This window comes from Raphanus sativus, chromosome 2 (assembly GCF_000801105.2).
Source record: "Raphanus sativus cultivar WK10039 chromosome 2, ASM80110v3, whole genome shotgun sequence".
Lineage (NCBI taxonomy): Eukaryota > Viridiplantae > Streptophyta > Magnoliopsida > Brassicales > Brassicaceae > Raphanus > Raphanus sativus.
Genome location: NC_079512.1, coordinates 2,747,730 through 2,819,346, shown reverse-complemented (window position 1 = coordinate 2,819,346; position 71,617 = coordinate 2,747,730). Strand labels below are relative to the sequence as shown.

At 34.5% G+C, this 71,617-nt stretch overlaps 6 protein-coding genes, 1 long non-coding RNA gene and 1 pseudogene across 8 annotated transcripts; 4 read left to right on the top strand and 4 right to left on the bottom strand.

Moving 5' to 3' along the window:
- Positions 1-24,241: 24,241 nt before the first annotated feature.
- Positions 24,242-26,481, top strand: LOC108840883 (uncharacterized). 2 transcript variants are annotated; one of them, XR_001948013.2, is made up of 6 exons: positions 24,242-24,419; positions 24,499-24,569; positions 24,657-24,728; positions 24,810-24,947; positions 25,025-25,228; positions 26,235-26,481. It is a non-coding gene; the product is annotated as an uncharacterized LOC108840883 (long non-coding RNA). The 2 variants fall into 2 exon arrangements; XR_001948014.2 differs by having other exon boundaries at positions 25,025-25,267.
- Positions 26,482-33,740: 7,259 nt separating this feature from the next.
- LOC108839974 (cytosolic sulfotransferase 16-like) lies at positions 33,741-34,964 on the bottom strand. The gene has a single exon (XM_018612778.2). The coding sequence runs from the start codon at positions 34,904-34,906 to the stop codon at positions 33,887-33,889; it is 1,020 nt and encodes a 339-aa protein (XP_018468280.1). The 5' UTR covers positions 34,907-34,964; the 3' UTR covers positions 33,741-33,886.
- A 2,106-nt stretch (positions 34,965-37,070) lies between these two features.
- On the bottom strand, positions 37,071-38,342 carry LOC108820205 (cytosolic sulfotransferase 16). The gene has a single exon (XM_018593182.2). It carries the CDS (start codon positions 38,238-38,240, stop codon positions 37,227-37,229), a length of 1,014 nt encoding a protein of 337 aa, XP_018448684.1. The 5' UTR covers positions 38,241-38,342; the 3' UTR covers positions 37,071-37,226.
- An 819-nt stretch (positions 38,343-39,161) lies between these two features.
- LOC108841201 (uncharacterized) lies at positions 39,162-41,572 on the top strand. Its single transcript, XM_018613980.2, has 9 exons — positions 39,162-39,459; positions 39,698-39,847; positions 39,946-40,113; positions 40,197-40,349; positions 40,431-40,583; positions 40,658-40,816; positions 40,889-40,973; positions 41,058-41,248; positions 41,327-41,572. The coding sequence occupies exons 1-9, from the start codon at positions 39,285-39,287 to the stop codon at positions 41,368-41,370; spliced, it is 1,278 nt and encodes a 425-aa protein (XP_018469482.1). The 5' UTR covers positions 39,162-39,284; the 3' UTR covers positions 41,371-41,572.
- Positions 41,573-42,771: 1,199 nt separating this feature from the next.
- LOC108841072 (uncharacterized) lies at positions 42,772-45,340 on the top strand. Its single transcript, XM_018613855.2, has 9 exons — positions 42,772-43,059; positions 43,181-43,330; positions 43,420-43,587; positions 43,669-43,830; positions 43,909-44,061; positions 44,139-44,303; positions 44,382-44,752; positions 44,830-44,971; positions 45,059-45,340. The coding sequence occupies exons 1-9, from the start codon at positions 42,885-42,887 to the stop codon at positions 45,100-45,102; spliced, it is 1,530 nt and encodes a 509-aa protein (XP_018469357.2). The 5' UTR covers positions 42,772-42,884; the 3' UTR covers positions 45,103-45,340.
- A 2,260-nt stretch (positions 45,341-47,600) lies between these two features.
- On the top strand, positions 47,601-52,337 carry LOC108842571 (protein LONGIFOLIA 1). Its single transcript, XM_018615541.2, has 6 exons — positions 47,601-47,941; positions 48,309-48,657; positions 49,001-49,071; positions 49,145-50,980; positions 51,063-51,198; positions 51,287-52,337. The coding sequence occupies exons 2-6, from the start codon at positions 48,522-48,524 to the stop codon at positions 52,120-52,122; spliced, it is 3,015 nt and encodes a 1,004-aa protein (XP_018471043.1). The 5' UTR covers positions 47,601-47,941; positions 48,309-48,521; the 3' UTR covers positions 52,123-52,337.
- A 444-nt stretch (positions 52,338-52,781) lies between these two features.
- LOC108842572 (receptor-like protein 15) lies at positions 52,782-60,433 on the bottom strand. The gene is made up of 5 exons (XM_057000469.1): positions 59,860-60,433; positions 59,605-59,760; positions 59,443-59,517; positions 55,094-55,172; positions 52,782-55,017 (listed from the first exon to the last, which is right to left on the bottom strand). The coding sequence occupies exons 1-5, from the start codon at positions 60,431-60,433 to the stop codon at positions 52,782-52,784; spliced, it is 3,120 nt and encodes a 1,039-aa protein (XP_056856449.1).
- A 4,869-nt stretch (positions 60,434-65,302) lies between these two features.
- LOC108841914 (receptor-like protein 15) overlaps positions 65,303-71,617 on the bottom strand; it is an 8,291-nt pseudogene continuing 1,976 nt past the window's right edge.

Genomic DNA, 71,617 nt, shown 5'->3' with positions numbered 1-71,617 from the left:
CTGTTTCGCAGATGATTTACTCATTTTCTGTGACGGTTCGCCTGAATCAGTCAAGAATATACTGCAGGTGCTAAAGAATTTATCCCTCAAGTCTGGCCTATCGGTTAACATCTCCAAAACTTTCTTCTTCACTTGTGGTCTCACACCGCTGGAAATTGCGCAAATATCAGCAGAAACTGGTCTCACGCAGGATGTGCTCCCTGTGAGGTACTTGGGAATTCCTCTTTGCACAAAGAAGCTCACCTTGGCAAACTGCGAGCCCCTGATACAGCAAGTGAAGAAGAAAGTAAATAGCTGGACCGCAAAATCGCTTTCTTTTGCAGGAAGACTGCTGCTTATAAAAACAGTGATTGCTGGAATATCCAATTTTTGGTGTTCAACTTTCACAATTCCTAAGCAGTGTATCAAGATCATTAGTTCATTATGCGGCGCGTACCTGTGGAGAGGAACCACGGAGGGACACCACACAGCTAGAGTCTCCTGGGAAACTGTCACTTTGGCTAAGAACAAAGGTGGAAACCTCATCTACTGGAATAAAGCTTGTCAAATCAAACTGATATGGCTCCTCTTCTTTAGAGCGGGATCCATCTGGGTAGCATGGTTCACAGAGCGTATCCTCTCGGGCAACAGAAGTAATTTCTGGATCCTGCGAGAAAAACAAACCCACTCTTACACAGTCAAGAAACTACTTAGGAGCAGAGACATGGTTTTCAGTTGGATAAAAGTGAAGCTTGGGAATGGAAAAAATACCTTGTTCTGGTTTGAGAATTGGTCTCCCTTTGGAAGTATAAAAACTTTCCTGAACCTCCCCCCTGCTTCTACACTTGGAACAAGGCGGATGGCAACTGTCTCTGACATCAACAGACACGGCATTTGGTCACTTCCTAGTCCTAGATCGGAGGAACAGCTGGAGCTCCACGCGTACTTAACAACTGTCTCACTGTCTGATGTGAATGACTCCTACATTTGGTCCCCTGATGATAAGCAAACAACAACTTACTCTACTGGTATTGATTTATAACCTCATCAAACCTCACATGCCTCAAGTTCTGTGGTTTGCATCGGTATGGACTAAAAAAGGGATCCCAAAGCATAATTTTCTTACTTGGCTAATGGTGTTGAATCGCTCCCCTACAAAGGATAGGCTCTTAAGCTGGGGACTGCAAACCAATCCCATGTGCCTGCTCTGCAACTGCGCCCCTGAAACGAGAGACCACCTCCTATTCGACTGCCCTTTCTCCTCTGAAGTATGGATCACACTCGCGACGAAATCAGGCTGCTCAACGAATACCCATTGGTCGCAAAACCTCACCGATATGCACTCGATGGCTCTCCCCAAGCATCAGAAACAATTGTCTCTCCTCTCTTGGCAATCGGCAATTTACCTCCTTTGGACTGAAAGAAACAACAGACTACACCGCCAAATCTACCGCTCGCCCTCCACCATCATAACCACTGCAATCTCTTTGATCAAGAACAGGATCTCATCTCTGAGAACCACAAGCCCCAGACTTTCTTCCTCCATGATGCAACACTGGTTAAGAGACTAGATCCTTCGATGATCTCTAGAAAGATCAAACTTCTTCGCTTTCCACTTCCTTATTGGATTCTCTATAATGTCCAATTGTAATAGGGGCCCAGCCCAATGAAAAACTGCCTTTCAGGCCTTATCATATATATATAAAAGCCTTTTTCAAAAAAAAAAACATGCATATATATATATATAATTGTGGGATCTATCATTTATGAAAAACCCAATCCAAAATTTTTTAAAAAAAGATTTAAGAAATTTTGGGTTGAGTTTCCCATAAAATGTTGGATTCCACAATTATATACGCATATATAATATATACATACACATACATGGAAAATAGGCATTTAAATATTCAACTATTTGAAATCAGTAAGTTTAATATCGAACTATTACTTCCATGATTTTATTCTCCAACTAATAGTTGATTTGGCAAATTACTGACTAAAAAGTCAATTATTAAGTCATAAACGATTTTTATTAGTTTTATATCGATAATCTTCGTTATTAAATCTAAAAAATTTGAAATCTTCAAATTTAAATTCTAACTTTGAGTGAAGACGATTTTCAGTGACAGAAAAGACAATTTCCTGTGATATTTGTTTCATGATTGGACCAGATTTATTCTCATATCGCTAGAAATCGCCTTTTTGTCGTCGCTAGAAATCATTTTCACTCAAAATTAGGGTTTGAATTTGAAAATTTCAATTTTTTCATGTTCAATAACGAAGAAAATTGATATAAAATTAACAAGAACCGTTTATGACATAACGGTTGACTTTATATCATTAATTTGCTAAGTCAACTATTAATTGGAGAATAAAATCGTGTAAATAATAGTTTAATATTAAACTTGCTGATTTCAAATAATTGAGAATTTAAATACTTATTTTCCCTACACATACATACACATATACGCATGTTTAGAACTCCATTGAATAGATTGGAAGTGCTCTCAGATATTTGTGAAATTGATAGAAAACATAAAAGTGACCTTGACAATGGCCGCATGATAGTCGACATAAAAAGCCGCATGATTCCTTACCCAAGAGGACATACCATAGATGTCATCACATGTTAATCATATTGACTTGCTCGTGTAGACGCATTGCATAGACACCAACATACTGGCAAACCACATTAAATGTGGATGGTCATGTCTCACGCCTAAGTCCTTTTCATATGGAAGTACGGACATGACTTCTAAATCCACACACAACGGATTCAGCAACCTTATTTGTCCATAGGAGACGTAATATTGGACTGTGTCAGCACTAATCCATGTATGAATATGATAACCTGGTCAACACGCCCAAATCATGTTATTCTCCATTTCGTATAAACATCGTCTTGAACATTGAACATTCTTGAGCTTTTGGTCCTCTTTTATTGACATTTGTTCAAACATACTATTCAACGACCGCATGGCGATTCATCAAACTTTATGTGAGTTCTTATTCAAAAAAATAAATAACAATAATCACTTTCTATGATTTACCATACAATTAATTAAACTTTTTATTCATTACTCAATCTCCATAGACACCAATATAGGCAACCAGGGGCGAAGCTAGGATTTATTAGGACTGGGTGCAAAATAGCAAATATAAATAGTGTGGGGGTATTGAACTCAGGTTCATTGAAAACCATGGGTGCATCATTACTAAATTAGCCACTTATCTCTTCCTTGTCCATGGTAAAAAATTAACTAATTTAAATAGACTGGGTGCACATTGTTGATTCAAACTTGAGATAGCTTTGAGTACAAGCTATCATGTTCCTAATGAGCTTAGGAATAGGAGAATATATTCCTAATGAGTTTAGGATAAGTGTGAGGAGTATAAATAGGATGCTTATGTGTAGCATATCCTTAGAGAGTTTGAGAGCTTTAGTTTTTTGAGTTATTTTTCTAAAGCATTGTGCTAAGAGTTTGTGTGAAAAATTAATAAAGAGTTTATTAAGAGTTTGATTCAATAATTGGTATCAGAGCCATATATTGAATCGAAGAGACCATGGGAGAAATCGTTGCAGCTAGCAACGTTGCGAAGAATGGAGGTTCATCGTCTATACGTTGCCCACTACTCAATGAGACAAACTATACCGTGTGGACAATAAGAATGCAGGCAGCGCTGGAGGTCCACAAGGTTTGGGAGGCTATTGAGCCTGGAGAAGGAGATAAGAATGTTATGGCAAGAGCACTTCTTTTCCAATCAATACCTGAGGCGATGACACTCCAAGTTGGTAAGCTCAAAACCGCTAAAGAGATTTGGGAGGCAATCAAGATGAGATACATGGGAGCAGAACGTGTAAGGAAGGCACGTCTGATGACGTTAAAAGCAGATTTGAACCGGATCAAGATGAAAGAAAGCGAAACTATTGATAGCTTTGTTAGTCGTATAACAGAGTTGACTGCAAAGTGTGCATCTTTGGGAGAGACTATTGAAGAGTCAAAGATAGTGGAGAAGCTTCTGTATAGCTTGCCTAGGAAGAAGTATATACATATGACGGCTGCTTTGGAACAGAATCTTGATCTCGACACGACAAGCTTCGAGGACATAGTGGGAAGGTTGAAAGCATACGAGGAGAGGATTGCAGAAGAAGATGAAGAGAAATCGGAGGATCAAAGTCAGAACAAGCTCATGTACGCTAATTCTGATTCACAAGGTCAAACACAACCCTACCAAGGCGGATATGACTCGTCTAGAGGAAGAGGCAGAAGCGGACGGTATGGATACCGAGGAAGAGGACGTGGTCGCACGGGTTATTAACAGAACGGTGGAGGTTACTACCGACAAGAGCGAGATGCATCAAGAGTAGTATGTTTCCGTTGTGACAAAACGGGACACTTTGCCCAAAATTGTCCAGATAGGTTACTTAAACTTCAAGAAACACAAGAAAGTGAAGCATATACTACACACGAGGCAGAAGAATTGATGGTAAACGAAATAGTGTACTTAAACGAGGGGAAGGTGATACCAAGACAACTCGACAGTACTAAGACAAAAGACAATATGTGGTATATTGATAATGGGGCTAGTAATCACATGACGGGTAATCTTAAGTTTTTCTCAGACATTGATAGGAGGATAACCGGCAAAGTAAGGTTTGGTGATGATTCTAGGATTGACATTACCGGGAAAGGTTCAATAGTCTTTGTAACCAAGGAAGGAAGAAAGAAAACACTCACCAATGTGTACTACATTCCTGATTTGCGTAGTAATATTATCAGTCTTGGTCAGGCAACTGAGTCCGGATGTGAGGTGAGAATGAAGGAAGATTGCTTACTCTTGTATGATCGTGATAACAGGCTATTGATGAGAGCAAAGAGATCCCCAAACCGGCTATATAAGGTAGCTATGGAGGTAGAGAATACGAAGTGTCTACAAATAGTCCGACATAACGAGTCTTCTAAGTGGCATTCGCGCCTTGGTCACTTAGGCCTCACAAATCTGAAGCTGATGGTTGATAAGAAGATGGTGACAGGTATGCCGAGCTTTGGAGTTGAAAAGGAAACGTGTGCTGCGTGTCTGAGAGGGAAACAAATTCGAAAATCGTTTCCTCAAGAGAGTTCATATCGAGCATCACAAGTTCTAGAACTTGTCCACGGAGACTTATGTGGTCCAATTACACCATCTACGGCTGGAGGAAACAAATACGTATTTGTGATCATAGATGACTATTCTAGATACATGTGGACCATCCTAATGAGGGAGAAGAGCGAAGCGTTTGAAAAGTTCAAACGGTTTCGAACACTAGTAGAACAGGAGACGAGAGGAAGAGTTAGGACCTTTAGAACCGATAGAGGAGGAGAATTCACTTCTACAGAATTCAAGAACTATTGTGATAGTGCAGGAATTGCTCGACATTTGACCGCACCTTACTCTCCACAGCAAAATGGTATTGTAGAGAGAAGAAACAGGACGTTGTTGGAGATGACTCGGAGCATCTTAAAACACATGGAGGTTCCAAACTTTTTGTGGGGAGAAGCAGTGAGGCACACAACCTATCTTATAAACAGGATAGCCACGCGAACTTTGAACCATATGACACCATACGAGAGCTACAAGGGAAGAAAACCAAACGTGGAGCACATAAGAGTGTTTGGGTGTGTCGGTTATGCAAAGGTTACTACTCCCCACTTGAGGAAACTTGATGATAGATCAAGAGCCTTGGTTCATCTCGGAACAGAGCCCGGGACAAAGGCCTATCGACTATTAGAACCTTCAAGTAGAAAAATTATAGTGAGCAGAGACGTGATCTTCAAGATCAACGATGGAAGTGGGTGGAGTTTGAAAAGAATATTCGCAATAGGTCGCGTGAGATAGACTTTGGTGAAGTTGTGATACATCCAGGTCCTAAAGTCCTTGAAGATACAGAAGTTGAGAGTGAAGGAGAAGAGCCACGAGAACCAAAACGTGAGGTCGAAGATGAAGAAACAGAGCAAGAAACAGAGCATATAGCACTGAGACGTTCCTCTCGAGTTACCAACAAACCAAGCTACCTTGACGACTATGAACTCTTATGTGAAGAAGTCGAGATGTATGAGAAGCTTTGTGAGATAGAAAGTGAGCACCTTATGATGCTCATGAACGAGGAGCCGTGGAACTATGCTGAAGCAAAGGAGTTTAAAGTTTGGAGAGATGCATGTGAGGAAGAAATCAAATCGATAGTGAAGAACAAAACCTGGACTCTGATGGATCTTCCAAGTAACTGCAAAGCCATAGGTCTAAAATGGATTTTCAAGGTTAAGAGAAACTCTGATGGGAGTATAAACAAGTACAAAGCCCGTCTTGTTGCTAAAGGATACATTCAGAAACATGGAATAGATTTCGATGAAGTGTTTGCCCCGGTTGCTAGAATAGAAACCGTGAGACTTATTATAGGAATGGCGGCTTCATACACTTGGGAGTTACATCATCTTGATGTCAAAACCGCGTTCCTCTACGGAGATTTAAAAGAAGATGTCTACGTCACACAACCAGAGGGCTTCGTTATAAAGGGAAAATAATCGAAAGTTTACAAACTAAGCAAAGCATTGTACGGTCTCCGTCAAGCTCCACGGGCATGGAACGAGAAGCTAAATACAATACTCAATGAGCTAAAGTTTGAGCGTTGCCTCAAGGAACCGTCTCTGTGTCATAGGAGAGAAAGAGGTCATATATTGGTAGTGGCTGTATACGTTGACGATTTGCTTGTCACAGGTTCAAGTGTGGAGATGATCATGGAATTCAAGAAAAACATAGGAACCAAGTTCGATATGACTGATCTTGGAAGGCTTAGCTACTATCTTGGAATTGAAGTAAGACAACAAGGTGGAAGTATAATATTAAGTCAAGAGAAATATGCGAAGAAAATCATTGAAGATGCGGGCATGAAGGGATGTAACTCAACTCATATTCCGATGGATGCAGGAATAAGGCTAGAAAAGGCAGAAGAAGAACGTGGTGTTGATGAAAGGGAGTATAGGAGAAACATTGGATGTCTACGCTACTTGATACACACACGACCGGATCTTGCGTGTAGTGTGGGGATCTTGAGCCGTTACATGCATAACCCGAAGGAGTCTCACAAGGCAGCGTTGAAACAGGTGTTGCGATATGTGCAGGGAAGCTTACGGTCTAAAGTTCGGTTCAAGGCCACGCGAAGGACTTATTGGATACAACGATAGCAGCTATAATGTTGACCCGGATGATGGTAAGAGCACAACAGGGCACATCTTTTATCTTGGTGGTAATCCTATCACGTGGTGTTCGCAGAAGCAAGAGACAGACTGCGAAACAAGCAATCTGGCTTCGTGACCTGCTCGGTGAGATACTCAACGGAGTTGATGAGAAAGTGGTGATCAGAATCGACAACAAGTCTGCAATAGCATTGTCCAAGAACCCGGTGTTTCATGGGCGTAGTAAACACATTCACACAAGGTTTCATTTTATCAGAGAGTGCGTCGAGAAAGGGTTGGTGTGCGTGGAACATGTTGCAGGTACGAGACAGAAGGCGGATATACTAACAAAGGCTCTAGGAAGGATTAAATTCAAGGAGATGAGAGAGTTGATTGGAGTTCAAGATGTGTCAAAAGAGAGTTTCAAGTTTGAGGGGGAGAATGTTGATTCAAACTTGAGATAGCTTTGAGTACAAGCTATCATATTCCTAATGAGCTTAGGAATAGGAGAATATATTCCTAATGAGTTTAGGATAAGTGTGAGGAGTATAAATAGGATGCTAATGTGTAGCATATCTTTAGAGAGTTTGAGAGCTTTAGTTTTTTGAGTTATTTTTCTAAAGCATTGTGCTAAGAGTTTGTGTGAGAGATTAATAAAGAGTTTATTAAGAGTTTGATTCAATACACATGCACCCTTATTCATCAACCTAGCTTCGCCTCTGTAGGCAACTATATTCATAATTGTTTTTGTCTCATGTGTTACCAAGTTCAATATCATTAACGAAGCTATGTTAAAATCTCCAACAACCATATTGACAGACTCATGGAATTCACGCAATCTTCTATCCCTTAAAACCAATTTCGCATTAATTTCATGATTTTCCAAAAATTTTTATAAAGTTTTTAAATAGTATATATGGACTGTACAACATTACAAGAAATATTAACTTTGAAATATTAATCTTATAAGAAATATGTTATTTAAATTGGTTGAAAATACACCATTTTAGATGATATTACGATAGTTTTTAATTATCACTCGCGAAAAGATGTGGAATTTGACCCTAAATTGTTCTGCCAATTTTAACTTTGCATTCTCTCTGTTACACGAGCGTTTAACAAAGTAAACAAGTTTAAAGTAGCTAAGTTTTGTAATGTAACTGTGACATTCTGATACATTGACGTAAAGCTAACAAACTAAACCGAATTTCATTTATGTAAATATAGTACAAAAATACTAGTATCCCACTAAAAACAAAACAAAACTGTTTTTTCACATATTGATATGATCACATGATTTACACCTAACCTCTTCAATTCACCTAAGGGGTCGTAAAGATTCCAAACTTGAGAAAATAAAAGTGGTCATATTCACTTATTTAAAACAAAAGGTACAAAAGCTAAGCTATGCCAATCCCAACGGCAACGTGAGTGCTGATTAATTAACTGACTACTACTGATAAACAATACTATTCCATTTTGTGAACTTTTAACAAAGTAACAAGTTGCTTATTTTTATCCTCTAAAATTTTGTTGAAACGTATTTTTCAAAAAAAAAAAAAATTTGTTGAAACGTAATGAAACCCTCAGATTTACGGTAAAAACTACAAGATGTGAAAATGTGCATGGAATATATCAAAAGAAAAGACGAAAAGAAGAGTGAATTTAACAAATTTCCCTTACGGTATTTTTGAAGTGTGATGCAAATTAAAGTGCGTAAAAACTTCAAATTGACTCGCTTCCGGATAAGATATGGTAATGGTTAAACGCAAAAGTTGGTTCTATAATTCTATTGCGTTTCTATTTCAAATTTTAATGGAATGATTGTTTTACGCTTTTTTTTTGGAACACAAATTTGCATTTATCTAAATGGTTCAAACTCCTCTAGGAGAGCAATTACAACATAAGCATTTAACAAGGATCCGCTTCCTAATATCAGCTAGAATGCCATAAAACAACAACTCAAAAAGCTGAAACAAGCTAATAATATCAGCTAGAATGCCATATAAATCTGCATTTGGAGACCCAGATTGGCTTAGTTGAAGCCCATACTAAAGCCAAAACCCAAACACAACAGCAGCATGGTCAACCAAGTATGTAATTTTACGGTACTTCACAATGCCAGTCGGTCAGGTATGTAATTTAACTATATTTTGATTTCCTTTTTGTTTTCATCGCATGAATATCGTAATATTATATGTACTTATCTAAATGGTTCAAACTCCTCTAGGAGAGCAATTACAACAGAAGCATTTGACAAGGATCCGCTTCCTAATATCAGCTAGAATGCCATAAAAACAACAACTCAAAAAGCTGAAGCAAGCTAATAATATCAACTAGAATGCCATATAACTCTGCATTTGGAGACCCAGATTTCAGAGCATTAACGAGTAGGACTGAGTCAGATTGACAGTGTAGATGTAGTGCGTGTTAATTAATGGCTTTGGTGGAGGAACAAAGATGTTTAGAGATTTTGTGGATAAGAAATTTAACATGAACAAAAGTATATGTGACACATCTGCATCATTACAATAGACACTCTCCTTCTTTGTTCTTTTAAGCCCAAAACCAAATTAAAGGCTTAGTTGAAGCCCATACTAAAGCCAAAACCCAAACACAACAGCAGCATGGTCAACCAAGTATGTAATTTTACGGTACTTCACAATGCCAGTCGGTCAGGTATGTAATTTAACTATATTTTGATTTCCTTTTTGTTTTCGTCGCATGAATATCGTAATATTATATGTACTTGTCCATGTCCAGTGTTTTAAAGACAAAGTTTTTTTTTTCTTTTTTTAAAGACCAAGTTGTACACAATATAGAAGAACACGGAAGAGCTTGCAGAGAGAGAAAACTCCTCCATCTCCCAAAAAACTCAGTTTCTCAGATTTGGTTTAGACCGGCGTGCGTGGGCTTACACAGCCACGACGTCGGTCTTAATCCTTCTTTTAGCTTTCTTTTGATGTTAGGTTTCCTGTGTTTGGTTGAGATTTCGCCTGAGTGGTTGTTTGGTTGCGGTGGAAGAGGTTTCCCGGTGAGATCTCCGGTCAGAACTTACAGATCTATTTGTTTATGAAGAAGAAAACGCTGGATCCGGTAGAGGTTCGGAGCAGTTCTCCTGCAATCGTTTTCTTCTCTGCTTTTTACTTAGCTTCCGTAAAGATTTTGTTTCCTGATGACCAAAGCCATCAACTCACTCCGTGTTTTGAGATCTCTACTCGGGTTAGATGTGTTTATTGCTTCAGAAAGGCTGAATCGGAGGCGTCTTTGTTTGGATTTCAGTGTTTATCTTATTCTATCTTTGCTATAGCTTCGGTGTAAGCGGTGTGGAAGGGTGGTGTGTTGGTGTGGAGAGCAGAACATGTCTAACATCTTTGAAAAGTTTCAGGTTGCTTGTCCCGCTCTAGGAAAGAGTCATCCTCGCGGCTTTTGAACAAGTGTTTTATCCGGTTTGTCTCTGACTCTCGTGTTCCTCGGTGGCTTCTCCTGGTTGAAGCAATATAATGAGGTTGAGGGTTTTGAGATTTCTGATGAAGGTTTGGTTGAGGAGGGAGCTTAGCCCTAGTTGTTGTTTCTTCTCTAGTTGGTTTATGATGTTATTCTTATTGGTTCTGGCTTTGTACTGTGAACTGAAGGTTCAGGTAAGTGTAGTTTGGTTTCGTTGTTATGGCCACTGCAACTGTAATGCTTCCTCTTTCGTTAAGAGTTCCGGCTATTCAAAGTGTAGAAGGATTAGTATTGTTATCCCTTGTCAAGGATTGTTTTTGGCTTTGGTTATAATGAGTCTAGAGTTCTCTTGTTATTGTTGTAGTTTTTGTTCAAGTGTCACCTTTTGTTTGGGTTTAAGTCACCCGTTGTTTGGGTTCTCGTCACCCTGTTATGGGTTCTAGGATTTCAATCTTGTATGTCTTCAAGTTTTATTAATCAAAATCAGATGGGAAAAAAAAAGACCAAGTTCTACGTTAGTAGTTTCTTGAAAACTGCAACGAAGTCACTTTCCTCGAATTTTCAAATTTTGTATAATCGGACTAGACCTGCCAACTATTTTCATAAGCCTTTCGTATTTCTTATATTGTCACTCGTGCAATGATTTTAAGAAAAGTACGGTTAGAGCATGATCTGCGTATGCGCACAAATTTTTAAATTTTATCTTTTATATAATGAAAATTTTATTAACATTTTTAATAAATATATATATATATATATATATATATGTTAGTTGGATATTTTTAAATTTCTATGAACCTATTTGGATTTAGAATGATCTGACTCATATCTGGTCCAAAATTTTATAATATTCAGATACAATATAATTAATGATTAAATTAGGAAAATTGAAAAATTGCAAAACAGTTAACAATATGTAAATTCGGTTTTACACTTTGTAATAAATATTGTCGAATTATTTGAGAAAATTATAAATAAAATTATTAGAATTAATTGAAAAAAGAATGAAATTCTATAAAAAAAATTTGTAAAATAGATAAGTATTATTTTTTATTTACCATTGGTTTAACTGGTAACCTAATTCTGGATTTTAATAATTTTTGGAAGTTTTTATCGGATTTTTAAATAATGATGTTTTCTTAAAATTAAAATAATATTGCATATCTGATCATTTGATTTACCGATTCAATCATGAATCCCAGATCAGGTTTCAGAACACTAGTGAGAAAGAAGATCTCAACTCTTTGTTGTCAATGACCTGTCGTTAGGCAATTGTGACGTCACATGCATGTTGCATCTATTGGACAAAAATGCATAAGCAAAGTTTATATATTTTTCTGAGTCTGTACTCTACATAAGATGATAAGAATGTGGGAAAATATTCTAAAGCAGAAACTGATTTAACAACATTTTATTATTTCCTTTTTGTTTTCATGGCATGGATATTGATATAATTATATTTCAGGTTTCAGAACACTAGCGAGAAAGAAGATCTCAACCCTTTGAGTTTCAAAAAAAAAGATCTCAACCCTTTGTTGTCAATGACCTGTCGTTAGGCAATTGTGACGTCACATGCATGATGCATCTATTGGACAAAAATGCATAACATTTTTTTTGTAAATTCTTACATAATTTACGAATTTTAATCATTTTAAAAACTGAATGATATTTTAATCACTTTAAACAGTGAATGATATTTTATTTATTTATCTAAATGAAACTATTTTTTCAAAATTTATTGGTTTTACCAATTTATTAATTCTATTTTAATATAATATAGGCATACTTATAAAATTTATAAAATTAGCATATAGTTTATTATTTTGTTTATAATAAAATTTTAATTAGAATTAATTTATAACAATATTTTACTAATAATTACAAAATTAATCTGTGCATAAAATTAAAAATATTTAATTTTTTTTCAAAAACATTTATTAGATTTTTTCTCAATAGATTTTGTTATTACTGAAATTAAAATATGAATAAACTAAATAATCCAAAAATGTAACTGAATGTAGAGACCTAGTACTTCTCTTTTAATAAGGAAAATATTTATTATTGATAATTGCCTACGTCCAACGTCATGGTGAAGGAGGTTGGCGAACCCTTCCTGACAAAGCTGGTATTCCTTGTCTTTATATTGTTGAAACTTCAAATTTATTGGTCATCAAATGTTGAAGTAATTGAATTGAATAACTTATCATAAAACTCAGCTTGTGCATGCTTTCCATTTTTTCAATTAATCAGTAAGCTTTTCTTTGCATTACTGTTTTATTAAGTTCAGTGCTTTCAATCATACCAAAATTATAGGACTCAAAAGATGTGGCAAAAGCTGCAGACTGAGATGGGCCAATTACCTTAGACCTGACATTAAGCGTGGTGAATTTAGCCAAGAGGAGGAAGATTCCATCATTCGTCTACATGCTATTCATGGCAACAAGTAAGTTCTCAACTATAGAATATTACATTGGGAAAATTGCCAATAGAGAACAAAAAAACAAGGTGTTGTCCCCTTGGTATAAATCCATCTCATAGTTGTCCTAATGGTATAAATCTTTTTATAATCCCAAAATTAACCTTTCCTTAAGTAATTTAAAATCAAATTAAAACGAAATTAAAAGGTTTATATACATTTATAATGAAAAAACTATATAAAAAGATTTCTAAAAAGCAAAAGAAATGAGTAGAAACATTCTTTTTAACAAAGCCAACAAAATTCTTTTTAACATAGCCAACATTTTATAAAAATTGCTTACAAAGTTTTATTTTTATAAAATATTTAAAACGTTAATAAAACTTTAATTAAATAAATTTTTTAAATTTATAAAAATAAAAATAAAACTTTACAAAATATTTTTGATAAAAACTTTAAACTAACTTTATAAAAAACATTTTACAAAGTTTTAATTTATATAAATTTTAAAATGTTTGTAACCTTTTGAATTTTATCAAACTTTTTAATAAAAATAAAACTTTTAAAAATGTTTTTAATAAAAATTTTAATAAAAATTTTAATAAAAATAAAATTTGTTAACTTTATTAAAAAAGAAAAAAACTTTACAAAAAAATTGTACCTAATTTCAAAACACCAGATGTTGTATAGATATTTATCATAGAGAACAAGAGTTTGTGAAAAAAATAAAAAAAAACTATGGAAAAACCATAGATTATTGAAGAAGACAAGGGAGAATCATTTTTTAAAAAACTTTGACAAGTAAAATCGAAAATAACACGTTTTAGGAAGTTAGAATATTTTTAGGAGATTTTTAGAATATTTCCTTAGCTGAAACTTTCATTGATTTTCGCAAAAATTAGGTAATCTTATCCGTAGAAGGCGCCTTCTAAAAGTTTAGAACATTGAAAAAAATCCAGAACACGCTTTCTACTTTTAGTAGACGGAAGAGTAAACTTTAGAAAACACATTCCGCGAAATTTAGAATACTTAATAAATGTAGAAGATGATTCCGGACGAAAAGTAGATAGCTTTAGGATTAGTAGAATGCGCATTCCACTTTTTTAGAAAATTAGTAAATAGTAGAATGTACGTTCTAAAAATAGTAGATGAACGTATTTATTTTAGAAATCGCTTTCTACTATACCATTTTCCGTAGAAGACACTTTCTACCTTTAGTAGAACGTATTTTCAAATTTTTATTTATGAACTTTTTGAAAAAAATAAAAATACCAGCATGTGTATATAGGTGTTTTATTAATTGTTTATATTTTTAATATTTTTTTTGTTTCACAAAAGTATTTATTTCATTAATTTTCAGAAATACAAAGGATAAAAAGGAGAAAATTTGGACAAAAAATGATTTATACCAAGGGGACAACATCCTTATTTATTTGTTCTCTTTTGGCAATTTTCCCTATTACATTCGCATCAAACTTGAATTTCGTCAAAGTAAAAATATTTGTCAGTTAAAAACTAAAAAAGCAAATACCGAAACACATTATATTACTGTTATAAAAAATTGAGCATAATAATTTAGTTTGTGCAAAGGTTAACTAAAGTTAAATAAAAAGAATTATCCCAATAACAATCCTCAACAAACATGGGTTTCCATCACCGTCATGCAATATAGTGGCGATTTGGCATCACTAGGTAATAATAATGTTTTGTTGCTCAGATGGTCTGAGATAGCTCGTAGTCTTCCAGGACGAACGGACAACGATATCAAGAACCACTGGAACACTCACATTAAGAAACGTCTAGTCAAGAAAGGTATCGATCCGTTGACCCACAAATCAGTTAATTGTATATCATCTGACCATCAAGGGGATGATGATCAGAAGTCAAACAATAATAATGCGTTAGGATCATTATCAGCTCGGTTCTTGAACAGAGTGTGAGAATTAGAGAATTATCTGAGAATTTATTTCTGGAAAAATAAAAAACAAAAGAGAGAGAAAATGAGAGAGATTTAGATTTCAAACTGTAAGAGAGAGAAGGAGAGAATAATTTTTCTTTAAGTTAATTTGTTCATACAAATACAATATAAATAGACTCAGATCTAGATCTGAATTTGAATTTCAAATTTCAAACAACCCAATCACTCCTTCTTCTTTCTCCAAAACACTGTTTGGGCGAGTTACTGTTTGTCATATTTCTCAGGTCTGCCTAACTTCTCAAGTTTTGACAGTTACTTCTCAAGTCCAGCAATCCTTATAAAGCCTCTTTATAAAACCTTATAACACTTTATAAGTCTCTAACTTAATTCTCAAGTCTGGCACTCAAGTCTGGCACTCAAGTCTCAAGTCTGGCAGCTTAATTATCAAGTCTGGCAGCTTAATTCTGCTTCATGTCAACACTCCCCCTCAAGCTTGACCATGTGGAACAAGTCAAGTTTGGAAACCATGAAGCATTCCCTCATTAAAACCTTGATATGCAAAACCCAGTGGAAAAAAACATATCAAGGAAAGAGTAAAACACCTCATGGTTAGAGGATTAATGCGATGAGAGATCCACAAGTCCAAGCTTTGAATGGATGAACTCGCATACCTTAGAACTTGCAGCTTTGGTGAAGATATCAGCCAACTGGTCTTCACTTCTGGTATAACATGGGAGGATGATCTTCTGCTCAACAGCTTGTCTCACCTTATGTCAATCAACCTCTATGTGTTTGGTCCTCTCATGAAAGACTGAGTTGTTGGCAATGTGTATAGCAGCCTGATTATCATAATGCATAGTGATTGGAGTTATAGATTCAATTCCCAAGTCTTTGAGCAATCCCTTAATCCAAATCAACTCGCTTGTGAGCTTCCTCATAGCTCTATATTCTGCTTCAGCACTAGAGCAAGACACCAGCTTCTGCTTCTTGCTCTTCCAAGTCACCAAATTCCCTCCAATAAAAGTGTAATATCCAGTAGTTGATCTCCTATCAACTCTGTCTCCTGCCCAATCAGCATCACAATATCCAACTATCTCAGTGCTTTTGTTGCATCCCATCCAGATTCCTTGTTCTGGCGCCACTCTTAGATATCTTAGGATCCTCTCAACCATGTTCCAATGATGAACCTTTGGTGCTTGCATCTGTTGGCTCACTTGGTTCACAGCAAAGCAGATGTCTGGTCTTGTGATGGTTAGATATATGAGCTTTCCAACCATCCTCATGTACCGCTTCACATCTCCAAATGGTTTGTCCTCAAACTCCCCCTTACGCAGTACCTTGTAACCATCTTCTAGTGGAGTCTTTGCTATCTTTCTTCCTATATCACCTGCCTCACTCAACATATCAAGTGTGTACTTTCTTTGGTTTAAGAATAGCCCTTCTTTAGATCGGCATATCTCAATCCCTAGAAAGTACTTTAGTTCACCTAAGTCTTTAATATCAAATGAGGATTTGAGGAAAACCTTAGTTGAGATGATACCTTATTTATCACTCCCTGTGACAATAATGTCATCCACATATATCAATATGACTATGATGCCTTGTTGTGTGGTGAGTGTAAAGAGGGTGTGATCAGCTTCAGACTTGTTGAATCCTCTTCCATTGAGTGTTGTGCTGAGTTTATGGTACCAGGCTCTTGGGGATTGCTTTAATCCATATATTGCTTTCTTTAGCCTAAGCACATTTCCTGGTTGCACAAGATCTTCCATACCAGGAGGTGGTCTCATGTAAACTTCATCTTCTAATTCACCTTGAAGGAAAGCATTCTTGACATTCATCTGCCATAGATCCCACTCTAAGTTGACTGCCAATGAGAGAACCACTCTGATCGTGTGTAGTTTGGCCACAGGTGCAAATGTATCCAAGTAATCTTCCCCATACACCTGAGTGTAGCCTCTTGCAACAAGCCTGGTCTTCTTTCTCTCTGGTTTCCAATTAGCTTGATACTTTATAGTGAAGAGTAGTCTGCTTGTAACTGCCTTTTTGCCTTTGGGGAGTTTAGTCTCATACCATGTGTCATTCTTAACCATAGCACCAATCTCATCCCCAACAGATTCTCTCCATTCGTCCAATGCCATGGCTTCTTTATAAGACCTTGGAATATACTCCTCATCTAAGCTGGTCATGAAAGCTTGATGCTCCACTGGATATTGAGCAAGTGAGCAGACTGCTTGAATTGGGTGAGCTACAGCTTGGCTATTGAAATACACTCTAGTGTCAACCCACTGAGATGGTTTCTTCACTCTTGTACTCCTTCTCACTGGTTGAATCAGCTCAGGTTCAGCCTCACTGACTCCACTTGGCTCTCCCATCTGTACCTCAGCTTCTGATCTATCATCTTGATCATAAGATACTGGGCTTTCTTCAGGTTGAGCTTGCGCAGGCTGCTCATGAGCTTGCGCATGTTGTTCAGTTCTATCACCCCCTTCATGATCAAGATGAGTGATCTCAACATCTTCCACTATTTTATCTACAACGTGTGTTGGAACCTCTCTGATCGGGGCTGGTGAGTTTGGTAAATTGATTCCAATTGACTTCATGATCAGAGGATGTTTGAGCGAGGTCCTTGAGCTTATCCCAACTCTTCTCCTCATAGTATCCTCTTGATTCCACAAACTTTACATCTCTAGAGACTAGCACCCTTCTCATGTCTGGATCATAGCACTTGTAGCCTTTTTGGTTAGGAGAATAACCCACGAACATGGCTTTAGTGCTTCTGGCTTCAAGTTTGTTTCTCTGCTCTCCTGGTACCAGTACAAAGCATATGCATCCAAACACACACATGTGATCCAGAGATGGCTTGCTCTTGTTTAGAACTTCATAAGGAGAGAGGTCATTGAGGACTTTAGTTGGAGTCCTATTGATCAGATAACAAGCAGACATCACAGCATCACTCCAGAACCGCTTTGGGACATTAGTGTGAAACATCATTGATTTAGCCACTTCCATAAGGTGCCTGTTTTTCCTCTCAGCAACTCCATTTTGCTGAGGAGTATACGGACAGCTAGTCTGATGAATAATCCCATGTTGTGATAGGAATTGCTTGAATGATGTGCTTGTGTACTCTCCACCATTATCTGACCTGAGAATCTTCAACTTAGCACTGAAATGAGTGGCGACATGAGACTGAAAATTCTTGAAGCTTCCAAGACTATGTCCTTAGACTGTATCAGTGTCACCCAAGTGTACTTGGACTTCTCATCAATGAAGGTGACAAAGTATTTGTGATTCTCTCTAGACATACAAGGAGCAGCCCACACATCAGAGTGAACCAGGTCGAAACACTTCTCATAGATAGTGCTGGACCTTGGAAAGACTGTCCTGCAATGCTTCCCCAATATGCAAGCTTCACACTCCTCATTCTTAAACACCACTCCTGGAAGCATCAGATTTAAAGCTCTAGTATGAGGATGTCCCAATCTAGCATGCCATATGGTGCTCTCAACTCCAGTAGAAGTACTGACCAAGCAAAGGGATGAAGGATTCAGATAGTTTAGTCTTCCGAAGATGATACAGTTCCTGATGGCTGTGACCTTTTCCTATAACATGCCCTGTCTTTAAGTCTTGAAACTCAACCTCATCTGGTCTGAAGACAATCTGACAGCTCAGATCAACAGTAGCCCTCCTCACGGATAGCAAATTAGATGTAAACTGAGGCATATATAAGGCAGTTGATTCCCTATCGAACAACCTAAGGTTCCCTATCCCTTCTATCTTCACCTTATCACCATTTGCTATAAGCACATTCTCTGTGGCAGGCTGAATATCACTAATCAAGTTCCTATCACTAATCATGTGATGGCTTGCTCCTGAATCTATGATAATGGGTTTAGAGCCAGGAGAGTATTTACTAGCCTCCTTGGATGAAATAAGGGATTTTGCAGCTTTGATAAAGGAATCAAGGTCTCTTCTGGTTACTGGGCCATCAGGGTTGGTTGCGCCAGCCACACTTTTCCACCTTTCTACTTCAGTTGAGTCACTACTGAGAGTTGAGTACATGGTTCTTCCTTGAATCAGTGGATGCTCAAACTCCTTGAACTCATATCTAGCTGGCTGACTTCTCAGGAAACACGCATCTTCTAAATCTGGAATCTTTCCTTCTCTAAGGAAATAATTTATCAGGTTGTTGTAGGTTGAATCCAGGTGCAGGAGAAAGCAGAAAAACTTGTCTTGCTCATAAACAGCTTGAAGACTTTCCCATAGACTTCCATAGACAGTCTGAAGATTCTCCCATAGATTCCTGGCGGTTTTAATGTGAGAATGAGCCTTTAAGATTGGCTCAGACAGAGAGTTGTGTATGATTCCAAGTGCTTGCTGGTCTTCTTGAACCCACTTGTTGTCATGCTTCAGGCGTGTAGCCTTAATATCCTCTTGAGTCATCCTCTTTGAAGTTCCAGCCTTCATAATGTGGCTGTCCCAAAGTCCATGGCTTCCCAAGGTAATTCTGGCTACTCTTGACCATATCAGATAATTTGACCCCTCAAGGGTTACAGGAATAAGAATCTCGGATTTTTCCATCATGAACAGCTGAAGAACATCAAGAACAGCTATTATCCAGTGGTAGAGATTTCAAAAATTATCAGAGTAGGAAAAAAAAAGAAATTTAAAGAGTAGATTTGCGGAAGTAGAATAGGTTTCAGGAGCTTAAAGCTCTGATATCATGTGAGAATTAGAGAATTATCCGAAAATTTATTTCTGGAAGAATGAAGAACAAGAGAGAGAGAGAGAAAATGAGAGAGATTTAGATTTCAAACTGTAAGAGAGAGAATGAGAGAATAATTTTTCCTTAAGTTAATTTGTTCATACAAATACAATATAAATAGACTCAGATCTAGATCTAGATCTGAATTTGAATTTCAAATTTCAAACAACTCAATCACTGCTTCTTCTTTCTCCAAAACACTGTTTGGGCGAGTTACTGTTTGGGCGAGTTACTGTTTGCCATATTTCTCAAGTCTGCCTAACTTTTCAAGTCTTGATAGTTACTTCTCAAGTCCAGCAATCTTTATAAATCCTCTTTATAAAACCTTATAAGTTATAACACCTTATAAATCTCTAACTTAATTCTCAAGTCTGGCACTCAAGTCTGGCAGTTTAATTATCAAGTCTGGCAGCTTAATTCTGCTTCATGTCAACACAGAGTAGCAAACAGATTTGGTAAGAGAATCAGCCACAGTGTTCTGTCCCATATTATTGGAAGTGGTGGCCCATTTACTAGTCACACTACTCATACTACAAGTGCTTCTGATGGGGAGAAGTCAACAAGTTCTTTCCCGACACCAAACTCTTCGGATTTTCTGATTGATCAAAACATGATCATGGATGCAAAATCTTTGTCGTCGCCTTTGCTCTCTAAAGATATCTCTGACCCCTTAATGTACGACAATATCTTCGATGACATAGAAGACATGACCGCATTTTCATCAAGCTTTTTCAATGATTTTGTATCTCGTGGTGATGAAGATTTATTGATGTTGGATGAATCTTGTTTGGAGAATAATTCATTCACGAGGGAACTTACAATGATTCTTCAAGAGGATAAAATTGAGACGACCGCGTTTAATAATAGCCAGGTGACACCGATCAGTGAAGTTGATGATTCTTCTGAAGGGATTGACAACTATTTTGGATAAAGTACACATAAATGTGAAGAGTATTCTACATTGAAAATGATGACGACGATGATGAAAATTTTGCAAATCAATCAGGATTGATTTCGCTGTGTTTTTAAAGTTTGTGCGGGTTTCTGACTTATTGTGATGTTTGATTTGTACGAAACTACAAATTGAAAAAACTTATGAATAACGTATGGTATTTTTTTCTTTTGTTTACCTAAAGTATGGTATTTATTATAACTCATCCTATTAAAATAGAGTCACTATTTTTATCTACTTTTAACTCTAGAACCATTTTAAAAGGTACATTTTTGATAATTTACATTAATCAATCAAATATAAAAAAATTCAAAAACATTTTAGTAATATTAACAATAATTCAATTTTAACTATTATAACTGTTTAGAAAAATCTTACTAATTACTTTAAATATTTTTAACAAAATAATATAATATTTTATTTGGTAATTAAGTATATAATATTATTATAATAAATGCTAAATTCAAAGTTTCTTATAAATTAAAATATACTATTTTAAAATAAATATATAATTATAGTCTATATTATATCAATATAGAATAGAATTTCTATGTGAATTAAATATTATATAATTATGATAAATTGGTAAATCATGTAATATCTTATACAAAAATACAATTATTAACATATCTTAGATGATTATGTCTAAAACAATATATAATATTTTTTATTTATTTTTAAACTCTCAATATATTATTTTAAATCTATTATATGAAAAATAAATCATAAATAACCAACCTTTAGTTTATTTATCATTTACAAACTATAATATTAGAAAACATTGAAATTTTATTAAATCATTTAAATATATTAATAACATACCATTTTTATTATAAATTGAAATTTTATTCTATTTATAGCAGATCATGTTAAAAACTAAAAAAAAATCTTATCAAAAATAGAGTCACTATATTTATCTATTGCTGACAATTCAGAGTAAGAAAATTTAATATTTAATATTTTACATGAGTTAATCAAATATATAAAATTTCTACAAAATCTGATAATAAACCAATTTGAAATAAAAATTTGAATTTTATTTTTATTATAACTGTTGAAAAAAACTAACAAAATATTAGCAAATGTTTCAATTTTTAACAAATAATGTATTATTTAATTCTATAATTAGTAAGATAATATTATAATAATCAATACTAACTCAAACATTCTTTATAAAATTAAAATCAGTTAGGCTATTTTTAAACATTTTATAATTATAGTCTTTATTATATTAAAAAGAAGTGTTATATGAATTAAATATGATAAAACTATATTAAATTGGTGAATCTACTTATTCTATTTTTTTAAATAAATTATCTTTCACCTTTTAAATTTTAAACGGATTTCAATCTGACTATGTAATATCTTATACAAAAAATAAATTTATGAGCATATGTTAAATGAGTATATCTACAACCATATATTATCTTTTTTGAATCATAACAATATATTATCTAAGAAATATTATTTGGAAAATAAATGGTATATATTAACCTTTAGTTCATGTATTATTTACATAATATGCTATTAGAAAATATATAAATTTTAATAAATCATTTAAATATATTAGTAACATATCCTTTTTATTATAAATTTAAAGTTTATTCTAATTATAACAGAATATGTTGAAAACTACAAAAAATCTTATCAAATATTCAAATATTTTTATTAAAATAATGAATTAATTTAGTAACAAAAATAAAAGTCTATATAATCTTCCAAACTCAAAAGTAGTTGTATAATTTTTTAAATTTCTCTTGACTAATTATAATTTTTTAAAAATATAAATATTAAAAACTCAAAATGAAAATATTCCCATTTAAAAAAAAAGATAAAATCAAAGTTGCTAGAGTATTTTTTTTAATGCAATGAGAAAATATGTTGTAAAATCAAAAGTAATATAAAATTTTGAAATCATAATTTAATAACAAAAAATCAGAAAACTTAATATCACTAAATATCTAATATCGATAAAATTTACTATAAGAATATGATATATGCTACTATATAAAATTGCTAAAATAATAGGACTATATTATTTAAACAGAAAATATATTTACTTACCAATTTCGCAAAGTACTAAAATGTTTAAGTATATTTTATAAACACTTCATTGAAATATTACATTATCCTAAAATTATCATTTCTATAGTATAATAAATAAATTTTAAAAATGTAATGTATACAAACTGTAGATATATTTATATATATATACATTGATTGAAATTGTCTATTAAGTTATTTATGATTATAAATTTACTGTACCGAATTCAAAAATATATTAGTAATAACAAATGATAAAAAAGTAAAATGTATAAATAAATAATTATACACTAAAAATGTTCAATAAAATTTTTAAATAACAATATTATAGAGATATACAATATATAACACTCAAATCTATATTGCATATTTAAAAAATTTATAATATCAAAATTATATTTATATAATAAAAGATATCCACACGTTCTCTAATTTTTAATTAACTCAGAAGAGACATTGAGTATAAATTAAATAATGATTAAAAATAATAAAATAACTTACAAACACTAGATTTTTTTTGTGATAGAAAATGGTTAAACCCGAATCTATTAAAGACACATACTTAACTTTCGGTTCTGGGTGAAAAGTGCATCCCACATATATATTCTCTCACGAGTATTCAAATGGGCCAAAAACAATAGTTCATATCCGTGTAAAATGACTAAGAAAATATGATTTAATTTCGTATGGCAGGTAGATCGATGTGGTAACATCCCAAGCTCTTCCTCTTACCATTTGACCACAAGCTCCCCGTCTATGAACACTAGATTGTTGACTTCATTTAACTTCCTCGTAGATATCTATCGTTACTATTATTCTTTTGCACAAACACTAGATTGTTGACTTCATTTAAGAGATAACTAGATTGGACCCGCGCTTTCAAAGCGCGGGATTGTCTCATTTTGATATATATTGCTAACATATTATATTTATAACATGTATATTTTTAATAAGTGTTTTTATGTTATATTTGTAGTAGTGGTTTTATATAATTAGGATAAGTTTTGATATATAAACTTAAATATATATAATATGATGCTAATTTAATAGTATAGATATACATACACACACACATATATATATAGTTGAGAGGTTTTGAAAGAATTTTCATATTGATTGGGTTCACAACAAATACACTAATATACCACTATTATTGCAAAATTTGTAATAAGTAATAACTATATATGTAACTTTTAAAATTACATATTTATATTTTTTTGTATAGTTTTGTAGTTCTCTTTTCTTTGTTTTGGATAATCATTAGGTGTATGTAAGAGTAGTAGTAGATGATTTGTGTTAAATATGTATTTTAAAAAAAATGAAATTAATATCATAATCTCAGAGTTTTTAATGGGATGTTTAAATTATTTTTCAATCTAATTAGTCCAAATTGGCATAAGAATTAAGTCGTTTTTGCATATATGATTGGGCTTCAGACACATATATGATGGTCCAAAACTATATTTAATATTTTTCTTATGTTTAAATAAAAAAGACAAACCCCCAAAAAGGACTCTTCAGTATTATTACAATACTCAGATAGTAGAAGTTAAAAGAAAAAAAAAATTGCCGAGACATACCTTTTCTCCCTAATTTCAGTCGACGCTCCTTTTCTTTTTGATTCAAAGATAGAACAACAAAAGCAGAAAGATTAATCTCATGTCTTCTTCATCTACAGGAGTTATAAAAAGGTAAGTATCCCAATCCTTTCTTCGATGGTTAAAACTTTTTTTTGTTGGTTTTTAACATTTGACCACCTGCAATTGACAGAGTAAATGATCTGTGATAAGTTAACGACAGAGCACTGATATCTCAGATCTTCGCAGATGGTGTTAAGAAAAGTAAGTCAAAGATCTGACAAAAGCATGCAAAGTTTTGAAAGTTCGATTGAACAAATCAGATCTAACGCTTTCTCTTTATTTTTTTAGGAAACAAAATGAAACAGAAGCTTCAAAACTTTGTAGATTCACCGACGATTTGACCATCCCCTATATCTGCAGGTATTTTTTTTTTTTAAATATTTGCCAAACTCTAACATAAATGATGATCTTAAAAAAAAATCTTTTTTTTTTCCATTTCAGAGCTGAAGGCAAAATCTTGAGAAGAAAGATGAGTCCGACTCTTCAAAGCAGTTAGAAAGCTCTATGAAATCCTTAAAACGAAGATATCAGGTTAACCAGTAGGAAGCGTTCGTGTGTGAAATAAAGCTCCAATATTTGGTACGTTTTGACCAATCACTTGAATAACTATATTTCACTTGGATGGATGGATCTTTAAATAGTTTTGTCTCCAACAGGAAGATAAAGCATTGAAGGATCCCTGAAGGCTTTTTGAAAGTGTTGTTGTGGTTTGGCTTCATCCTAATTGTGGTATTCAAGAACTTGAAAGCCAGTAGGCCCAGTACATTGCACGGAAATCCGAAGGCTCTACCGGGAGATTGCTTAGTGCACTTCAAATCTTTCAATATCATTCCCGTGTTGAACCCTTTCTCAAACTTCAGGTGAGATACCAATCAAAGATCACTGCCTTTACTCTCAATGTAAGTTTTTTTTGTAAGTTGCATGAATTTTATGGCCCTTCCAATGATACAACAATAACCGAGAGTTCAGAAAAGATAGATAAAAACATAAATAAAACATATGAAAAAATGAATAGATGCTTACATTTTCATCAGCCAGAACGAATTCCATTGTTTCACCCCCTGGTTGAATGTTTTGTCTCCAAGACTGTAGAACTTTGACATGAACCATCTTAGTAGTGTGCTTAGGTTTCAACTCGATGATTGGGATTTTTGATTCATTAGGTGATGAGAATGGTTTGATTGCGATTTTAGGAGCCATTTGTTTGTTTGACAGTATGAGTTTGTGCCTTGCAAGACGTCGTTATTTATAATAGGAGGAGGGTTCGGCGGAGTGTTTAGGTTTTTAGAAAACTTGGAGAATAATCTATATCTTGGGGGATATCTAATAGTTAATAGTATTTATTAATTCATTAATAGTAGTAATTGTAGTTACCTATTTTATAGGCGTGGGTAGTTTAAAGATAACAAAATATGGAAGTTGTTTTTCAATGTCAATATATCTTGGCGAGATCTTATCATCATTTTCCTTATATATTTAGTTTTACATTGATTTGAAACGTGATTATAGGCAAATCATAACTTGCACCTTTAAAATCGATTTTATTATTAATACTTGCTAAAATGTAGGAGTAACTTATATATATGAACAAAGCGATATATATGAAAATATTGGTATATTGGAGTTGCCAAAATAGTTGCCAAAATATAGGAGTACCTTTAATTTAATTCTGATTTTTGAATAAACGATATCTATATGAAAACATTGGTATATTGGTATATGAAAATATGAATAGGAATGATAATTTGGTTTAGTGGTTTTATATTTCGTTTTTATGATAATGTAGAAAATAAATCTATGTTTATATATTTATATATCTATATATATATATCATCATATTCATCTTTCTTGGTGTTTTCATTTCAGGTATATGATTTGAAAATTTTTTTGCAAGGCAAAGATTTGGAGAAGAGCTTCAAGGTGAATGAGATGGTATATTTGGTAATGGGCTGGGATTAGAATTAGTATGTGCTGGGATATTGAATTGATTAAGCAGATGATATCTACATAGTGGGTTTGCATATATTGTTTTCGAAGTTTTTTTTTTTAATAGTTTGATGGGCTTTGTAAGGGGACGAAATTTTTTTTAAAAAAGAAGGAGAAGACAGTGGTATTTGGTCGTAAATAACTCAAAAAGATAGTGGCAAAAAGCTATTAGGTATTTTACTTTAATAGTATAGATTGGAGCACATACCGCTAATCAGAGAAGTAATTAGACTTGTACCTCTGCTTAACATGCATTGGAATTCGGGACTTTCTTAACCCTATGAGGCGAACTGTTAGAGTAAGTAGGTCTGTGATATAGCCCTCTAATCTTGTCGGTAATTCACTTGCAAAACAATCAGACGCATGTGCTTTTATAATTTTTAATTATTTATTTAAGAATTTGTCAGTCTATTTTTTTTCTCCTCTCTTATCCTCTACTCTAGCTTTCTCTTTCTTCTTGAAGGTTTATTCTTCTCCAAACTCTCATTCTTCCTTTCCATTCATTCTCTTTATTTCACAATCAATTTTCTTTATAAATCATTAAAATTTCTTTTTTTATCAATCATTAAAACTGTTCCTTTTTCTTTTTAAATGTTCTAAAATTAAATTGTTCAGATTCAAAAATTTAATATCAAAAGCAAAATAAATGATTTTTAAGTTCATGACTATTCTTCAACTTCTGGTAAATTTTCCTTTTTTACTTGTTATTTTTGCTTGAACGTGTTTTTTTGTCATGAGTGCATTTTAATTTATAGTGATTTTTGATATAAGTTTGATGTTATTTTTTCATTTTGATTGTCTAAACTTGAAACTGGTCTAAGATTTGTTATCTGAAATATATTTTTTATAAATCATTTGTTATCCGGCAAATGATTTGATATCTGATGCATGTTTTGTTAGCAGATACAAAAGGTTTGTCATTAACTGATACATGATTTGTGTAAATGATATATGTTTTGTTACCTGATATATAGTTTGATACCAAATATTGATAGATAATTGGTATGATGTTACAAAATACTTATAACTAATTGATACATGATTGATGTAGCTGATAAAAATTTTGGTAAACAGTTTGCCAACTTATACAATATTTTTTCTTGGTTTGTTTTGCTCGCAAATAGATTGATACTTTATGTGAGTAAACGATTTGTTAAATGATTTGTTATCTGATACATGATTTGTTATACAGTATATGTTTTGTTAGGTGGCACGTGATTTGATATCGATGAATGAGAAAATGAGAAAATTCAAAATTTTGAAAAATGGTGGCAGTGACAGGGGAAAGAGAATGGAAGGAATATGGAAGATAGTTTATCTGAAGTATTTTGTTGTATAAATCGTTTGTTATCTGGCAAATGATTTGATACATGCTACATGTTTTGTTAACCGATACAAAAGATTTGTCATTGATTGATACACGATTTGTGTACATGATACATGTTTTGTTAGCTGATACATAGTTTGATATCAAAGATTGATAAATAATTGGTATGATGTTACAAAAGACTTATCGTTAATTGAAACATGATTCGTGTAGCTGATAAATATTTTAGAAACATGATTGGTTACGTACTTGATAACATGATCATTATCTACTAATTGTGTAGTTGGTTGTTACATTATTTGTTAGCGACCGAATCATTCATGTTAGTGAAAACTATTATAAAATTCTGAATTTAGTTGTGAATATATTTTTATATATTATAATGTTTTTGACAATGGTATTGATTGATGAAAAAAAAATGGAATAATGAAAAACCTAAAGATATTGATTGTTTCGAAAAAGAAACAAATATATTAGTTCACAAAATATAAAAAAATGAGTGGTCTTCAATTGCTCTAAGAGTAGACTTATTCTGCAAAACAGTGATATATGAACTGACAATGAATCAGACATGTCCCTTGAAACTTGTCAGAAAAGACCGCATGCTGTCGTTTGTGGTGCAAGACACATGAGAACTTTTGGATCTATTTGTGAACCATCAATAGCCTCAACTCTAATTTGAATTTCTAGTGGGTATATTCTTCTAATTTGTCCAATGAACTTCCTCGTAGATATCTATCGTTACTATTATTCTTTTGATTTGGTATGCATGATGTTTCATTCCACTAGTGGACAAGCTAATCTAACTACTACGAGCCGACTGCAAGCAGGTGAAGTTCATAATAATTGATATACATATTGACTTATTTGTATATGACCAGTGTCGGCTCTAGGGGATGGCAAACATGGTATAAGCCATAGATCCATCTTAAAAATAACTAAATTTAGTGATAAAATGGATCTATATTTATGTTTATTTGGATCCATAAATTTATGCTTAAATAACTATAATACATTAAAAAAAAAACTGTACATAGGTCCAAAATAGTCTTAAGCCGGCAATGACCCTTCCATTCCACTTGTGTATTTTTTTCAACCAGTCCACTTAATTAATTAAAACATATATCCGAATATAAACCGACTACATGTTGGAGAAAATAAATAATATTTTTAATGTCTGACTAAATAAGCTATTACAATGATAAAAAATATTATATTAACGATTTTATAGTCGGTTATTTTACCATCATATAATATGTCTAATTGTGCCACTTCAAAGCCTCCTATATCATGCATATCTAATGATAGACCACGTGTTGTAAACAATAAACAATTTACGCCACACAGTAGACCACGTGTTGTAAACAATAAATCATTTACACTACACTATAAATTAGATAATATGTTGGTGTAAGTTGGACTTGGAAGAAAGTCTTTTTTAATTAACAAAATTTAATTACAGATAACACAAATCTGTAATTGTAGCACGTCCTCACTCGCCGTTTTAAAATTGTAACACACGACATATATGGCCTAAATTAGTGACACTCTATGTTACAAGAAACTGAAGCGGATACGCGAAAACAAAATGGTATAAAAGTGTAGAAACAAGATTTTTTTTAAATTACGAAGCAGAACGTATCAGAAATGTATATTTATATATGTATATATAAATATTAAAAATAAAAAATTACAAATATGTCTAAAAGTTATATGATCCAAATTAAAAAAAAAAATTATTCATTTATAATAATTTTACATGATCTTATGTTAAAACCGTGAGAATATACATAAATTAAGTTGAGATATTATTATAATTATTTTTAATATTTCTTAAATAATTAACATAATATATTTGAATAAATATGATATATCTCTAATAAACCTTCAATACATAAAGATAAATTTATAGTATTAGTTTTAATATTTGTATATTTATATTCTCTATTTCACTATTATATAAAAACAAAAAAAAATATTTCTTATATTTTTATTTACTTATAATATGTATTTTTTAGAAATGGAAACTTGATTCCAAAACGGAACCGTTAGCTTCCAATATGTTTTTAAAGATGTGTTTTTGGAAACGCATTGGAAGCGAGATTTCAAGAGGTTTCACAAGTTTCCGATTCTAATTTCGGTTTCGAAGCGGAAAGCGAACGTATGACGAAGCTTCCATGTAACTTAGGTGAAACTGTTATAAATATTATAATGTCAATTACATAAGGTATACATTTACTTTTTTTTGCTAAGATTTAGATGTTCTTGAACTTAGTTTCCATGGTAAACCCTCGCATTATATTTTTTATATAAAAATTTATTAATCATGGAATAAAACATACTGATTCATTTTTTATTTTTTTTTTACTTATAACATATTATGAGCATGAAACTCTAGCAGTTTTAAATTAAGAGCCATAGATTTTTATTTTTCGTTATATTCTTAATATTTATTAAATCTTTTCCAACACATGTACTATTGATTCATTGTTTGGTTAAGAGGGGATTTTTTTATTGACACTTGATTGAAGTAATACATATCGAAGTTAGAATCTTGTTTATTAGTTGATTGGTTTTTAATTTTTCTAGTTGATAATATTAATTTGTCCTTTTCCAAGGAAAGAAAACCATTCAATTATTTTAATGGGATCATTAGATTTTGATCCGTACTTTTAAAACATTGACTATTTTACATTTTAAAAATATAATAAAAATGTATTATATGTTTCATTAGCATGTTAAAATAGATAACTCATCCAATAAAGCATTTCTCAACCCAGACCAAACAGATAGAAAGACCAGATTCCAAATCTTTAATAATATATGGACATAAGTCTCTAAATTTGTAATATTTAAATATTTACTAAACCGCTAAAGATCTCCAAAATCCGAGGACGTAGAAAGTTCATTACCTAGGTAATTTAGCTATGAGCGGTTAAAGCGTTACAATAATGTTATTTAAATTTGGTTTAAATTACACTATTTTACATTGTATTACGATAGTTATTTAAATCACTTGCGAAAAGATGCAGAATTTGACCCTAAAATTTTCTGCCATTTTAAACTTTGCATTGTCTCTATTGCCCGAGCGTTTGAAAAACTCAAAATAGCTAAAAGTAAATAAGTAAATGAATTTGTAATGTAATTGACATAAAGCTAGCGAACTAAACCAAAGGTATCATTTTTAAGAAATGGTATAAAATGCTAGTATACCACTTGAAACAAAACAAAATTTTTATTTTTTCATATATTGAAAGGATCACATGATTTATGTCTAATCTCTGCAATTGACCTAAGGGGCGGTAAAGATTCCAAATTAAAGAAATAAAAATGGGCAATAATCGCTTAATAAAAACAAAAAGCACAAAAGCTAAGATAGTCCAATCCCAAAGGCAACGTGAGTGCTGATTAATTAACTGACTACAACTAATAAACAATACTATTACATTCTGTGAACGTCTTACAAAGTAAACAAGTTGCTTATTTGTATCCTCTAAAACAAATTTTAAAACGTCGTTAAACCCCCGTATTGTTTTATTCATTTAACCTTTTAAATTTGTAATTGAATCTTTTGTTCGTCTGAACATCGTAATATTAGGAGAGTGTGGATATCCTAAAATCCACACTAGATATTTGGTAGTGTTTAAATATAAAACTAGGGGAAAAATGATGTGTACGAAACGATGTAATCATGTTCTGGTTGACTAAAATAAACTTTTATTGATAAGATATGATTGAATACAATACTAGAATGAGATTGAGATAAAACTGAAAGGAAACTAATATCGACTACAGAATGAAAAGAATAAGAGAGCTTGAGGTTGAGGCCGATTTGTATTGCGTAAGTCTCTAGGGTTTCATGTGTGCCTCTTCTACTTTATTCCTCCCTCTTCTTATAGCTCGGCTTTCTTCCGATATTGTCTCAACTACCCCGAGATCGTTGGAATCTCCCCGAGATCGTTGGAATCTCGGCTTTGACCACATCCTCATTTCATCCATTGAAGTTGAAATGTCATGTTGATGGTCTTAGTTCGTTTGTCTTTTATCTAAATCGCAAACCCAAATTATTTCATTCGTTCACTGAGCTCTTGATGACCGATGTCGATGGGCCTAAGTCGATGGGCTTCCTTGGTCTGCTTATTTGGTCCAACAAAGAGTGACTTCCGTAAGAAGTTTCGTCTCTGAAACTATGTGTGGTTGCATGCATGATCGCTGACACTTTCACACAAGGGATTGATCCATTTGCAAATCAGTCTCTGAAGACCATATCAATCCATATTCGACTTCAACCCATCATCCATTTCACCTTCCTTTGGTGATTTTCTGATCAAAGTCTATCCATTACTTACCTTTGATTAAAATCCTCGAAAAAGTTTCTATCATTTGGTATCAGAGCCACTCGAGGATTCAGTCTCCATTTCTATCATTCACTATTATCGTCTTTCCATCTTCTACAAAAAGAGTTTTACTACAAACCAAGAAATCATCCCATCTGAAGCTAACCAAGACAGCTCAATCATCTTTCATAATATTTTTTCTAGGCAGGTGATCTCGAAGGCGGACCTTATGCCTACAACGTGAGACGATTCTCATGGCCACCATTTCTACATTATGATGGATTTGAGGACAATTTTTTTTAAATGAAAAGGGGATGATGTAACTTTGATCAGTAACAATCAAATCAATTGAGAGTTTGAATTATAGGTTTGGGTTTAAACGAGACGGACTTGAATATCTACTAAAATGTGCTTATGATTATGCTTTAGTCCAAAGAAATGAAAGCCCAAAAAAACACAAAACATGGTCGCATTACATACCAATCTAACGGCGATTCATAGATCGTCAACCATGCAAAAATACACGACCAGCAAAAAATGTTAAGAACCCAATTTTTCAAATTCGGTCAAAAATCTTGGTCTTTGTTCAAGTTAATATTTCTAATTAAGTCTTCATGGTTATAAGAGCTTTATTGTTTCTAGGATTGACTAAAATATTTATTTCTATCCGTAATCTATTAGAGTACCCCAATGGAAAGTTTTTATCAAAAGTTTCTTAATGTGTACATATATATATTATTTAATTATAGGTTTCTAAAAACTACGAAAAACACAACTGAAAGTTTATAAAGTTCAAGAATGAATATCAACAGTATGATGACCAAGGCTGTGTGTTTCACTACCATGCGAACAACCGAAAGTTTTTAAAGTTAGAAATCAAGAATGAATATACCTTACTGGGACAGATAACTGAACTAGAGTGGAGCCACTAAGCAGCTCAAAAATTTAAACTTGGTTTTCTAACTTCTCTTAATCAAGTCATTATATAAATAGATATTACAACTAGCTTATAAAAATTTTAGTTAAAGAGCAAGATATGACTGGTTTTTTCGTTACCATCCGCAAATACAGCGTTTGTGCTTGATAGCAGTTGTTGACATTTTATAACAATCACAATTAACATTGTAAATCATTTCAAACCGCTTAAAATCTTTTAAATTCAAAAACTGATTTCGGTTAGTGTTGTGGTTGCGGGAGGGTAATTTCTTTTCTAAGAAGAAAACAATATAAAAACATTCAATAAAAAGTTTAAATTGAAATAATAGAAATACTAACATATACATACAATGATTTTTATACTTATATAATTATGTATAATATTAATATCAATAGTTTATTATTTAACCGTTTCTGCATTTGGTAGTTAACAAGTCATAAATATCATGCAAACATACAAATTTCTAAGCAGTGCACCATTCATACAAATATCTTTAAAATGTTTAAAAACTGCAACTACCCGCATTCGCAAACGTCAACAATCGCATCCGCAACCGCTGTGGTTATGCCAGTCATGGTCTTAGCCGCTTAAGTTCTCATACAGATTCATTAAAGAATAGCAGCAGACTGAGACTTCTGCTGGTGAAGACAGGAGAGGAGTTTTGACTCAAGAATGTACTAATAAGTTATATACCGAAATAAGAAATCTTGATTGGTTTTATACATAAGTTGTTGTTTCAAGCTATAATTTGACTTTGTAGTAATCCATATTTACTGGAATTCAAGAATCAAAGATCTTTCTCTTGTTATAAATATGATGGTATAAATTCCAAACAATAATATGACAATACAGAACCAAACATAAAAACAGAGCATCCTCTGTTTTGTATCCGAACAACAAAATGACCAGAAGAGATCAAAGACAACACATTTCACTGATCATGTTGAAGCAATCCAGTATCTTTAAACTTCTCTTCCACTAACCCATCAATACGAGCAGCCATCTCCGGAGTCAGATAATTAGCCCAATCCCCAACCTTCCCTTTCCTAAAATAAGCACTATTCGCATAAACAGCAGGCCGGTCCTCCCTCTCCTTATCTCCTTTATTAGCCTCAAGATTCTTCAACGTCTCGAAACTACAAAGCTTCACAACACTCTCAGCGACACCTCTCTCCTCTTCCTCATCAGTAAACCGGTAACCCATGAACTCAGCCAGTCTCTTCACAAACGGCAAAGGGTTAGCTCTCATAGTCTCGTACCTAAGGAACAAGATCCTCTCCGGGTTCTCTTGGTAAGCCTTCCAGTAACCCAACACGTGGTCAAGATAAGGACCGTACACAGACAAGCCTTTACAAAACATATCGAAAGACTCTTCAAGACTCGCGAGCTGTCCCTTTTGAGACTTCTCCTTGTGGAAGAAAGTCCACATGGAGATGAAAGTGTCCTTAGGGTCTCTCCAGATGTAAACCATCTTGCAACGGGAGTCCACGATGGACTCGGGTAATGACCCGTGAGGGCTATGGGTGGCGAAAAGCGGGTTTTCGCGGTCTTGGAGGACGTCGACGGTCGGGTAAAACGCGAAGTCTATCTCCACGTAAGGCACGAACTCGTGAGGGTTCCGTTTGAGGAGAGGGTGCGTGGCGTCGTCGAAGCGAGAACGGTTGACGATGGCGTACGTCAGGGCTTTGAGCCAGGTGGTGCCGGTTTTCGGGTAGCTGCAGACGAGGAAGTCGGTGGGTCGGGCTTGGAAATGGTCTTTGGCGTGGAGAAGGCCTTCGAGGAGACATTCTTGCCACCAGTGTCCGTTGTGTTGGGCTCGGATCTCTTTGGGTCTCCAGCCTTTGGTCTTTGGGAGGGAAGCAATGTAGTCTTTGTACTTCTTCTGGGTCTTCTCGAACTCCGAGAGTTCGACTTCGAGTTCGGATCCGTTCTGGGTAGTGGTTGGTTCCATTGTTGTTGAAACAGAGGAGGGGCTATGTAATAAGATGAGAGAAGATGGAATGAGATTGTTCAGAGATGAGAACAGGTTTTATAATAGAACTGATCTTTGGGTGCGGTGAGACGGACATAAAAATCATATATCATATTAGAATCATATCTTTTTTTTGTTTAGTTTATATATTGTCGGTTTTTGGGTTTATTCTATTTTGATTTGGTTTCAGTTTAGTTTTTAGATATTTTGATTTCTAAAATTAAATACCATATTAAATCATATTTATTTTTGTTTGGTTTGGTTTATATATTATCGATTTTTAGTTTAATCAATTTTATACCAAAAAAACTTTAAGCCTTTGTATGTTATTTCCTTTTCATTCCTTCTCGTTTCTTAATTTGTAAAAAATTATAGAATATATTTGTTCTTTATTAATTTTGATAAAAAAATTGTTATTCTTCGTCATTCCTTAAATTTTATTCCTACTTATTTCTTTCCTATCTATTCCTACCTGTGTTTTAAAAAGCGGTCTAGGCGGCTACCTAGACGGCGCTTAAGCGCTAGGCGTTACAGGACTGTGGCGATTACTCTTTAAACCGCTTAAATAATTATAATATTGTAATAATAAATAATATATAATTTATTATTCATAAATTATGGTAACTAATATATTGTAATATATATTCTTATGAAAATAAGTTTATCATATATAAATAATAGTTTTTACTATTTTTAAATATAAAATATTACATATATTTAATATATTGCTATAATTTATAAATGCCTAGATCGCTTAACTAGTAATCTTGGCGTCCGCTTAGTCCTTCTAAGCGCTAGGCGTTAGGTCGCCGCCCGTTTGACGCCTATCGCTTTCTTGAACACTGATTCCTACCATTCCTTAAACTATATTTATCTTTTATTACATTTTGTCTATTTAATTTTGTATGATTAAATTGACAAAATACTACTATATTTTTTACTAATACTACTCTAATTTTTAAATAGATTTTTTTCTATTATATTCAAATATTAAAAATAATTGTTAAATAAATTATAATTGTTATAAATTCATAAGAAAAAAAGAAAAAAAATATTACCGTCTTAAATATCAAGATCGTATAAATAAAATAAACTACATGTATACAATTATATTATGTAATTTACATAAAAATAAACTATTCTGTTTTAATGAATCAGTTTATTCAGTTTATATGGTTTGATCGGTTTATATACTGAACCATATATATAAACCACAGTTTCTAAAAATAACATATATTCGCTTTATACTGTGTTACCAAATCAAACTAGTTTTTCTATTTCGATTTGGTTTGGTTTTAGTTGATCATGTTTTTACAGAATTGAACATCTTTCATTCAAATTACTAAATCCTGAATCTGAGTACTATAAAATATTCGGATATCCGGTCCATTCCATATTTAATGATGAGTCACATCATTTGCATTTAAACGATAAACAAACCGATTAATTTTTGTTGAGTTGTTTTTTACTTTAAAAAATGCTGGTTTTGATGTTTATAAAAATGCGGTGTTGCGTTGGGAAAAAAAATCATCTTTTGTTGGTTTTCAAATTCATCTTTAGTTGTTGTTTTCGGAAGTTTATATAAAGTCTCGTTTTATAGCTTAAAACTGTATTATATATTTGTTTGTAAATAAACGTTTTGGAAACTTGGGATGCTTCCTCCGTGGTTATTAACTTTATGCGGTGATATGAACATCAACAACATGATGACCAAGAGTCTGCAAGAGAGTGGATGTGTGATTCACAACAAGGGACCAATCGTGGCTAAAATTTGCAATTAGTAAGTTCAACCTTACTGGGACAGATAACTGAACTGGAAAGGAGCCACTAAGCAGCTGAAAGACTACTTGTTTTTTTTTATCAAGTCATTATGGAAATATATATCACAGATAGGGATACTAGTCACGTAAGTTCTTATACAGAACCATTAAAGAATAGCAGCAGATTGAGATTTCTACTAGTGATGACTCAAGAGTGTTGTAATAAGTTATATATTGAAATAATAATTCTTGCTTTGGTTTGATACAAAAGTTGTTGTTTCTATAAAAGGATTCGACTTTGGTGTCATTCATCTTTGTTGGATGTGTCTTGAGCTTCTTTTCTATTCATGCATAGAGATGAAGTAGCTCTCAATGTTTATTACTTCAAGAACCAAAGATCTTTCTCTTGTTATAAATATGATGATACAAATTACAAAACAATAATGACAATACATAACCAAACAGAAAAAAAAAACAGAGCATCCTCTGTTTTGTAACCGAATAACAAAAGGACCAGAAGAGATCAAAGACAGCACATTTCACTGATCATGTTGAAGCAATCCAGTATCTTTAAACTTCTCTTCCACTAACCCATCAATACGAGCAGCCATCTCCGGAGTCAGATAATTAGCCCAATCCCCAACCTTCCCTTTCCTAAAATAAGCACTATTCGCATAAACCGCAGGACGGTCCTCCCTCTCCTTATCTCCTTTATTAGCTTCAAGATTCTTCAACGTCTCGAAACTACAAAGCTTCACAACACTCTCAGCGACCCCTTTCTCCTCTTCCTCATCAGTAAACCCGTAACCCATGAACTCAGCCAGTCTCTTCACAAACTGCAAAGGGTTAGCTCTCATAGTCTCGTACCTAAGAAACAAGATCCTCTCGGGGTTCTCTTGGTAAGCCTTCCAGTAACCCAACACGTGATCAAGATAAGGACCGTACACAGACAAACCTTTACAGAACATATCAAAAGACTCTTCAAGACTCGCGAGCTGACCTTCTTGAGACTTCTCCTTGTGTAAGAAAGTCCACATGGAGATGAACGTGTCCTTAGGGTCTCTCCAGATGTAAACCATCTTGCAACCTGACTTCACTATCGAGTCCGGTAATGACCCGTTTGGGATATGGGTGGAGAATAGTGGGTTCTTTCGGTCTTGAAGGACGTCAACGGTCGGGTAAAACGCGAAGTCTATCTCCACGTAAGGAACGAACTCGTGAGGGTTACGTTTGAGGAGAGGGTTGGTGGCGTCGTCGAAGCGAGAACGGTTGACTATGGCGTACGTTAGGGCTTTGAGCCAGGTGGTGCCGGTTTTCGGGTAGCTGCAGACGAGGAAGTCGGTGGGTCGGGCTTGGAAATGGTCTTTGGCGTGGAGAAGGCCTTCGAGGAGACATTCTTGCCACCAGTGTCCGCCGTGTTGGACTAGGATCTCTTTGGGTCTCCAGCCTTTGCTCTTTGGGAGGGAAGCGATGAAGTCTTGGTACTTCTTCTGGGTCTTCTCGAACTCCGAGAGTTCGGGTTCGGAACCGTTCTGGGTTGTGTTTGGTTCCATTGTGGATGATCTCGAGATGTAGAAACAGAGGATGGATTGCGGAAGATGAATGATTGTATTTGAAACTTATATAATTGTGAAGTCTTGTTTGGTTGCTTTAAAATAGATTATTTATTTGTGGTTAGATGAATTGAATATTTTAATTATATGGGAGGGGAGAAGTGGTTGTTGTGGAACAACAAAAAAAAACACGTTTTAGAAATGGATTTGTAGGTAGAAGCTTGGTTGGTCTACCGAGGTCGGTCCACGTTGATCTCTAGCCCGATGAAGTTTCTGTGCATTCTCCATGCCCTGCAACACTTTAGTCTCTGATAAAATAACATTTTTCTCACTGAATTGTTAAGCCAGTGCAGCCCAAAAGGCCCATACCTATTTATGTATCACAAATTCACAAGTTTAACATATATTAAAATTTTTAACTAAATTAAAATATCATTTTAGTTTTATTCTATGTATATAATTTTAGATCCCACTATTTTAATTTTTAAGTAAAATGAAATAGTAATTTGAGTGTTAATATATTCATATTTAGATCTGTAAGGAGTAATTTTTAATATAATTTGTAAAACAACATTTATAGTTATTATATTAACTAACCTGTATTATAAAGAAACATTATAATTTTTCATAAATAATATTTTAATAATATACTAATCATTATGAGTTTAATATATATTGTGTTAACTTATAATATTTGTGTTTTACAGAATAACCAGTGTTCATATAAAATAATATACTAAATTAGTTATTATAAATTTAATTGTATTGCGTTAGTTTATAATATTTTTTATTTTACCAATAATCTATGTTCATTTAAAATTTTATTATGTGTAGTTAGTATAGTAAACGTCATCAGAGTATCGTTAACGACAGAGTTGTTAAGAGAAAAAAAAAGATTATTTATTGGATTTAACCGCTAACGCGAAGAAAGATCAGAAAGAAAAAGCACCTTTTACCTCCTCTGTATCGTCTTCAAATTTTCCCGCACTTTCCCCAACCGAAAGGAAGAATCTTTTCACTCTTTTTCCAGGAAAATAAAAAAGAATGAGATGGGAGAAGGTCCAACGTCAAGTGGGTCTCGCTGATTCCTCTTCTTCCGGGCCTGGAAAGAGATGGGGACACACTTGTAACGCCACAAAAGGAGGCAGATTTGTCTACGTTTTCGGTGGGTTTGGTAGCGACGGTCGCTTGACCAATCAAGTTCATGTCTTCGACGCTGGTGAGTGTTTCTTCGGATGATTCTCGTTGATGGGTTTTGCAAAAGTCTCAATCTTTATTTGATTTGTGTAGCGATGATGTCTAAATCTTTAGTGGGTTTTACAAAAGTCTCAATCTTTGTTTGATATGTGTAGCGGTAATGTCTATAATCTTTACAAAAGTCTCAATCTTTGGTACTGTTTTGAGAATCTTTGTTTGTTGGAAGAGATTCATTTGTGGCAGTTTCTTTGTTGTTGCAGAGAGGCAGATATGGACAGAGCCGATGATCAGAGGGGTACCACCCTCTCCGAGAGACGGTCACAGCTGCACAACAGTTAGGAATTACCTTTTTGTGTTTGGTGGTACTGATGGGAAAGATTATCTCAATGATCTGCATGTTCTAGATACTTGTAAGGCTCTTTCATCTCTTCTTCTTGTGTTTCTCTGGTTTGATCAAGACAATGCCTTGTGTTTAACTGTTCCTACTCTTTTCTTTGTGTGTTGTTAGCTTCGCATACTTGGCAATGCTTTGAAGTTAGAGGGGAAGAACCTTATACAAGAGAGGCTCATAGTGCAACGCTTCTTGGCAAATACATTTTTATATTTGGAGGCTGTGGGAAAGTTCCTGGTTTGGATGATGAAGTGTTCTATAATGACCTTTACATACTTGACACAGGTACAACACCTTCAAGCCTGCGCTTTTAAGTTGGTCTGGTTCTAGTTTTGTGTAATTATTGAACTGGCTTGAACCTTGTTTAGAGACTATCACGTGGCAACGAGCTTTAACAACTGGGACGCGTCCCTTTGAACGAGATGGCCACACTTGCTCAACCTGGAACAAAAAAATCATTGTATTAGGTGGTGAACATTTCGATGGCGATTATCTCTCCGATGTTCATGTCCTTGATACAGGTCCAAAACACCATTCTTGTATTATCACATCTTCTTTTAATGTGTATGTCTTACTGATACTTTCTGGTTCTGTACTTTCAGCTACGTTTGCATGGAAGCAGCTGAAAACTTCAGGGGAGGTGTTAACACCTAGAGGAGGTCATGTCACCGTTGCAATTGAGAGCAAGTTATTTGTGTTTGGAGGGTTTGCTGATACTCAGAATCTTTACAATGATCTCTATGTGCTTGATCTTGGTATGTTAACAGTGACCTCAATTGCTTTTATCTTGTCTTCTGTTATCTAATTAAAAGTATGCTTGTTTCTGTAGAAACGTGTGTATGGTCCAAAATAGCCATGGAAGAAGGACCATCTGCTAGATTCTCTGCTGCAGCAGCTTGCTTAGGTCCTTACAAGGCTGGTTCCTTTTTCTTCTTTGGTGGCTGCAACAATCTTGAGCCTTTGGATGACATCTACTACCTACACACAGGTTTTGTTTTTGATCTCTTTGTTGTTTATAGTGGTAACTATCCTCATAATCCTCTTTGCTTATGGTTAATAGATGGTGTATACGAGACACCAGGGAGGTTGTCTTCAAACAGACACCACAGCTCTGTTCAAACGGAAGGTCCAAGCTCTAGTAGTAGGCAAGTGTGTTGGTTTAGACTTATAGTTTCTCTTACAAGCGACATTTGTTCTAAAGCATTTTTTTATTTGTTGATTGTCATCAGAAAACGGACTGGTATGCTGGATGCTGATTGTGATGATAGAGCAAAGACGCAGAGAACTTTGAGCAAGGATTCTGCAGGTAGTAGCCAACAGGCTGATCCAATCGAGCCATTGAGAAATGAGATGCCAACAGACGTTGGTGGTGCTGCTGCTGAAGCTGATCCTGGAGGAGATCCATCGCCACAAACGCAAGGTGATTCATGAACAGATATGATTATCCTTCTTAAAGATTTGAGTACTAAGTTTTAACTTTATTCATCGTGTTGAACAGATGAAGGAAGAGTTGCTGCAGAAGATGCAGACGCAGAGCAATAACAGCTGATGCAGAAGAAAGTTTTGAGGATGTACAGTAGCAAGTAGATGAAGGGAGGGTTTGGTTTTAAAAGCTGTAAGTAGAAGAAAGTTGAGAGGATGGGAGTAGAAGAAGCTAAGTCTTGTGTTGATGCCTTTTGTTTTTGTTTTGTATACAAACAGCTTTAACTCTGTTGTTATTACCTTACTGGTTTCAGTTTGCAAGCAAAAGCTATGCCTTATGAAGTTAATTTTTCTTGTAACAAATCAAAACTTTGATTAGGACATGTAAACATATGCAAACAAAACAGAGTAGGTACAGCCGTACAGGTAAAGGCATTTAATTAGGGACCAAAATTAGTGTTGAGATGAAATATAAGTGTGGATTTTGATATATGTAATATGGTTCATGTGTTCAAAAAAAAAGTAATATGGTTCATAACAAAACCTCATTTGCATATATGTAATATGGTTCATAACAAAACCTCATTTGCTCAATGGAAAACAACCTCAATGATATGATTCATTCATAAATTTTAAGAAAAATGGTGTCAGTTATGGACTTTCATACAATAAAATTTTCATAAGTTTGGAGCCTTTATTTCACATAAATCTCTTTTTTTTCCTGAAAAACTTATTAATTAAATATTAATACAATTAATGAGAAATTGTGGTAAAAACGCATCAATGATAGTTTTATATACAAAAGATATTGTAAAATGTTTTTAGATTGAAATATTAAAATTCTGTATGAGTATCTTTCCATTTTTTTTCTTTTTAAAATATTTAACTATTTAGTTGATTTAATTGAATAATTAAGTTTGTATGTGATCTATTATGGTACATAATTAATATAAAGTCCAAATTTGATAATACCACAAGTACATGAAAGTTAAATCGAAATAGTAATTATTTTTAATAGCACAATTTTTAATTTTAAAAATAATTATATCACTACTCTATATTGATTTTCTTAATATATATAATATTTAAAATAGATAAAAATAACTTAAGAAAAATATTATTTTTAGTTTAGTTAAATGTATATAATTTTAAATTTTAGTATTAAATGTGTAAAATAAAGCGAAGTCGCCAATTTTGAATGTTAATATATTATTTAGTTCTGTATAGAGTAATCTTTATCCGTAAATTGTAAAACAATATTTACAGTTATTCTACTAACTAACCATAATAAAGTCGAATATAAGTTTTTTTAAAAAATTAATATTTTATAGTAAATAAGTTACTATAAATTTAATATGTATTTCTTTAGTTTATAATTTTTTTATTTATTTTACCAATAAACGTCATCAGAGTGTAGTTAGCTACCCATTGGACAGAGTTGATAAGAGGAGAAAAGATTACTCATTGGATTTAACCGCAAACGCTAAGAAAATATTGCGTTGGCGGTTACCATTGTTAAGAAGAAAAAAAAAAACTAAAACAGAGAAGCACCTTTTATCCTCTGTATCGTCTTCAATTTTCCCGCACTTTCCCAAACCCAAAGGAAAGATCTTTTTCCAGGAAAATAAAAAAGAATGAGATGGGAGAGGATCCAACGTCAAGTGGGTCTCGCTGATTCTTCTTCTTCCGGGCCGGGGAAGAGATGGGGACACACTTGTAACGCCATTAAAGGAGGCAGATTTGTTTACGTATTCGGTGGGTTTGGTAGCGACGGTTGCTTAACCAATCAAGTTCATCTCTTTGACGCTGGTGAGTGTTCTTCGGATAATGGGTTTTGCAAAAGTCTCAATCTTTGGTTCGTGCGGTAGACCCCATTCTTGATCTTCTTTGTTGGAACAGTCTCAGTTATGGCAGTTTTTTTTGGTTACAGAAACGCAGATATGGAGTGAGCCGGTGATCAGAGGGGTACCTCCCTCTCCGAGAGACAGTCACAGCTGTACAACGGTTGGGGATAACCTTTTTGTGTTTGGTGGTACTGATGGGAAACATCATCTCAATGATCTGCATGTCCTAGATACTTGAGAGCTCTTTCACTGATCAAGAAAATGCTTGTGTTTACTGTTTTGATTTTGAATCTAACTACTACTCTTTTCTTTCTGTGTTGTTTAGGTACACATACTTGGAAATGCCTTGAAGCTAGAGGTGAAGGACCTGAGGCGAGAGAGGGTCATAGTGCAACGCTTGTTGGCAAACACATTTTTGTATTTGGAGGCTGTGGGAAAATCTCTGGTTCGGATGATGAAGTATTCTATAATGACCTTTACTTACTCAACACAGGTACTACAGCCTCTTCAGGGCTGCGCTTCATAGTTGGTCTTGGTTCTAGTTTAATTGAACTGGCTTGAATCTTTGTTTTAGAGACTATCACGTGGCAACGAGCTGCAACAAATGGGAAGCCTCCCTCTGCGCGAGATGGCCACACTTGCTCAACGTGGAACAACAAAATCATTGTAGTAGGTGGCGAAGAATCTGAAGATTTGGATGACTACTATCTCTCAGATGTTCATATCCTTGATACAGGTCCTTGAATCACATCTTCTTTAATGATAATGTGTTTTATGTGTATGTCTTATTGTGTTCCTGGTTCTGTATCTTCAGATAAGTTTGTATGGAAGCAGTTGAAAACTTCAGGACAGCTGTTAACACCTAGAGCAGGTCATGTCACCGTTGCAATTGAGAGCAACTTGTTTGTTTTTGGAGGGTTTACTGATTCTCAGAATCTCTACAATGATCTCTATGTGCTTGATCTTGGTAAGTTACTACTACCTAAAGGCTTCGATTTGCTTTTATCTGTCTTCTGATATATTATTGTCGGTTTGTCTCTGTAGAAACGAGGGTATGGTCCAAGTTAATAGCCATGGAAGAAGGTCCATCTGGTAGATTCTCTGCTGCAGCAGTTTGTTTAGGTCCTTACAAGGCTGGTTCTTTTTTATTCATTGGTGGCTGCAACAAGAATCTTGAGCCGTTGGATGACATCTACTACCTACACACAGGTTTTGTTTTTGTTTTGTTTTGTACAAGGTTGCTAATTAGTACTCACCTAATCCTCTTTTGCTTATGGGCTAATATAGATGGTGTATACGAAGCACGGCTCGCTAAGACTCCAGGGAGGTTGTCTTTAAGGAAACAAATGAAGCTAAAATGCCAAGAGCAGAAGAGAGTAGCTGTGGATCAAGGGAAAACGGTGTTTCAAGCCAGGGTTACTGAAAGCTCCCCTTTAGGTTACACTATTGAAACGATCATTGATGGAAAGGTGCTCCGTGGTGTTTTGCTTTCAAACAGTCACGGCAGCTCAGGGAAAAGGCCTGCTGTGTCGGATGCTGATTTTGATCATAGAGCAAAAACACAGAGAACTTTGAGTAAGGATTCAGCAGGTGGTAGCCAACAACAAGCTGGTCCAGTGGATCCTTCTAAAGATCAAAACCCTTGTCAAATCGAAATGGTATGAAAATATTATCTCCAGCTATTTTGGAATGATGATGATGTTTCTTACCAGAATTAGTGTTGAATACTCTGCAGGACACTGTGAACAAAGACCCATCAGCACCGGTTACTCTTGATCAGGTGAATGTAGAGCCATTGAGAAATGAGATGTCAACAAACGACGTCGGTGCTGCTGCTGAAGCTGGTCCTGGAGGAGAATTATCGCCTCAAAAGCAAGGTGATTCATGAACAGACATGATTCAGTATAGTCCTTCTCTAAGGATTGTGTAATCAGTTTTAACTTTATTCATTTTGTGTTGAAAAGATGAAGGAAGAGTTGCTGCAGAAGATGCAAACGCAGAGCAGTAACAGCTGAAGTAGAAGAAAGTTGTGAGGATGTACAGTAGCAAGTAGATGAAGGGAGTTTTACCAAAAAAAAAAGTAGATGAAGGGAGGGTTTGGTTTTAAAAGCTGTAAGTAGAAGAAAGTTGAGGGTGGGAGTAGAAGAAGCTAACTCTTGTGTTGATGCCTTTTGTTTTTTGTTTTGTATATAGAGCAATACAAATAGCTTTAACTCTGTTGTTATTACCTTACTGGTTTCAGTTTGCAAGCAAAAGCTATACCTTATGAAGTTTATTTTTCTTGTAACAAATCAAAAATTTCATTAGGACATGTAAACATATGCAAACAAACAGAGTAGGTACAGCCGTACAGGTGAAGGCATTTAGTCATCTCGTGTCTCTGTTTCTTCAGGAATAAGTTTTGCCTTAGAGAAAGATTTGTTTATTGTAGTCTCTCTCTTGCATTCGTTTGACGTTGGTCTTTCTAATGACTGTAGACAGTAAATGTAAACACCATTGATCAATAATATGCGCATGTATGTATGTGTGTTTATGCTGATAAAGAGACAAAAATGCGATGATTACAAGTTTATGACAAATCATTAACGGCGTGAAACCATGTGCCTCGATAATTGATCATTCTTAGTCTTTGACCAAGACTACCTTTAACTTTACTTATGGCACAATTAAATTTGCATATAATATAGTAGTATAGCTTTGGAATTTGTTATCTGTGATGCCATCATTTCATGTATGATGCGTGCATTAATATACTATAGTTTACTGTATTCGCATACACGTATATACAGTTACAGAGATTCTGTATATACTAGTTTGGATCCAACGACAAAGACTAAATGCTAAAGAAAGTACATATATTAACTACGAAATAATCATATATTACCAACCGTAATTATTCCTCTGATGATCATATGATAATTCATAACCATTTTGTGTTGACGTGTGTCTAATTCTTTTGTTATTTAAGAAAACTCCTTTTAATGATTTTTCTTGCACCATTTTTTTTTATTTTGAGAAAGGGTTTAATTTTTCATGCACCATTCCTATGGGGTAAATCCTACAATTTTCAACAAGCATTGTTTTTATAAGAAAATATATTTTTTAAAGGTCAAAATGATTTCCAAATTCAAAAATATAGATCAGGTTAATGAAAAATACAAATTGTCTTCGTTGGCAACCCAACAACTAAAGCATGTACTCTCCAACTAATTTTGCGACTAATTAATATATTTAGTAAATGTACAGAAAACATATAAGTTTTACTTTCTTACAATACTTTTTATTTTCTAATTATATTGCTTTCAATCAGTTTCATGCAGTATAACCAATACAAAAATTGAAAGAGTTCCATTTTGAGAAAAACAGCAGTTTCTTGTTATAAAAATGATTGCACTATAATTAAGACTTTTCATATCTTCTGAGTGTTACAGCTCGAGACATACAAAAAATATTTCATTATTGTAAAGTTGAGCCGTAAATTCATTTTTAACAAATAAAGATTCTTCTTATTGAATCATTTAAAGCTAATGCTTTTTAGTGACTATAATACGTTTTATAAAGAGTGAGTTTTTTTAACCTATACTGATATCAATTTTTATAATTATGAGTTGAAAATGACAAGGAAAAAGAACAACAGGAATAAGGTGGTGAGATGAAAAAACTGGGGCATCTTGACGTCAAGAAACACTACTATATAGTAGTATAAAGAAAAAGGGAACATCGAAAATGACAAGTTTTCATTTCAATGAAAAGAAGAAAAGGACGACTTCTTACAAGAAACATAAACCAGGGAAGATGTTAATGTGTTCTACTTGGTTACACATTGTTTTGTTTTACTTACCTTTGCGGATGGGAATTTAATGCGATCCCGTGACTTCACCCGCAAAATTGATGACAAGTATTGCGATATTTTTTCTAACTAGATTCATGTATTGTACCTCAAACTTTTAGATTGAAAATGAAACACATCTGCTTCCATTTTATTACGGACCAAAATTAGTTTTGAAATGAAATATAAGTGTGGATTTTGATATAGTATGTAATACGGTTCATAACAAAACCTCATTTGCTCAATGGAAAACAACCTCACTGAGATGATTTATTCATAATTTTTAAGGAAAATGGTGTCAGTTATGGACTTTGATACTATAAAATTTTCTTAGGTTTGGGTAAATCTCTCATTTTTTTGAAAAACTTATTAATAATATTAATACAATTAATGAGAAACTGTGGTAAAAACTCATCAATGATAGTTTTAGATCTGTTTCATACATCAGCTGGTGACAAGAAATTAAGGTGAAAAGTAAAAAAAAAAAAGATGAAAGAAATGAAACATTATGTGGATATCTTGATGACCTGACACAAATGTCACATGTATTGATAGGGAAGTCAAACCAGATCAACTCACTCACATGCTTCTGCTAGATGGAGAGCCTCTGTATCTCCACACACCTCTCCTCCAATGTTTTTTATTTATCTAATAAATAATCTACCAAAAAATAATCTAAAATCTCTTGGGCTTTGGGAAAACTAAAGAGCAGAGAGGTAGGTTTTGTTTTTTTGCTAACATTTTTTTCTACAATTTTTTTAGAAAAAAAGAAAAACAAAGAATACTTCTATTTTCCAATAAGCATTATGTGGCTGTATTTCCGGTTTGTTCTCTGAGCAGTTACCAGTAAGTACAAAGAGAGAGAGAGAGAGAGAGGAACATTTAGTCTCTTCTTGGATCTGTAGTGAGATTCCTTTGTTCCTTTCTTTAATCTCCTCCTCTTCTTCATTCTCCTTCCTTTGGCTGTTTCTCTTCATCTGCAACTCTTCTTCTTCCCATTGGTTCTGTAACTTTTAAGGTACATTCTCAGTTTAAGACGGTTTTTTATTCAGACAAAGGGTCACACATGTTTTTCTAGTGTGTCTGTTCATCTTCTAAGTTAGATTCTTTGTAAGATTTAGATCTAATTACCAAAAGGGTTTTTCATCTCTCTTCCTTTTTTTTTTCCTTTTGTCTTGAGTGGAATCTGAGAATCTAGCTCTGTAATAAAGGTGGAAACTTTTGCTTTCCTTTTAGATCTGTAGGTGTGGGACTCAAAACTCTGTTTTTTAAAAAAGATTAATTTTTTTTTTTAAATTTAAATTTTGAGATCTTGAACGGCTTTCAAGTTTTTCTACAAAGAGAAAAAAAGGCTAAAATTTTGGAGTTTTAAATGATTATGGAAGGTTGCATCATTCTCGTCATGGCTTTTAATGGTGGTCACTGTTGAAATGATGGAGAAAGAAAAAGAAAGCTTTTAAAAGTCATCACTGAGGCTAAAAGTTAGGCTTTTTTGGAGATCAATAAAAGGGAAGAGAGCACAAGGCAACACAGAAGAAAGCTTCTAAGCCAAAAAAAAGAAGAGAACTTTATTTTCTTTGTTTTGTGGTTTGAAGAAAATGGCTGCAAAGCTTCTGCATTCATTGGCAGATGATAGTGCAGATCTGCAGAAGCAAATTGGTTGTATGAATGGGATTTTTCAGATCTTTGACCGTCACCATGTTCTCACTGGCCGAAGAAAGAGTCTTACTTTAGGTAAATATATTTGTTATTTTTTTAACACATTGTTTTGGTCACTATGGTTTGTGTCTTGTAGTCGTTGACTTATAGATATGGTCTATATATCTTCTTTAGTTAACCAAGTCTTGTGACATTATCAGAGATCTAATTTTCTGGTTTTGTTTCCTTTCTCAATGATGTTGATCTGCCAAATCTTTTGGTTAGATTTTTAGTTTTGGTAGATTTTTGACTTTTTATTAACCTTAGGCTCATCAAGTTCCAACCAAATGTGATAAATAAAAGTTTGACTTGCAATGCCTCATCGGTTGTTCCTTGTTTTAAGACTTTTGATTTGATCCTCAAGCTTTGTTTATTGCAGGTAATGGAAATGCAAATAGCATCATTTCTGAGAGAGACTCTGTTGATACATTTTATCAAGCAAAAGACACTGTAAGTTAATTTTAAGGTTCTCATTTGAGAAGAAGATGTGTTCTGCAAGATCCTAAGGCTGTTTGCATTGCAGTTTCAGGACGCAAACAATGTTGGGAATGTGAAAGAGAAGCAAAGGGTTTCAACAGAGTCATCAAGGGTTTCTTTCTCATCTTCTTGTTCCTCTTCCCCATCATCTCCTGAGTTGAATACAATACTTCAACCTGAAGCTTCTGCATATGACCAAGCCAATTTTCCTGAATCTCCTACAAGTGACCCTGAGATGACAGATGGGAATGGGTTTTCACAGCTAGGATTTGACCTCAGAGATGTTGTGAGAGACTCTATGTACAGAGACGCCAGAGGGCTTTCGCTCAAGACTCCTATGACCAAAGAGGAAGCAGTCAGACGCAGCAGCAGAAGAGAAGATTCTCCAAGGCCTTACGGTTTGAAGCAATCCGCACCTGCTGATCTCAACGAGTCCTTCCGGTTTCTAGCCAAGCTTAGAGAAACACCTCAACGTTATAACGAGGCTGGAGCAAAGGGTGCACCACCTCGTTACTCTGTTGATTCTCATGACACGCTGAAATCGAGACAGAAGCTGAAAGAGCTGCCTAGGCTTTCGCTGGATAGTAGAGAACGAGTGGTGAGATACTCCGTTGATGATCTTAAACCAGTTAAGCTTCCTGAGAGTTCAAGCAGCAGCAACAAGAAACGGCCTCCAAGTGTTGTTGCAAAGCTCATGGGTTTGGAGACACTGCCTGGTTCTCCAGTGGGTAGAGACATCCATAAGCTTGGTCTAAACACTTTTGACGACAGCAACGATCCATTCTCGAGATCTTTGAGGGAGAAAAACCTGAACCGTGCCATCCGGTTCTCTCCTAGCTCACCGAGAAGCTTGGGGAAGGACCCGTCTTCTCCAAGATGGAGAAACTCTGATATTGTCATGAAGCCTCTATCAAGCTCAAAGTTTCCCATTGAGCCAGCTCCGTGGAAGCAAGCTGAGAGAAACAGAGGTCTGCAGAAGCAGCCTGTGAAAGCAGCAGCACCGCCTGAAGTGGTGCCTAAGTTTCCTCCTACCGTGTACAGCGAAATGGAGAGGAGACTGAACGATCTTGAGTTCAAAGATTCAGGGAAAGATCTAAGAGCTCTTAAACAAATATTAGAGGCTATGCAATCAAAGGCGTTCCTGGACACAGAGAAACAACCACAATCCTCAATCTTGGCAGCTCAAAGAGACTATGAAAGAAATCAAGAAATGCCATCAAGAACGAGAGTTCCTTCATCTTCTCAGGTGTATCAATCTCCGATTGTGATAATGAAACCTGCCAAACTTGTTGAAAAGGCTGGTATCCCTGCGTCATCCCTTATTCCAATCCACAGTCTATCTGGTGGGCTTAATAAGATCCGTAGAGAGAAACCTGATGATAATAAAGGAGCTTCAACAAGTAGTAGTAGTAAACGTGTGACAAAAGAGCGTAGTCCTGGAAAGGGAAGAGCTGAATCATCATCATCTCTCAGCTCTGTTGATAAGAAAGCTCTGTCTTCTTCTTCAAAAAAGCCACGTCAGGTTTCCAAAGAAAGTAGTGCTTCAAAGAGTTCAGGCTCTGTAAGTCCAAGGTTGCAGCAGAAGAAGGCTGAGCATGACAAACGCTCACGTCCACCTACTCCTCCGTCTGATTCTACTAAATCAAGGAAACCATTGAACCGACAACTGGCTGAGTCTACTTCTCCTGGTGGCAGACGTAGTAGACCCAAGGCTCAGAAGAGTTTGCAGCAAAATGATGACCAAGCTAGTCAAGGTAGCAATGAATCTAGGACGTCTAGTCATGACATGTGTACTCCTTCTGAAGCAGAAGCCGCTACTGGTGCAGAACAAGCATCTGTAATCGAGGCAGCCAAAGCTGTAGTCTCTAACCTAATGCAGAATGTGAGTGTCTCCTTAACATGTCTTAAGTGTTTGGTGTGAAATGATTTTGAGTTTTGTGTTTTGCTTCTTTTGGTGTTTTCAGAAATCTAGTCCAAGGTTTAGTGAAGATGGATCATCAGCAAACCTATCACTAGTTGCTTTGGAGCATCCAAGTCCTATTTCTGTTCTTGACACCTCAATTTACAGAGAGATGGAACCATCTCCTGTGAAGACACAAGGTAGTAAACTGATTCTATCTCTACTCTTCTAATGAGGATTTGAATATTCAGTTTCCTTCCACTGACTCAGAACTGATCATGTCATTAGGTTATGTTGTTGCTCATGACTCTGGTGATGAACATTATGAGGACCAGTGGAACCCAGCGTACAGTTTCTCTGAAACAACATCAACCTTTTCCCCAGAGATAAACCGGAAGAAGCTTCAAAACGTTGAGCACTTGGTTCAAAAGCTCAGACGTCTGAACTCTACCCATGATGAAGCCAACCAAGACTACATTGCTTCCCTCTGTGAGACCTCAGTTCCCAACACCGATCACAGATACATCTCCGAGATTCTACTAGCCTCAGGTCTTCTGCTCCGAGATTTTGGCTCAGGATTAACAACGTTTCAGCTACACCCTTCAGGACATCCGATCAACCCGGAGCTGTTCTTTGTTCTTGAGCAGACTAAAGGAAGCAGCACAACACATCTGCTACAGAAAGAAGAAAGCAAGGTTATGAACAAGGAGAAGCTCAACCGCAAACTTGTGTTTGACACGGTTAATGAGCTTCTTGTGGAGAAGCTAGCATCGGTTGAAGCCACAACGAATCCGTTGATGAAGTCATCTGCTAAGAAAACCATGAGCGCTCAACAGCTACTGAAAGAGCTGTGTTCAGATATAGAATCACTGCAAAGACAAGCCACGAAGAGATCTGAAAACTTCTTGTTGGAGGAAGAAGATGATTTTCTGAAGAGTATACTTGCGGAAGATGTGATGATTCGGTCAGGGAACTGGGTGGACTTCAGTGGAGAGGTCTCAGGGTTGGTGCTGGATGTGGAGAGGCTTGTTTTCAAGGATTTGGTGAATGAGATCGTGCATGCAGAAACTAGCCGTTTGCAAGCAAAGTCAGGAAGACGAAGAACGCTTTTTGCAGAACAGTAGCTAAGATCTGTTTGAAGAAACACTAATTATATATATACTCTATTGTCTTTTTCTTTTGCCCTGCTGATTCGCATGTTCGGTTTTGGTTCTTCAGTACTATTATACAGCAGGATGATAATAATCATATGGTGTGTTATGTAATAACTGGAGTTCTTGAGATGGTTATTTGAAATAACTGTAAATCAGAGTATAGAGTAAGAAACAATGTTTTGGTATGAGGGTATGGATCCATTCAACTTGTTGTTGGAAAGATCAAGAAGGTGGATGCTGCTTAGGCCACACAACTGTCGAGGAATACGGCCTGTTAAATTATTCCCGCGCATAAGAAGAATACCAATAAGTGAACATATAAGTAACGAAATTTAGTAAAATAGACTGCTAGACAAGACTTTTGTTGAAGTATCCACCAGGACTGTGTGTTAGGTTCAATGAATTAACTTCTAACCTCGAAAGATATAGAGGAAAAGCTTAATGATCATAGAATTGATGATGTGGCTCCCTTCGATTGTTTAAAGCCCTAAGCAATGGATTGTAACTTGTACTTGTAAAAAGGCGCCAATGATAGGAACCAAACACAAGTTATGATTTGGTCTTTAATTGTTACAACAAACAGGAGGTTTTGCGGGTGAACAGAAACAAAATTTTCAACAAACAATGGTTTACCACAACAATAGCCTCACTCTCTGGATGAAAGCATCAACCATGCAGAACCAAAATCTGCTCCAAGGTGAATCAAAATAGAGAGATGCAAACACTCCAACAAATAATGTGACATAGGCTGCAGCAAAACTCCAGTAGAAAGACTCCATGTCAATTTTGCTTTCTTCGTCTTTCACTACGTTATCTGCTGGAGTGTGAATTGAGTTACCATCGTCGCAGCTTGTGTTGGTTGATTGTCCACATAGAAGAGGATTCCCTAAGAAGCTTCGTGCATCAAAGGTGTTAAACTGCTTTCCTTGTGGAATGACTCCTGATAAGTTGTTGTATGACACATTGAAGACAGCCAGGTTGCTCAGCTCAGATAGTTGTGATGGGATCTCTCCTTGTAATCCGTTGAAAGAAAGATCAAGGCTCTCCACGTTCTTCAGACCTGAAAAGCTTTTCGGTATCCCACCTGATAATTTATTGTGAGAAAGATTGAGAGCATGTAGTTGGTGAAGACCACCAAGCCAAAACGGGATCTCACCACTCAGCTCATTTTCCGAGAGATCCATCCCAAACAATAGTCTGAGGTTTTCACCCATGTAGGGATCATACCGGTGCTTTGTTGCAAACTCAAATTTGGTCGGGGTGGATAACTCAGGGAAGGGTAAGTAAAACGGATCCAGCACAAGAAGAGAAACGAAACATCTTCTTCCGACACCACATTTTGTGGTATTATTAATGTGATCCTGTTCCAGTTCAAAACCAATCTTGAAGTTACCAAACCTTTTACCAAAGACTAAATCAATATATCGTAACGCATCCTGATCTTGTCCTACACCAAACGATGTGTTGCCAACGCATGAAGGTATGGATCCATTTAGCTTGTTGTTGGCAAGATCAAGAATGTGGAGGTTGCTTAACCCACACAACTGTCTAGGAATACCGCCTGTTAATCTATTCCCTCGGAGGAGAAGAGTATGGATGTTTTGGGCCTTGGTGAACTTCGGAATGCTCCCAGACAATTTGTTGTTTCTCAGATCAACTACAGGGACATTCTTTAGTAATCCGTCCGGAATGGCCCCTGATAAGTTATTGTCTTGAAGGAGCAATACGATCGGCTTCATGGATTTAAAGTGTTGGGGTATGTCTCCAGATAAAATGTTTGAAGAGAGGTCCAGTAGATTGAGAGTGGATGTATTGAACAATGAGGTTGGTATGTTGCCTTCTAACGAGTTGTTTGAGAGAAGTAGTCCAATTATGGATGGAAGCTGGCCGATCCAGCTTGGAATAGCACCTGTGAGATTGTTGTTGGAAATGTCTAGAAGTACCAAGGACTCCATGCTACGTAAGCCTTGCCCAATATTTCCTGTGAACTGGTTGTTATTCATTAACAGCTCTGATATATTATAAAATAATACTCCTTGGGGAAAAACCTCTCCACTGAGTCTGTTATGTGACAGCTTCAAACTTTCAATGTAATAACATTCCTTTAAAAAGCCTCTTGGTATCTTCCCATGGAATCTGTTGTGAGATAGATCCATGAATAAAATGTTTTTCATGTTGCTCAGAGAAGCTGGTAGATTTCCTTGGAAACTGTTACTCGATATATTTATAAACAGTAACCGAGGAAGTATCCACCCAATGTTCTCAGGAAACAAATGATTTAATTCATTCATCGACACGTCCAGGAAAGCCAGACCGTGAGTAGATTTTGGTAGCTGAAAGCTTGTGAGATGATTGTTCTGTAGCCGCAAAACTTTGAGTTGGGTATTATTTTCCATTAGCCAAGAAGGAAAAACTCCGTATATTTTATTGTCGGATAGATCAACGTGACGCAAGCCTTTCTGTTGTAGGAGAAAATGAGGAACCTTGTCCAAGTTGCAAGAACCTAGTACAATAGCGTTTAGCTGAAATTTTGGCTTCCAAGAACCTTGAGACTCTACTACTTGGAGTGAGTTGGATTTTGAACCGAGTTTTAATACCCTAAGCTCTGAGAGGTTTGCAAGCGAACTAACTGAAAAGAAGCCTTCAAAGTTGTTATCAAACAATGATAAGTACTCGAGCGATTCAAGGTTACTGAGAGAAGATGGTATCTTCCCAGTCATTTGATTTGATGAGAGAGCAAGAACTCGAATTCCACTCAAGCTAGTTAAACATGAGGGAAACTGGCCAGATAGTTTGTTTCTACTTAAGTCAAGCTCTTGCATATTCTTCAGGTTGCAAATCCCTAAGGTAACCAAACACAGAAGCCTAAGTCAATATACATGATGAACGTCATTTCTACCACAACTTCTTTTAAATCAAATAGTGAAATACTTGAGTAAACTTGCCTTGCGATTCTATTGTGCCAGAAAATTCATTGTCACTTAGATCCAGAGCTTTTAACTTCATCATGGTAGATAGCTCTGCCACACAAAGTTAAATAGTTTTAATACGAACAAGTTCATCTGCAAATTTGTTATGACGAACAAGATGTATTTCATGGCCAGACACTTACTAGGACTAGATGTCCAACTCCCTTATTAATATGATATTTTACTATTTGAACCTAAGCCTTCATGGATTTGTTTAGGAGGCCATATATAAAGTGTACTTTGATACTATTTATACATTAGATTTTCTTTGTCTACTATTGTAATGTGGGACTCGAATTTCATATTTATCCTAACCAAACCTATTTTTCTAACACATAGCTTTCATTCATAAAAGAAGTTAGTATAAATCCTAACAAAACCAATCAAACAATGTTGCAAGTGGTCATCTCTATTATTAAAAAAAAATTACCCAATAGAAAATAGGGAAAATTTGAAGAAATACACTAAAATAAGAAAATAATTTGAAAATTATACATTTATTTAAGTTTTTGGAAAAATACACTTATATACATATAAATTTGGGATAATTTGCAAAATATCCTATTTAGGATTTGAAATTTGAAAACTGCTTTTTCTATTTTACCTTTTGAAAAATACACTTCTTTGATTATGAAATGACTTGTTAACCCAAGATATTTCAATAATTTATATATTAATTCAAAAATAATAAATAAATTCGTAATTAATAAAAATAATATCATTAAAATTATTTTGTTTAAGATAAATATGTGTTGAGATAAATATGTTATTTTATCATTTAAATTTTATAATAACAAAGATAAATATGTGAATTATGATTTGTTTAGACTTTATCATGAAGTTTATACATATTCCCTTTATTTTATTTTCTTCTACTTATATAAATAAGAAAAGAGTTACGTTGTTAAAGAATAATAAGTTAGGTTTGTCACTTTATCGCTACAAATTTTCGTCTTCTTTGAAATTGTTATCTATTTGAACCAAGTAAGTTTTAATATTTTGTGTTCACATATGTGTTTATTTTTTATGTTTACCGTTTCTATGAGACCAATTATTTTTGATGTTTACCATTCCCATAAAACCAATTATTGATGTGTCGTGTATGTGTAGTTTTGTGCAACGTTTTACAAAAAAAAAATGGAAGGATTCATTAGGGAACAGTCCATGAATATTCTCATAGATTGAACCTTTGAATATGAAAAGAAATTACAGTGATTATTATGCATCGGTTTGTTCTTCTTCTTTTTATGTGTGATGAGAATCCTATAAATTTGTTTAAGCCAATGATTTGATTTATATATCTTACAACTTTTTTTATTTATGTTATTTATATAGAGATGGAGTACAGGATTCAAAAGGGAAGTACAAGAAAAAGAAAAGCAGAGGAAGAACAAACACATACCAACAGTTTAAAGTCACAGAAAACAAATGGTGTTGCTTGCATTGAAGTTTTATCGAAAGATTACTTTCATGCGTATATGAAAGAGTTGGAAGAGATTGTGAACAATGGATTCACAAAGTTTAATTCTGAAATTTCTAGCCTAAAAATTAAGTTCAATCATGTCGACAAAAACTTTGAAAGTTTTAAAAAGTATGCAAAACTATTATCTTTGAAAGATTATTGTTGTGAAGTTATGGTGATTGTAATGTTTTTTTTGCAGACAATGGAAAAAGACCCGAAGACAGAATCTACAGATTTCTCAGAGGAATCTGTAGACTATGTTTCTGTCTTCGGGTTTTTTTTCCATTATCTGCAGAAAACTTACAATCACCGTAACTTCACAATAATAATCTCTCAAGGTTAATAACTTTGCTTACTTTTTTAAAACTTTCAAATTTTTTGTCGATATGATTGAACTTAGCTTTTAGGCTAGAAATTTCAGAACTAAGCTTTGTGAATCCATTGTTCACAATCTCTTCCAACTCTTTCATATACGCATGAAAGTAATCTTTCGATAAGACTTCAATGCAAACAACACCATTTGTTTCTGTGACTTTAAACTGTTGGTATGTGTTTGTTCTTTCTCTACTTTTCTTTTTCTGTTACTTCCCTTTTGAATCTTGTACTCCATCTCTATATAAACAACATAAATAAAAAAAGTTGTAAGATATATGAATCAAATCATTGGCTTAAACAAATTTATAGGATTCTCATCACACACAAAAAAAGAAGAAGAACAAACCGATGCATAATAATCACTGTAATTTTTTTCATATTCAAGGGTTTAATCTATGAGAATATTCATGGGCCGTTCTCTATTGAATCCTTCCATTTTTTCCGTAAAACGTTGCGCAAAACTACACACACGACACATCAATAATTGGTCTTATGGGAATGGTAAACATAAAAAAAAATTGGTCTTATGGGAAAGTTAAACATCAAAAATATACACATATGTGAACACAAAATATTAGAACTTGGTTCAGGTAGATAACAATTTCAAAGAAGATGAAAATTTGTAGCGATAAAGTAACAAACCTAACTTGTTTTTTTTTAACAACGTAACTCCTTTTTTGTTCATATAAGTTGAAGAAAATAAAATAAAGGGAAATATGTATAAACTTCATGATAAAGTCAAAATAAATCATAATTCACATATTTATCTTTGTTATTACAAAATTTAAATGATAAAATAACATATTTATCTCGACACACATATTTATCTTAAACAAAATAATTTTAATGATATTATTTTTATTACTTACGAATTTATATATTAATTTCGAATTAATATATTAATTATTGAAATATCTTGGGTAAACAAGTCATTTCATAGTTAAAGAAGTGTATTTTTCAAAAAATAAAATAGAAAATGCAGTTTCCAAATTTCAAATCATAAATAGGGTATTTTTCTAATTATCCATAAAAAATACCCCTAAATTTTCACACTTATTTATACTTTTACGCCACTTAGGCATGGGCGTTCCGGTCTTCGGCTCAGGTTCGGGTCGGTTTCTTTCGGTCTAGGTTCTTTCGAATCTTAAATATTTGGACCCAACAGGTACTTCTAAATTTTCGGTCCGGGTTCGTGTCGGTTCTTCTCGGATCTGGGTGAGTTCGGGTCTATAATTAAAATACTTGTAAAATACCCATAATTTTTCAGATCTATATCGGGTCCGGATCGGGTTCGGGTATTTAAGATCTAAAACACACAACAAATACACAAATTTAGTCAAAATATGTTATGTATATCTAAAATCTTACAAAATAACTTAAAATAAATTATTAAAAATTAAAAGAAAAAAATTTGAATTTTACATTTAAAACTTCGTATTATTTGAAAGTGTTACAAAAAATAATAACAAAGATTGTTAACAAAAATATATTTCAACTCAATTATAAAATAAAATATAGAAAATAGAACATAACAAAACATAGTTTTGGATATTCATGTTTTTAAGTCGGGTATGAATCGGTTCTTGTCGGGTCGGATCTATTCGGGTCGGTTTTTTCGGGTCTGGGTCTATTTGGGTCGGTTCTTTTCGGGTCCGGGTCTATTCGGATAGGAAATTTTTGGACCCAACATGTACTTTTAAACGTTCGGGTCGTTTTCGGTTCGGGTATTTTCGGGTCGATTTCGGGTCGGATCTTCGAATCCAAGTTAAAATACCCAGGCCTAACGCTACTAACAATTAACTAAACTATCTATTTAATTAAATCTTTGTTTTTTCAGATAGACTAATGTGTTTTCTTTAAAAATACATATTTGTATCATTGTCTTTTTCTGTTTATTACTACATTTTCCTTAATCTGATTTTACCTAAAAAAGAAACAAGGATCTATTAATCTTTCCAAACAAACAAAATCAATAATTCAAAATTCAAACCAAAATATAATTTTAGTCCATGTATACATAATCAACAAAAAATCTTTACTATAGCAATAAGATATAGAAACTAAAATACCAAAACAATTGTAATATTACCTATTATTAAATTAGAAATTGCTTAGGTCAATTAAACAACATAATTAAAAAAATCTAAAGAAAAAAAAGTAAATGGAAGTTATCTACTAGGTCAATTAGTTGTTGAACATATAATCAGATTTCAGATTTGACGGGTTTTTATCAAGTTTTTATATAATGGTTCCTTTCTAAAACTCAAACCAGAGTACATATAAATTATCGGATTTACCAATTTAACTTCGGATCTGAATCGAGTTTTAAAACACTAATTATTTTACAACAACTGTGTAATACAAATATAACGCTAGTATAAATAAACCTTAAAATTGAATATACTTTCGCGGTTGCGAGGATCAAAGTCTAGTTGAATATATTAAACCACAGCGTAGAAGAAAAAAACATTTATGGATAAGTACCTATTAAAGGTATGGTGCCATTAAATCTGTTAAGACTGAGGTCCAGCAGCTCCAAATTCATCAAATCCTGAAGTTCTGGAAGGGAGTCCAAAGAATACAAGAATGACACAGTTTGAAAATAAGACATAGCATTATAACCTGAATTGATCAACCAAAATATACCGTTAGCATGAAGAGGACCATCCATGTAGTTATCCCGGAGAAAAAGAGTTGTAAGTGATGTAGCGGCATTAAGAAACGGAAAGATGTTGTTGTTGAATTTATTTGAAGAAAGATCCAGAATCTCCAGGTTTCTTAATCTCCCTAAGCTTTTATAACCTGGCAAACAAAGCCATATAAATTATTTAGAGAAGTAGACCCCTAACGCAAGGAAAGGATCAAAGTTGCAATAGCAAAAAAATGGGTTAAAATAAGTACCTTCAACATCATCAAAGAAGCCAGAAAATTGGTTGTTTGTCTCTTCATGGAATCCTCTCTCTTCTATCGGGTGTAAGTTGCTGAATCTGGACTTGGATAAGTTGAGACTTTGAACTTCTTCAAAGGGATGCAGCAAAGAAAGATTCAGGAGAGAACTCTGTTTGAGTTTCAGTTCACCAAAGGCAATCTCGGTTACCCGTTTGCTTGTTTGGTTGCACATAACGCCTTTCCACTGGCAGCAGTCGCTCGTTGTGTCATCATCAGTCCAAGAAGGGAGAACATTTTCTTCCTTTGTCTCCAACTCCACTTCTTTAGTAATTGAGATGATGTATTTCTTGAGCTCTAACAAAGCCTTCCTTTCTTTTTCAACACAGCTTTTGTATCCATGTAGCTGCTGCCCCAACAGTAAGATCACACATATCAAGTAGTTTCTCAAGAACACCATTTCAAATAAAAAACAATAAATAAATGAAAGAAAATCAAAGGACGGTTTGTTCAATGCAAATACCTCTTCATCTACAAGTTTGTTTTTATTCTTGCAAATTTGCCGTGGAAAACAACAAGCGAAATGCATAATTGAGGTCCCAGTGGTAGCGTACGTGATCACACTGCCATCTGTCGTTTATTGTAAGTAGTTTGGTCTCTGTTGAAAATGTGTGGTCAGCATCTTTTACGTCGACCAAATAAGCTTTTATGTCATAGATGGCTTAGTACCATGAAATAAAGTTTGTTGATATGAACACAGAGCTCCAAAACGGTGTCACTCAGAAAAATGAAGTGGGAAAGTTAAGTACGGTCTACGGCAACATTAACTCTTCTCAACGGTCTACGGCAACATTAACTCCTCCAGACAAGTACGGAAAATCAGAGGAATCAGAGCTGAACAAGAAATATTACGGAGGTTGTCACCCTCAAGAAAAGCTTTGATGCTATTTCGTCTCTCACCAATGGATCATAAAGAATCAAGGTTTTACATTGAGTCTCTCATCTTTGTTTGTGTACAAATAGACTCAATTGTGTAAAAGAATTGTTATGCTTGAACATTAAATGGAAACGTCTTTCATCTTCATCTAGTTTATCAACTTCTTTCAGATGAGAACAGGAAAACAGTTTGGAAAATAATTCGAGTGTTAATATAACGGTGGCCACGTATGCTTATAGAAACATATATAGTAAACTGTTTGACAAAGTACTGATCATCTTCTTCGAGTTTACTTTTTTCTCAGTTCAACAGAAAAATCGCCAAAGTTCTTGGAGATCTCAGCCCTTCCACTCATTTCTCTCCATACTGTACATACTCCACATATTTTTGTACGTGAGGCTGAAATAAGTGAAGAGAATGGATTTTGATTATGTACAGAAAGAGAGAGACAATGTACAGAGAGCTAGAGGGATTTGGATTAAGAATCTTATACAAAGAGAGGAAGTAGTTAGACAAAGCAGAAGAGTGGAGTCTCGGGGGCCTTAGAATCCGCTCCTGTTGATTTTAATAAGTCTTTTGGAGTTCCAACATAAAAATGAACCTCTATAATCTGTTTCTCACTATACGCTCCATGCAGAAGATGAAAGAGTTGCACATACTTTCAATAGATAGTAGAGACTAGAGAGCGTGTGATTCAGAACTCCAGTGGTGATCTTAGACAAAATAGTTACGAGTGGTTTCTCGTCTTTCTCATAATTTTTAGTTGTGTTCTACGTTTCTCTCTGCTGATTCATATGCACATTCGGTTCTTTTGTAATCTGTACGTTGTTAGAAAATACACAGATTATGGTGTGTGAGTGGTGTTTAAAACAGAGAGAGATCAGATTTAAAAGAGAAAAGAAAGAAGAAAGTAAGAGAGAAATAAAGAGACTGCTATGGAGAGAATAAGAGAAATTAAGTGAGATTTGAGAGTAATCAAGAGAAAAGAGAATGGTGAAGAAGAAAGGGGAACTCCCCCATTCAGCTTAGATCTGAAAAATATCATTACAACAGTTTATATGGAAGAAGAAATAAATTAGAACATCCTTACTCTAGAAGCCAAACACACTTGGCTTACTAGGGAAGCTACAATAAAATATCTCTCTGTTTTTACTGTAGCTCCGCGGATACTGTTCATCCTGGCAGGTCTTGCTTGATTTTCTTTAACTTTGGCAGACCTTGCTGGATATTCTTTTAATTTAAGTGTTCAATAATTTCTTCTTCATTCCAACACTACTCTTCAAGCTTGACCATAGGAGATCCTTGGACAAGCTTGGAACATTGAATAAGCTCTCTCATTAAAAACCTAAGTGTGGAAAACCTCATGGGATAAAACCAACACTTAGGGAAAAAGAGTAGAGTTCAACAATGCCTAAGGATTGGCCAATGAATCTAAGGAACTCGGATAAATCATGGTGGAGTCCTTAGATTCTGGATCATGGCCTAACTTGTGATGCAAGAGTGATCTTCACTTTCTTGCACATCACCAATACTTCTTGGACCTCTTCTTAGGATTGGTTTGTGTCTTCCCTTCTCTTGTGACTTCTTGTCACATCCATTGGGGTACGACCACCAGCTCCTTCTTACTGAGTATCCAAGTACTAGATGAGCCTTGGTTGATTCTTCTTTGAGTCGCCAACTCGATAGAAGGTTGTGAGGATTCATTCCCTTCTGTCTTCATCAACTCTTCTTAAACATGTTGGCTCCTCTTCTTCAATCACCACTAAAGACTCTTTTTCTTACTTCTCACAAGCTCATTCACACTCCCCCTCAAGTTTGAACCGCGATAGAGTAGGTCCAAGCTTGATGATGAGCAGTTGAACGCTTCTTGATCCATCAGGACAAGCAGACATGCTATGGGCTGATTCATAGCTTTCCAACTGAAGGTAACTGTTCTAACTTCATGTAGAAGCTGATCCATAGCTTCCCAACCAGAAGGTAACTTTTCTAACACCAAACCTTGGGCTGATCCATAGCTTCCCTTCTGAAGGTAACTGTTCTAACTCCATGTAGAAGCTGATCCATAGCTTCCCAACCAGAAGGTAACTGTTCTAACACCAAGTTGTTGCTGTCCTTGTTGAATTCATTCTTGCGAGTGCTTCTAGGAAAACCATGGAAGCTCATTTACATCCCCCCTCAAGCTTGGCTCCGAGTATAATGGAGGAGACAAGCTTGATATGAGCGCAATTTCTTCCTGACTTGCTAGCTTCTTTGGCAACATTTTACTTCATATGATCCGAGGTGAGGCAATAGACGACTTGGGTCTTCCGGATAGCTCACCATTACCCCTCCTCAAGCTTGATCCGGCGAAAATGAGTAAAGGACCAAGCTTGGAAGTGAGCAACAATGACTTTTGAAACCAGGAGCGCATCACCCCTACAGCTGCGCTTAAGCCAACTGGTTCCTCCTTTGATCTCATCTCCACTGCCTCTTGTGTTTATTTTGAACCAGGAGCTCAACACCCAAACAGGCTGCGCTTAATTCAACCGGTTCTTGCAATACATGAGGAGCTCCAGCTTGTTGTGTGACTGATCAAACACTGGTCTGCCTCTCCATCAATACTCCTTCTGGCAGTATCTTCAAAGCCCAGCCATATTTTATTTCAGCCCCCACTTATTACCACCTGGTCTCCTCTTTAACAATCTCCCCATGGTCAGGAATATACACACTGTGTAGGCTCTGAATTTACAGGAATATACACATGTGCAGGCTCTGAACGGCATGGGCAACGCACAAGATTTTCTCTCCATGGTCAGTCATATACACACTGTGCAGGCTCTGGATCTACAGGAATATACACATGTGTAGGCTCTGAACGGCATGGGCAAAGCCTTCTTCTTTGTCTTGATTTGATGATGGACAAACATAACACTTGTGTACCTGAAACATCACTCAAACTCCAGCAAGAATCAGACGACACACACTAGGATCAACCCTTGATAATTCACCAAGTCTGATCCCAATGTCTAAGAAAAAAAAATGCAATGGACAGAATCTAAACAACTCATTCAGTTCAAATCCATGCACACAAACGTCACCAACTTAAACACCATAATTAGATCAAATACTCAAGCTTTTAAGAGATCCAGCTTACATCCAAGGAACTTGTTTGTTCCTTGAATCCCCATGGTACATGGCAAGAATGTGAGCTATTGGTGTTGACCCCAACATCTCCTTTCTCCATGGACCATCTTCTTGAACTCTTCATGTCAAAGAACCCACCTTTCTTCTTGGACAGTGAATAAGAATGGCTTGGACATGCTTCCAATAGCCTTCTTTCTTCAAGGAAGACCATGAGAAAGTGGAAAACGACCAAGGACAGCTTCTGGATGCCATGGATGAACACATCTTCTTCTTGAAGAGGTTGAACATCAGGCTGGACAGTAGCTTCTTCTTGGTTTGGAAATGACATGAGAGTGAGCCTTGAGCTTAGCGGAAGCAAGAACCAAGTTCAGATAAACTAGGCTCTGATACCATGTTAGAAAATACACAGATTATGGTGTGTGAGTGGTGTTTAAAACAGAGAGAGATCAGATTTAAAAGAGAAAAGAAAGAAGAAAGTAAGAAAGAAATAAAGAGACTGCTATGGAGAGAATAAGAGAAATTAAGTGAGATTTGAGAGTAATCAAGAGAAAAGAGAATGGTGAAGAAGAAAGGGGAACTCCCCCATTCAGCTTAGATCTGAAAAATATCATTACAACAGTTTATATGGAAGAAGAAGCAAATTAGAACATCCTTACTCTAGAAGCCAAACACACTTGGCTTACTAGAGAAGCTACAATAAAATATCTCTCTGTTTTTACTGTAGCTCCGCGGATACTGTTCATCCTGGCAGGTCTTGCTTGATTTTCTTTAACTTTGGCAGACCTTGCTGGATATTCTTTACGTAACAATACAATCATTAATATTCTTATGGTGTGTTATGGTAACAACTGAAGTTCTACTAAAGACGATAACCTGAAAAAATTAGTAAGTTATCTGTATTTAGTTTCATTCTTGGGCTGCACACTTTTCAACTTTTAAATTTTTTCAAAGATTCTCATACTTAACCAACCACTAAGCGTCTAAGCCAGTTCAATGATATGTTTGAGACATTACATTTATTCAGAGACAATGGCAAAGACAGCAGCACATAGGAACCAAACACAAGTCATGATATTGTTCTTTTGCTGAACAGAAACATAATTTTCATCAACAATGGTTTACCACAACAATTTCCTCACTTTGTAGATGAAAGCATCAACCATGTAGAACCAAAATCTGCTCCAAAGTTGGTGGGGATCTCAGCACTTCAACTCATTTCACTCATACTGAACACAATCCACACACACACACACATATATATGTAGGTTAAACCAAAGCACATATACTAACAGAAACATAGTGTATTCAAACATAAGGTATCTGAAAGATAGTGAATGGATTATTCTGTAGCTGACCAATTGGATCCATCACTGGACCAAGGGGGCTTGCACAAACGTATCTTTGAACTGGTTTGTATGTGTTTGTTGCATTTCAAATACTATGTATGTTTGAGACTGACATTACATTTATCCAGAGATAATGACAAAGACAGTACATAGGAACCGAACACAAGTCATGATCTTGTTCTTGTGTTGAACAGAAACATAATTTGCCACCAACAATGGTTTACCTAAACAATTCCGTCACCTTGTGGATGAAAGCATCACCCATGTAGAACCAAAATCTGGTCCAAGGTGAATCAAAAGAGAGAGATGCGAATACTCCTAGAAGTGTTGTAACAAAGGCTGCAGCAGAACTCAAGTAGAAAGACTCCATGTCGATTTTTCTTTCTTCGCCTTTCACTACATTATCTGGTGGGTAAATTGTGTTCCCATCGCAGCAGCTTGTGTTGGTTTGTTTTCCACATAGAGAAGGATTCCCTAAGAAGCTTTGTGTATCAAAGGTGTTAAACTGCTTTCCTTGTGGGATCACTCCTGATAAGTTATTGAACGAGACATTGAATACAGCGAGGCTGCTCAGCTCTGCTAGTTGTGATGGGATCTCTCCTTGTAATCCGTTGAAAGAAAGATCAAGGCTCTCCACGTTCTTCAGACCTGAAAAGCTTTTCGGTATCCCACCTGATAATTTATTGTGAGAAAGATTGAGAGCATGTAGTTTGTGAAGATCCCCAAGCTCAAATGGGATCTCACCGCTCAGCTCATTTTCCGAGAGATCCATTCCTATCATTAGTCCGAGATTTTCACCCATGTAGGAATCGTAACGGTGTTTTGTTGCAAACTCAATTTTTGTCTGAGCGCCTGACCTACAGCCCGTAATACTAAACTGACCTGTGGAGGTATAGGCCCAGATAAAATGTTTGCAGAGAGATCCAGTAGCCCAAGAGTTGCTGAGTTGAACAATGAAATAGGTATTTCACCTTCCAACGAGTTGTTCGAAATCAGTAGTGCACGTAAGGATGGAAGTTCGCCAACCCATTCCGGAATATCACCCGTGAGATTGTTGTTTGAGATGTCAAGCATCGACAAGACTCTCAGGCTCCGCAAACCTTGTCCGATCTTTCCTGTAAACATATTGTTATTCATAGACAGCGCGATCACCTCAGTAATGTTTGTTGTTGGTTCTTGAAAGACCTCTCCACTTAGTTTGTTATTTGACAACTTCAAAATTTTCAAGGAATAGCAGCCCTTTAATAAGCTTCTTGGCAGCCTCCCTTGGAAACTGTTGTGAGATACATCCATGAATTCAATTTTTTTCATGTTACCTAGAGAAGATGGCAGCTTTCCATGAAAAGCGTTATTCGATATGTTCATGCCTCGTAAATCAGGAAGTATCCACCCAATGTTTCCGGGAACCAGATGGCTGAATTTATTAGCAGACACATCCATGAGAAGAAGATTATGAGGAGATTTTGGCAGCTGAAAGCTAGTGAACAAGTTATTCTGCACAAGTAAAACTTTGAGTTTCGTGTTGTTCTCCAAAACCCATGAAGGAAACTTTCCAGAAATGTTATTGTCGGCAAGATCAACATGACGCAACTCCTTCTGGTTTAGGAGACACTGAGGAACCTTTTCCAAATTGCATGATGATAGTGCAATAACATTTAACTGAAATCTTGGCTTCAAAGAACTTTCAGTTGTTACTTGAAGTGACTTCGATTTTGAGCAAAGTTTCAACACCCTAAGCTCTGAGAGATTGGTTAGGGAACCAAGTGAGAAGATGCCTTGGAAATCATTATCGTACAACGACAAGTACTCCAAGTATGCAAGGCTACCGAGAGAAGATGGTAGCTTTCCAGCCAAACGGTTTGATGAGAGATCGAGAACTCGAAGTGCACTCAAACTAGTTAAGCATAAGGGGAACTGACCTACAAGTTTGTTGTGACTGAGATCTAGCTCTTGTATATTCTTCAATTCACAAATCCCTACGGTAATTAAATGTGGAAGCCTTATTACATAAAGTACACACATTTGTAAAGAATGTGAATATTTTTTTTCTTTAAGTAAACTTGCCTTGCAATTCCAATGAGCCAGAAAAATCATTATTGCTTAGATCCAGAGCTTTCAACTTGCTTAGGGAAGATAACTCTGCCAGAATACGGTAAACACCTTTAAGTAGGAACATAGTCAACTCAAGGATGGCACAAACCAATCTTAAAACTGTGAACATTCCACTCTACAGAATAAGGCTCTACCTTGTACTTGTATGGATCCGTTAAATCCGTTCCAGCTCATGTCCAGCAGTTCCAAGTTTGTCAAATCTTTAAGTTCTGAGATAAGAGCCCACCAAATAAAAGTGATGCAAACTGAATCTAACAAGTATAATTTTAATAGAATCACAATAGAATGAAACGATCTAGCAAAATATACATCATCAATAAACAGGCCATTCTAGTTTCAAATGAAAAACACACCTTCGGCACGAAAAGATCCATCCATTAAATTCTCCCTAAGAGACAGAGTTGTGAGTGATGTAGCGGCAATAAGAAAGGGTAGTATGCTGTTGTCGAAGATGTTTGAAGAGAGATCCAGAACTTCAAGGTTTCTTAACTTTTTCAGGCTTTTATAACCTGAAGATGATAATGTTTCATAAGCGTGTATAACCATAACATCTCCAGCGACAAAAATATTAGTAACTGCATCCTATGCTTTAGAGAAACGGAGGAAAAAAACAAAATAGCAAGACACTATGGCCTTGATTGATACAACTGATGAAGAAGCTGTATCAGAAGGACATGCTATAGAAATATTATGTTGCAGACGGTGTATATTCTATTAATGTTTTTAGTAAAGTTATTGATTGAGCAGTAGCATTATACAATTTTAAAATTATAATAAAACTAGTATATAATATATTTATTCTAAAATAATATATATAATTAATAATATATATATAATATTTTTGTTATTAAAATAACGAATCTTATTTAATCATATAAATTAAATTAAACTTTAATTGTAAAATATTATTTTAAAATTTAATGTAAAATATAAATTTTAATTTTGGATATAATTTTTTGATATTATTAAATAAAATAACTAAATTATATATAATTTACATAAAAATTATCATTATTTATTTATTGGAAAAAAATAAATGATTTATATATAATATTATCATAAACAATTAATCTATGACATGTAATTTATTTATTTCTAAGTAACATAAATGTTTATTGCATATATATAATATGTAAATATATATTATGTTATGTTTTTTTATTAAAAATTATGCATGATATGTGTAATTATATAGATTATATTATATTTTAATTGTGAAATATTGTTCTTTTTAAAAAAATAAGAATATTTAATTGCAACTTTTATTTTTTTGAAAATATATATTTATTTTTTGATTATAAACATAATTCTATATTAAATAATATAAATTAATTATATAAAATTATTTTAAAATTTTATACTCCCTCGGTACCAATATAAGTGGATTTTAAGGTTTTTGCACATGGATTAAGAAAGTACACATTTTTATGTAATTTTATCTTGATAACATAAAAAATATCATTAAATGAAACTAGTTCAACCAATAAAAAATACAGTATTTTATAATTGGTCACAAAATTCAAATGATATTATATTCTATCTAGTGGGAAAATCAATTATTTTGGAACAAAAAAATCCTTTAAACACCATTTAAAGTGGTACAAAGGGAGTATATTTTAACTGCAAATGTTATACCAAAAGCTTCATACAAGAGCATTAAGCAAAGAGAATTTGGAGAGCATTAGAGTTTTGTAAATACTATTCTAAATGCTTTTCTGATCAATGTTAAATGGATAATAACGAGCATAATGTTTATGCTAATGCTCTGCCAATCAAATCCTATGACTATGTGGTTGCCGGCCAGATAAAAATGGAAGAAGAAGACAAAGACTCTTTGGTGCTGTTGGTTTGTTCATCTGTCATCTTCCATTTATATTTAACTAATCTAGTCAGATGATTTATTTGGATGTTGTCTAGATTGTTCGTTTCTTCATCCAAATAATTTATCTAGATGGATGATCTAAATGAATTTATTTTCGTTTATTCATCTTTGTTTTTATTCAGATGAGTTTAATAAGCAATGATTTATATATACTGGTTTCGATTTAATCATATTTTATCCTTTTTAACTATATTAAATTTTACTAATATATCAAAATATAATTATTTTAAAATATATATTTGGAGGAAAATCTAATTTTGTGATTTTAGAGAAAACATAATTTTATGGTTTTGATGTAAAATGAATTTTACAGTTATGGTGAGAAAATGAGATTTTGTGATTTTGGCAGAGAAAACCATTTTACGACTTCGGGGTGAAAATGCATGTTGCGGTTTTCGTGGGAAAATACGTTTTGCGGTTTTCGTGGGAAAATTCAATTTTGGTTTTAGCTGGGAAGTACGTTTTATGGTTTCGACGGGAAAATGCGGTTTAGCAGTTTTGGCAGAAATTGTGTTGTTGCGGTTGTGGCGGGAGACTACATTTTGGCCAAAAATTGTTTTTTCCGGTTTCGGCAGAAAATGCTTTTTGGCGAAAAAATGTTATCGCGGTTTTGGGGAAAATAGATTTTGACGGGAAATGTTTTGTTGCGGTTCTAGTGGAAAATGTGTTTTCACATTTTTGACAGAAACTAGTTGACCAAAAAAAAAAGATAGAAACTGAATTTTGGGCAAGAAAATACGTTTTGTGTTTCTAGTGGAAAATGCCTTTTTTGCGATTCTGGAGAAAAAATGTGTTTTGCGGTTTGGCGGAAAAATGAATTTTCCGGTGTTGGCGGGAAGTGTGTGTTTTCTGGTTTTGGCGAAAATTGCATTTTGGTATAAGAAAATGCATTTTTGGTGAAAACGCATTGTGCAGTTTTGGCGGAAAAGTGAATCTTATAGTTTTGGCGATTTTTAGCGAAAATTCGTTTTACGGTATTGGTTGAAATACATTTTTACGGTTTTGGTGGAATAATGTATTTTTGGTTTTGTTAGGAAAATAAATTTTTGTTTTTTCTTGCAAAGCAGAATAGAATTTTGTTTTCTGTCATCGCATGTATGCCATATAGTCTTGCTTTTTTGTTCCCAATATTGTTTCTTATCTTGATACATTTCTTTTAATCTTCGGGAAACCTCCAGAACCTCCTCATTTGTTTTAGTGAAATCATTTTGAACTTCCTCGAGTGATTTCATTAAAGATATAAAACACTCTTTTACCTTTACTTTATAGATATATAAAAGGGAAATTTTCATATTTACCACTTTTTTGGTACCATTATTCATGTTTACCACCATTAAAGAGATATTTTCAAAAATACCTTCTTCATTAAGTGACAAAAGACTCTTATATTAATTGTTGTTATCTATATATAATAAATAATTATTTAGATAAATAAAAAGTAAAAATAAAAAAATCAATATTTTTATGTTTTCAAATTATACTTTTTCAAATTTGAACTTCTTATAATTTCTTTTCGAATTTATTTTTAGATTTATTTTTTGTTTTTTTATTTCTTTTTGAAAATAAAAAAAAATATTTTTGAAGATATTTTTATAAGGGAAATTGCACTCTATAACGTTCAAAGAAATTATAATTCATTTGATAACTAGAAGCCCTAAATTTTATCTATTGTATATGTATTTTATGAAATAATGCTATATTTCCCTTCAATTCAACTTATGTAACCTGTTGAGAATTATTTATTAAAATAAATATTTAATAATTAATTTAATAAATTGTGGCTACCAGTAGTGCACATCTCTTTTCTCTCTTTTCTTCTTCTTTTTTTTTTCTTTTTCTTCTCCTCCAATCTCTATTTCTTCTTCATACATACGAACACAAATCACTTTATCTCAAGGCGAAGAAAAAGCATGGATTTTGGGTTTGCGGAATTGAATTTGGAGGAGAAGATGACACCGTAGAGAATGACGAGGTGTCATCGCAAATTATTATTGAGTTTCTTTAATGTTGTTGATCTTGATTTTTTCGTTGTTATTTAAATTGTTATAGTATGTTATATTGATATGGTATGGTGAATAATAATTACTCCGAACCAGTGAATGTGTGTATCGCCATATCTGCAAAAAGAGGAAGATGTGAAGAAAATGAACTCTCCGATTATATTATATGTAGTGAAAGAAAATTATAGTATAGTATGATTTTTATATTTTTTCACCATTCGCAAGTACCAAACAAAATAGTATGGTACAATTATTGTATTATTGTACCATTTGTAAGAAATAGAAAAACACTTACATATCTACTTTTCAATGACATTGACAAACATATATATTTCTTATTACTCTTACATATCACCTGAACATGTAGAATCAG

Excerpts from the sequence above, each read along its gene's own strand:
- LOC108820205 (XM_018593182.2), bottom strand. The coding sequence starts at position 38,240 with ATGGAACCAAACACAACCCAGAACGGTTCCGAACCCGAACTCTCGGAG.
- LOC108841201 (XM_018613980.2), top strand. The coding sequence starts at position 39,285 with ATGAGATGGGAGAAGGTCCAACGTCAAGTGGGTCTCGCTGATTCCTCT. Across the intron at positions 40,584-40,657 it reads TCTCTATGTGCTTGATCTTG|AAACGTGTGTATGGTCCAAA; the intron begins GTATGTTAACAG and ends TTGTTTCTGTAG. Across the intron at positions 40,817-40,888 it reads CATCTACTACCTACACACAG|ATGGTGTATACGAGACACCA; the intron begins GTTTTGTTTTTG and ends TATGGTTAATAG.
- LOC108842572 (XM_057000469.1), bottom strand. The coding sequence starts at position 60,433 with ATGCATTTCGCTTGTTGTTTTCCACGGCAAATTTGCAAGAATAAAAAC. Across the intron at positions 59,761-59,859 it reads CTTCTTTGATGATGTTGAAG|GTTATAAAAGCTTAGGGAGA; the intron begins GTACTTATTTTA and ends TTTGTTTGCCAG. Across the intron at positions 59,518-59,604 it reads TGGTCCTCTTCATGCTAACG|AACTTCAGGATTTGATGAAT; the intron begins GTATATTTTGGT and ends ACTCCCTTCCAG.
- LOC108839974 (XM_018612778.2), bottom strand. The coding sequence starts at position 34,906 with ATGGAACCAACCACTACCCAGAACGGATCCGAACTCGAAGTCGAACTC.
- LOC108841072 (XM_018613855.2), top strand. The coding sequence starts at position 42,885 with ATGAGATGGGAGAGGATCCAACGTCAAGTGGGTCTCGCTGATTCTTCT. Across the intron at positions 43,331-43,419 it reads TCTGCATGTCCTAGATACTT|GTACACATACTTGGAAATGC; the intron begins GAGAGCTCTTTC and ends TGTGTTGTTTAG. Across the intron at positions 44,304-44,381 it reads CATCTACTACCTACACACAG|ATGGTGTATACGAAGCACGG; the intron begins GTTTTGTTTTTG and ends GGGCTAATATAG.
- LOC108842571 (XM_018615541.2), top strand. The coding sequence starts at position 48,522 with ATGGCTGCAAAGCTTCTGCATTCATTGGCAGATGATAGTGCAGATCTG. Across the intron at positions 48,658-49,000 it reads AAGAAAGAGTCTTACTTTAG|GTAATGGAAATGCAAATAGC; the intron begins GTAAATATATTT and ends TGTTTATTGCAG. Across the intron at positions 51,199-51,286 it reads ATCTCCTGTGAAGACACAAG|GTTATGTTGTTGCTCATGAC; the intron begins GTAGTAAACTGA and ends TCATGTCATTAG.